The sequence below is a fragment of the Alosa sapidissima genome, chromosome 17 (assembly GCF_018492685.1).
Source record: "Alosa sapidissima isolate fAloSap1 chromosome 17, fAloSap1.pri, whole genome shotgun sequence".
In the NCBI taxonomy this organism is placed as follows: Eukaryota; Metazoa; Chordata; class Actinopteri; order Clupeiformes; family Clupeidae; genus Alosa; species Alosa sapidissima.
In genome coordinates this window covers 3,947,545-3,999,699 of record NC_055973.1, presented here as the reverse complement: position 1 = coordinate 3,999,699, position 52,155 = coordinate 3,947,545, and the positions used below count along the sequence as shown (strand labels likewise).

Below are 52,155 nucleotides of genomic sequence, written 5' to 3'. Positions count from 1 at the left end.
CGGGGTAACAATTGCCTACCATACCAACAATTGCCATCAGTCCACTAGAAGACATTGTTCGATTTAAGTCAATGAAATAACCTCTTCTTAATATTTTATTATATGTTGTATTGTATTGTATTATGTTGGTTGGATTAATAGCCTACGGTTGGCAAAGAAAAGTCGTTTTCCTACCATGGGTCTCCAACACACGTTCTCAAGCTCATTCTCTTGCCGCCCCTTTCGAGCTAATTGCCAGAGGCTGAAGCCTACTACATTTAAACACAATTGCTGCGACTCAAGGCATTCCAGCCTACGAATTTTATTTAAAAAAAAAAAATACTAAATCATGCATAATTAAACAATAACTCAATTTAGGCTACTTGGCTACGCAAAAAGGTTTCCATTACAGCACAACCCCTATTCAATGAAGGGCTGCCTTGTCTCGCAATAAACAGCAGTGGAAATCCCGACACTTTTTCAACTGCATGAAACAACTTAACAGTGAACCATCAAATATCTTCCAGATTTCAGTGCCCATCAGTCCCAACATTTAGCAATATAATCAAACAGTCCAAAAGTACATTAAATCCCAAACCAAACCGAAAATGCTTTTTGCCTACGGGTATGCATGCCGCTCCAAACAAAATGCATGTCTAAAGCCTGCCTCGAATACCAGCCTGCCTCAAATAAAGATGATGATAAATTATTTATGCTAAGCAAGTAGCCTGGATTATTTTATGATTGTTAGTAGACAAACTGGCTTCAGATATCCAACAGAGTGAATATGAGATTGTGCAGTCTTACAGTACTGTAGATGGCTGTGGTTAGTGATGTGATGCTGTTAATGGGGAGTTTTACAGTTAGCGCAAATCCTATATGTTATTATTTATTTAGCGTACATATAAGGCTTTTTTTCCTTATCAAAAGTGAGGGGGACGACGGCTGTCTCTTCAGCACTGCGTGGGACATATCCCCCACGTCCCCCGTGCCTCCTGCGCCCCTGAAGCTAGCTGGCATCCGTTACACACACACACACACACATCCACACAGACACGCACACACACGCACACATATACACACGCACACGCACATACTATCGGTATCGGCAATTAGAATGGCCGATACATAATTACAAATTCAGTAGGATTTTAAAAAGAAAACCAAAATAATATTCATCATCATTTGGCTGCATTTCCAGTATTGGCGTTACGTAGTAGTTTGTCCACCAGATGGCGCATCGTTGCAGTGAGATGTAATTTTGTTGGAAATTAATCTAAAGTGGGTTGGAAAGACAATAGACCTCTCTGGAATAAGTCCCGCCTCCGAATAAGTCCCGCTTCGCTGCGCGGCGGTCATAATAAGTTAATAAGTAAAACTGATACTGTACCTTCTGCCTTCCCCAAATACAATGTAGCCTACAGGTGTACATGACCTTTCACCAGTTCAGTTGCAATGGATGGACTGTGATGAACTGCCCTACTTGTGATTGTTTAGAGATTTTAAAGGTTTTATAATGCTACACATTTTTTGGCTAGTGCTACAAATTTATTTACCTTCGCAGCGCCAGTAGGCTACTTGCTGTGTGGCCCGCACACACACACACAGGCATGCCAAACAAGCATACACAAAAGTTTCAAGAGTGGGGGATGGAGTAGAAGATGGATACAAATTGATTAGTGTGATTTATGTTCGCGGAACGGATGTACAGGACTAAGCGCCGGTCATATTTTGTACCACTATGCGGTACATCTAGTTTACAATAACTTTACAATTTTTCACAACAACTCATATACTGTTTACCACATGCAGCAGTATCTTCATTTCAAAGCAGCTGCTTTATATGGTAATCAACTTTTTGCCGCATATACTAAACACACACACACTACACATACACACACACGACACGCACAAATACGCACACAAACACATAAACACACATACACACACACACCCTCACACACATGCACCCACACATACAAACACACCTACATACACAAACACGTACTGTACACACACACAAAACACATATACACAAAAACAACCACACACTCTGCACACACTCAATTACAAACACACAAAAAAGGAACAAAGTAGGAAATGAACACAATTTGACAAGCGTGACTTATTTTTGTGGAAAAAATGTCCTGGACTGGGCGGCACTCTGCGGTACATCTAGTTTACACAAGATTGATTCGTTTGGCAGGTGTGGTTCACATTTGGGGAGAAGTACATCAGTTCAAGAAAACACTGGGCTCCCATAATTTACTCTACACTCTCTTGTGGAAAGTGTAAAAGAGTGTAGAATGGGCACATACGCACAGGAAAGTTGTAGGATGTGTGTATGGACATGTCTTTCATCTCCTGGATGAAAATTATACTCCCTCCCATTCATTTCCCATGTGACCAAGTGTGACCAAGTTGAATAAATCACTCAAAACTCAAAGAAAGTAGTCACAATGAATTTCATGTGTTTAAATGCCTTTTGTGAAATATATTATAAGGTCTTGAGGCAATCTGATGAAAAATGCCATATTTATGGTACAGGGAATGTGTAAATCGGTCATTTTTGACCAGGACAGTGTTAGAAGGTTAAGCCAACCAAGAGAGAACCCCTAAGGGTGTCTTCTCTCACTGTTGGATTTCCTCAAAGGCAGCGGTGTATATTTACACACACACACCTTCCCTCTTATCCCCAGTTGCTCTCGAACACCTCGAATCCTTTCAGGTCTGTTGAGCGCACCACTGGCATGGCAGCAGGACTGTGTTCCAACTCGAATGATTAAACTGATGATGACCTGCAGTGGATGGGATTAGCAACTCTAGCAAGCTCTTTATCAGATGAGGTGACATATGACCGCTGTACACTAAAGCAAGAAGCCGTTTGGCCATGGAGAAAATATTTCCTAAAGGCTTGTCTATGTCTATCTTTCTTTATTTTGTTGTTTGTCTGCTGCCGGTGATTGAAAAACTATATATTTGTCCCACTGAGAGTAATGATAGGCCTATTCATGACATAAGTCATGTGTATGATATGTTTGAATACTGTTAGTCCTAAAGGTACACTATACAGGTTTAGGTATTTTTGGCAAGTGTAGAGCTCCCTCTAGAGTCGCGATGTATTTATATGTTACTCTGCTATTGTAAATAGCAAACGTCTCGCGACCTATCCTCCCTGTACACAAAGCAAATGCTTTTTTGTGGAGGTGAAGGATTAACAACAGGCAAAAACTATCTCTAAAGAGCGAGATCTACTGACTAGGTAATGTTTCACGATTCTCGCAAGATTTGTCGGGGCGCCGCTCTTGGAAGTTGCATGGCTGGTTTTCTCGATAGGGACTCGCTACAACGATTAACCTATTACAAGTTTGTTTACCATCAAATTGGTTTCGTAAAGGGGAAAATCTTACATAGTGTGCCTTTAATAGAATTTCCTCATGAAGTTCCCTCTGGGCTAATCATTGCCATTGATATTGGTAGGAATGTTAATCTCTAAACACTACAACCTGACAGAATCAGGAAGGCCTACACAAAGTATCCCGCACCTATACTCAATGTGAAGTTGAATTGAAAAGCAAAATTATGTTAAAAAAAAGTAAAAAAAAAAAAAACTGGCATCAGTTATCAGCCAAATTTATTTACTTTATGCATCAGTATCAGCCCAGCCTTTTGTAATCTACCTGCCATTCTCTCTGCAAGTGCATAGCTACTGAAGGCTACTCTGACTCTGACTAATGTAATGTAATGCAGTGATAGCTGACACTCAAGTAGATGACAATCTGCCCTGAAATGATCTATTAGGGCCATCAGTTGTTTTACATGTCGCCTGTAGTTATCGGTTAGCATATTAGCACATTTATTATTGGCCAGTGAGCCCACTTATGCACTAGACAGGTGTGCAGTAAATGAGGAAGGTTGTATAAAACCGTTTTGTTGACTACTGTGATAGATTATGCTGGGCCATATGCTATGCTAAGCTATAGGATGTGTGAATGAAAATGATAGAGATACATCAATCCTAGCATTCATTATTCAGTCTGACAGCTTCCAAACTTTAATTCCAAGGTGCTGCATATTCAGGTTTCACATAACATTCCTATCATTCAGAGGTCTTAAAAGTTTTTAGGCCCATAGCTCACTAAAACATGGGATCTCGACATCAGCAGTAAACGTAGAACTTTATAGTCCATCATATTCCACACTCCATCATTGAATAAACCTATTGAATACCTCATAAGGATCTCACCTGGATCTCACCGCTGCTTTTGATACCATTGATCATGCTATTTTAAAAAGACTAAGAGAATGGGTTGGCATAACGGGTCCTGCTTTGGACTGGTTCATATCCTATTTATCCAACAGGACATTTTTTGTTTCAATAGGTAATTTTACTTCCTCTATCTCAGCTATTACTTGCGGTGTTCCCCAAGGTTCAATTTTAGGATCAGTATTGTTTTCTCTGTATATGTTACCTCTAGGCCACATAATTCGTCGCCATAACATATCATTTCACTGCTATGCTGATGACACACAGCTGTACCTCTCAGTCAAACCAAACATGCTTAACAAGCTAACTGTACTGCAGGATTGCATAGCTGATGTGAAAGACTGGATGTCTCAGAATATCCTACAGCTTAACTCTGACAAAACAGAAGTCCTTTTCATTGGCCCTGACAAAGTCTATAATCAAGCTAAGACTTTTCTTGGAAATTTAGCCTCAAATAACAAGACTACTTCTACAAACTTAGGGGTTTTATTTGATACAGATGTATCAACATGTAAAACTCCTTGTGCAGTCCTGTTATTATCAACTAAGAAACATTTCCAAAATCAGATCAATGCTTTCTTTAAAGGACACAGAGAGAATTATACATGCATTTGTCTCATCTAGACTTGATTACTGCAACGCCTTATTCACCTGTTTAAATCATCATTCCATCTCTCGTTTACAAACTGTTCAGAATTCAGCAGCCAGACTTTTGACAAAGTCTAAATTTAGGGAACATCACCCCAGCTCTGGCCAATCTTCACTGGTTGCCAGTGAGTTTTAGGATTGATTTTAAAATCCTCCTTATTACCTATAAAGCATTACATGGTTTGGCACCTGACTATTTATCAGATTTATTAACCCCCTACTGTCCAGCTCGGCCCCTCAGATCCTCCAGCCTGGGACTTTTAGTTGTTCCAGAAAGTAAACTGTCAACTAGGGGTGACCGATCATTTGCAGTTAGAGCACCCAAGCTTTGGAACAGCCTCCCTTATAACATCAAATCTGCACCATCTGTGGCTGTTTTCAAATCTAGTCTAAAGATCCACTTATATAAAATTGCTTTCCTTAAATAGTGAATGATTCCACTCATGTGTCTGCTAATTTATTATCATTTCTGTTTGTTTATTTTGTCTTGGGTACTATACTGTATACCTTTTCTATTTTCTTTTTTATATATATTTAGTTAAGTTTGTGTTTGTAGTTTGGTAGTTTACTATTTTATCATTATTATTATTATTATTATTATTATTATTATTACTATTATTATTATTATTATTATTATTGTTGTTATCATTACTATTGTTTTGTTTTTTGTCTGTAGAGCACTTTGTGCTTGAAAAGTGCTATATAAATAAATGTTATTATTATTATTATTATTATTATTATTATTATAAGAAGTGCCAGTCAAAGATAGGGAAATAAACGACTCTAAATACCTTTAAAGTGATACACCCTCTCTCAGTAAATACTACTTGCATGAGTATCACTTTCACATGTCTTCTAAAGATAAATCAAGTCTACGGTGCCAGAATGGATACCCTGGGATACCAACAGTGAAGAACCACGGTGTACAGTACCCACGTCTCTCAGTGGCTTGGATTGTTTATAAGGCCCTAATCTATTACCCCTCATTGCTTTTTTTTAAACTCAAGCTACTGGATAATCTATCTACAATGGATATTAGGGTTTCTCCTCCTCATTTTCACAAAATATTTTCATATGACTTGAGATATTGTCATAAGATAAGAGGTATACGGTGCATGCAGATAATATCAGTTTGTGGTTTTGGTTACATTAGTGTTTTTTTTTTCTTTCCACATTTTCTATGCTCAAAGTGATGAATTACTACTGTATGTTTGTTTGTTACAAAGCTTGTTCTAAGTTTGTTGACCTGAACATACATTATTCATGGTATTCATATTGTCTCAACAGCTTTTTTGTTGCGTGTTGTTCTGAGGTATGAAGTGAACCAGTGAAAGTTGGTATTTGATGACTTTCGCTATTGGCTGAGTATCGACGTGGAGTTTCGTGCGCCGGTTTGTTTGTTCAGCAGGCCTCTGCTTGTTGCCTTGCATTCAGTGTTGGCATGTGGATACAGGTCCCTGCCCCCCCCCCCCCCCCCAACAACCCATAACATGCTCTTGGCCACAAGCGGCAGTCTGGAGCAGCAGGAGAGAGAAAATTCAACTCACTGCAGCCTCATTGCCAGGAGTGCTGAGGTGCGCCTTGAGCTTGGGCTTGACTGATCACGGGAATTGATTTAAGAATGTTGAGTAACCATGTTCTGAAGACAAGCTGGAGATGGCTACCGGCTACAAACTCTGAACTTCCACCTCTCCTCTTGTCAAGTCAGAGGCAGTTAATTGACAGCTGAGTTTCAGGAAATGAGAAAGAAATGTATGCTTAAGCCTAATCGATTCATGGAAGCACAGGAAAGAAGACAGCCGGCAGGTTATGGTGTCTGTGGCAAAGTTTTGACAACCTGTTTATAGTGCTGTCAAGGTTTCCTTCAGAAGTACTAATGCTTTTGGAGCATATAGGGAGTGGCAGGCCCAGCTATGACTAGTGATTGCGTAACATTACTATAACAATACTGCTCAGCAGACATGGAAAATTACTGACTCATGAAGCCCAAAGTCTTTTTTGCCTTGACAAGACCTGTTTAATTTATTTAATAAATAACCCAACGCATATAGTGCTGTTAAATAATTGAAAACAATTCTAAGCAGAGTTCCGCCACCCCAAGGGCTCTCCCTGTATCCGTGTTGGTACATATCTGAGTTGTTGCACAGCTCTTGATGTTTCTTGTCTCTGGAGGGGAGAGGGGAAGTGCTGCAGGTGCTGATTCTACTGATCCATCTCTCGCTGCACTCCGTTTGACCCCTCCCTCCGTCTCCTCACTTCGCGCGGCCCTCTGCACCCTCTCAGCTTGTCACGTGTACGTGGATACGACGAGGCTCCCCAGTCTGATAGGGAGAAAAATAGGCTACAACGTTAAAGTTACGTTTTAAAAAATGTACAGATGTACATTTAATGTATACAATCTAGAATACTGGTAATATAAAAGTCTTTCTCTATGATCAGCATTTCTCCTGAAAGACATGTGCTAAACACAGCCTTTGCTTGACATCTCCCGGTAGAGGAAAAGGCTTCTGGAACCTTTCCTAGCTTAAAGGAGAATTCCAGCGATTTTTTTCAGATCTCAGTTTGTCGAGGTCACCGAGTACTGTCGGTAGGCCTACAAAATAATAATAATAAAAAAAAAAAACTAGCTCAAGTTGCTGCAGCCAACAGCTAGAGTAGCAAGACAGCTACAGAGCTACACTTTGGGGGCATCTGTAACATTATGCCCCCAGAATGTATGTGAATAATGTGAAAAATCACTGGAATAAGTTGAATGGTGCTGGCTCTTAAATATGCCACACCGTCCAGGATAGAGATGCATGAGTTCAGTAGGCATGCCTTTGGCTAATTTTTGATACTTTTCCCTCCACATAGTTTGGCTGTCAAGTGAAATATATCCACCAAGGTGCTGGCAGACAAGAGCACACTGGTTAGAGCACAGCATGTATCATTCTACGTAATCTGTTGTTTGTTTTTTCCAAAACACCAAGCTGTTGTCTTTGCCTGTAGGAGCTCTGCTCTCTTTGGCCTATCCTGTACTAGCACGTCTAGGTTCATCAACACAGCCCCAGCAAAAGTCTTCCCCTTTTCCACGACAGAAAACTGGTTGTTGAACCGGTTCTGTTCAGAATTCTTTTAACCTTGGAGCCATCTATTTAATCAGCCTGCACTACCCTCAGTTTTAGTTGGAACCAAGGATGCATCATCAACCGAGAGTGTTGAGTGTATAACTGAACTGTACAATGACAAGCCCTCTCCAGTTCACAGGAAAACCAACAATTTTGTGGTTCCTGCTCAGAACAACCTTTTGAGGTTCCGAACTGATTTATTTTTGGTGGAAATGCACCAAACAGTCCAACATCTGGGGTGCGAGTTTGACAGCGTATTTTGCCGAGAGTCAGACGCACAAAGTGGGCAGAATCAGGCTGAAGTTCATTAATAAAAGAAAGATACAGATAAATAGATAGAGATAGATAGATAGGTAGATCAGAACTTAACACTGGCTGCATGTGATTGGTTTATTCAATTTCCCTCGCCTAGACGTAGCTTCCCGCTACCTATATTGCCACCGAACTCGGGCCCCCTGAGCGTGAACCCAAATGACCTATCTGTTAAACCACACTGCCAGTCACCTGAAATGTCCCATTGTATTTTGCTGATCATACAGTCCTGCTCTGTGACCTCCGTCCTCCACTTGTTGGGGCTAGAGTGCAAGTGCTTTTCCTTATCAGTGGCCCATTATGTGTCTGTCTGTCATCTACTCGCTCTCCTGCTGCAGTTCTGGAGGCAACAGGTCAGAAATAATCCTCTCAAGTCCACGCTGTGATGGCCGTGAACCTTCAGCTCAGCTTTGCCTAAGCAGCCCAAGTGTGTGTGTGTGTTTGTGTGTGTGTGTCTTTTTCTTCCCTCCAGCCCAAGCATGTTTGTGTGTGTGTCTGTGTCTTTTCCCTCCCTCCAGCCCAAGTGTGTGTGTTTGTTTGTGTGTGTGTGTGTGTGTGTGTGTCTTTTTCTTCCCTCCAGCCTAAGCATGTTTGTGTGTGTGTCTGTGTCTTTTCCCTCCCTCCAGCCCAAGTGTGTTTGTTTGTGTGTGTGTGTGTGTGTATCTTTCCCCTCCCTCCAGCTAAGGGTGTGTGTGTGTGTGTGTGTGTGTGTGTGTGTGTGTGTGTGTCTTTTCCCTTTCTCCAGCCCAAGCTCTCACATAGCATGGCCAGTGTTGTGCTATGCCTGATTTAGCCAGGAAGCAGGTGTGTGAGAGAGATTTTAAGTTAATCACACGGTAATGTTTTGCCAGTTGGCCTTTAATCATGATGATTATTATTTAACTGTAAACCAGTAACATAGCTTCAAGTTATTTATTTTCCTGTAGGCCTACAGTACATACTTAAAAGAACGCTGTTAGCCTTTATTCTGTGCAGTTGTTTTTGCCAGGCGTGATGGAACAGCGATAATGTCACCAACTAACAACTGGTCGATTAAGTTTGATTCCCAAACCCGCTGTTGGGAGTCTCTGAATGTTTGGATAGATGGCACTGCTAGCACAGTAACACACACACACACAAACACACACACACACACACACACACACACACACACACACACACACACACACACACACAGAGTGATCTTTAACTTTGAGGTGGCAGGAGAAGCTACACTAGATGAGTGTTTCCATGCCAACAATATATACAATCGATTAAAAAATAATCGAATTAATTACACACTCTGTGATTAATTAATCTTAATTAATCGCATATATAATTTTTCCTGTGACAGTATTTGAAATATTTAAATTCAAATCGAATCATTGAATAATCAGCATTAGTTACATTAAAGTTCAAAAACTCTTTTATTATTATTTTCACTGTTGGCCATAATAATCTGTGACATGACCTAATATGCTGAGAATAAATTCAAAAGTGCTTCAGGAAGAAGTTTTTTTTTCACTACAAGGCATTTCAGGCCACAGATATAACCTAGGGGACACAATGAAAATAAATGAACACTCCCCTCAATGTCAACACTATTTCTTTGCATTGAACTCCAGTGATATGCAAATTCCTTGCTGCAGACATTGCAGAGTTTTAATCAACACTTTATATTTTTAACACCATCAGGCCATTTTTTAAAAGTAAATGTTCCAATCAATGATCTAGGCAGCACATTTTCTTCTCTCTCCTTCTTTTTACAGTCTAATGGTTACTGACTAGAACGGCTCGGGGTCAAAGGTCATACGGAATCAATTAATCTGCACTATTTTTTTTAATCAGTTATTTTTTCTCAAATTAATGAATCAAAATTAATCAGTTATTTTGACAGCCCTAATAAAAACAGAATGTGATAATCTGCAAATCTCTTAAACTCATATTCAGTTGCAAAAAGGACACAGACAACATATCAAATGTTAAAAATGACAAATTTCACTATTTCATGGAAAATATATGCTAATTTTGAATTTGATACCAGCAACATGTTTAAAAAAAAGCTGGGACTGGGGTAACAAAATGATGGAACATTTATATATAAAGAAAACAAAAGGAAGTAATTAGGGTAACTAGCAACACGATTGGGTATGAAAAAAAGCATCCCAGAGAGGCAGGGTCTCTTAGAAGTAAAGATATAGGGGTATTCATCAGTCTGTGTAAACCTGTGTGCACAAATGATGAAACAATGTCATTTTAATGCTTCTTAAGATGAAATTGCTAAGTATTTGAGGGAGTCATCATCTACAGGACATAATATTATTAAAACATCCAGAGTAATCTTTGCAAACAAGAGAAAGAGCTTAAAAACAAATTGGATGGCCGTGGTCTTTTGGACCTCAGATGGCACTGCATCAACACCAGAACTGTTTCCAGACCTGTCATTGTATGGGCTCAGGAAAACCTCTGATAACCATTGTCTATGTGCACAGTTACTCAATTCAGACAAAATTGTATTGAGACATGATACAGAAAATACCACCGTCTTATCTGGGCCTAAAATCGACTAAAATCGAGGTAACATGGAAAAAGGTCCTGTGATTAGACCAATCAAAATTTGCCATTTCTTTTGGAAATCATGGACTCATCTGGGCTGAAGAGGAGAGGGCCTATCCAAGTTTCCAACCTATCCAACTTGTTTTAGTGCTCAGTTCGAAACCCAACATCTATGAGTGTGGAGCATTAACATCTATGAGCATTAGTGGCTACAGCATGGGCATCTTGCACATTTGGCAAAGCACAATCATTCATTCATTCATTCATTCAACCTTTATTTATTCTCGGAGGGTCATTGAGGGAAGCCCTCATTTTCAATAAAGCCGAGATTACAGAAACAATGAAGTAACAAGATGTAAAAAGAGAGAGAAAAAAAGTATAGGTATAGGCCTAGGCCTATAAAAACATACAAGACATTGACAAAAAACAAAAGACAATAAGACAAAAAATGCCAGACGGAGCGGCGTAGTCGCCAGAGTTGACACCACATGACAAAAACATTTAAAAAATAACAAACACAAAAGATGGCGGACGGAGCGACGTAGTCGCCAGCGTTCCTGTGACACTATCAATTCTGAATGATGTATACAGGTTTTGAGCAACATAGACTGCCATCAATTGCAATGTCTTTTCCAGGGAAGACCTTGAATATTTCAGGAAAACAAGGAAAAAATTAATTCTGCACATATTTAAACATTATATTCAAAATGAACATTTTGAATGAATATTTTCCATGAAATAGTACAAATTTTCATTTTCATTGTCTATGTCCTTTCATTTGTATATTATCATATTCTGTTTTTATTTGCATTTTACACAACGTCCCAACTTTTTCTGATTTCTTGATTTGGGGTTGAACGGTTGCATGGACGGTTACGCACCCTATTCCCGTAAGCACCGTTGCACATGACAATTAGTGAGCCTGGGTTGGATCTCTGTACCCACCATTGCGAGCACATGTCACTTCGGATTAAAGGGCCTGCTAAATACCAGTCATTTAACTCTTTTTAACTTTAATACTGGGTGAGATTGTCACATTCTGGGAGTGGCAGATTTTCTATTGTTTGCTGTGGTTCAGCAACAGAGGCAACAAACCAGCTGAGTGTTGAATTTTGACCAATCGGATTCGTGTATTGGTTTTGTCAGTTTAGGCAACAGGACGTAGACCATTTGTTTAGGAACGAGATTGAACCTCTTTTGAATGATCACGGCCTGAGCGTTGCATTATGCCCTACCGCTGCCACTTTAGTATTTCCAGTGTGCTCCTTGCCTAGCTCTCTTCTCTGTTTAGCTAAGGAGAGAGACCGCAGATAACAAAGGATGTGGTCAGTGAGCATACAGCCAGTCAGGACAAAGGTGACCAGTCACTCTGATTATGGATCTGCCTGTAAGTCATGCTAAGAAAGGTTACATGCAGACGGTTGGTAAGAGAGGCACTGAAAGGATGTTTGAAAACAGTGTTTGATTGTTGAATGTCAAAACAGCAAATTTTCTGCCATAAAGCCTATAATTATATCTTCACAGCATCTCTACATTACCACTAATGCAATACATACTTCGACTTCATCAGTGACATGTATACTCACACACACACACACACCATGTACTGGGGGTAACTCACCACAATGTCCTCAAATTACAGATCCATTTTCCCAGCAGTTCCAGTCTTGTCACGTGCCGAGCCAGCGACCAGTTGCTACATGCAGCTCCCATCTCCAGTGTGAGAACATCTTTTCCTGTACAGTCATAACAAATAGGAGTCGAATGTAGGCTTGCTGGACATAGTGTGCTATTCTTTCCTTCCTTAAATGTGTACAGGTGCAATATTACTTTATGTTTATTTAGAGTCATGTCTGACAACTGATAACGGTAATAGTGTTACTCTTAATTGCCTTCTGTGTAAGTCAGTTGTCAGATCAGGTTTTTAATCCCATCAATATGTGTCATTAAGATGCATTTTCCGCTGACAAGACAGACACCAGGAACAGCAGGGTTTTTCCAAACTTCTTGTGACACAGACATCACCTTGGGCAAGATGCATAGACAATGCAGCCAATTGGGCTTAAAAGACTATCCAATCTGCAAGTGATTACAACATTTCCATAGCATGTCATTAACTAGATGGGCCATTGCATGCTTCCTTTATTCTCTGAACAGCACTGTAAAGTGCAGAAGTTTATGTCACTACATGTTGTTGTTTAGACAAGGCAAGGTGCTAAGCATCAGCTGGATAATCAAGGGCTCACCTGCTAGTTTTGGATCTTTAGGGCTTTTGCAGTTATCCTCACTTGCCATTTCTAATCGCTAAACACAAATCGGCATGTTGGTGTGACTGAAAGACAACTGCTGGGATGCCTGGAAAGTCAACAATTCCCCTAAATTAACAATGTGCAAGTCAAAAGATATTTGTTGTTTAACTAATCCATACCAATTCCTACTATTTATATGTCGGCGCTGATGAAACTGTGAAAAACAATTAGTCAGAAAAGGAACAAGTGGTAGTGGGAGGGCTGTGGTAGCCAGTGGACCTCACAGCATCTGCAGGTGTTTCCTTTCGGAAACTAAAACTAATAATGCTAGACTTGCAGTACAGTTATAGCAGAGGTTTGAACCAGTGTTTCAGACAAACCTATTTCAGGGAGTTGCTTTATTCTGCTGATGTTGGATTCAAACCATTAAATAAATTATACATTATTCAGATGATGTCATTGGATATTTGTTTTTATTTCTTGTTTATTATTAGCAGTGCAACAACATTATCTATTGTGAAACAACAATATGTCCGAGAGAGTGGTGGGAAGGCCACAATAGAATGTAGAGGATTGTGCTGTCATGTTAAACAGGACTAGAACTGCATGAGAGTATCTTGAGCCACCTTTGGACAGGCTTTGCTATAACTGACTTTAAACTGTTGTTGTTAATGACTTAGCCCTACATAATTGCACCCTGTTTGCACCTGACGTGGTAACAGAAGGTTAGGCTGCATTGGTGCATGGGGGAGTCTGAGATTTCCTTTTTTGTCCTCTACTTCCTTGACAGGCCAAAGGAGAGCACTCTGCATATGTGCTAACTTACCCGACTGAAGATTTTGATAAAGGCATCAGCTCGGTCGGTCGGACTTGAACCTGTGCCTCTCCTCCATCTCAGTGAAAACCTTACGACACTTCTGTTCCCCACACAGAGAGGGAGACTATCCGTAAGCTATCTTTAGTGTCACAGAATAAAAGATTTGTATTGGAAATACAAATTCTATTATCTGCTTTAGAAAACAAGACAGTAAAGAACAGATATAGAAAAACACAGAAGAAGAAATGAATGCATCCTATTTCAAAAAAAGTAAAGTAAAATTGAATGATATCAGTGGTAAGGTGGCCAGGTAGACAGATTAGCAATTACCTTGGGATATTTTGGTATGCTAGTACATGTCACTCATTTCATTTACATGTCAATCATTGTGTTAGAAGGTCCAATAATTTTAGAATAATTCAATCCTGACTAATTCTAATGAAAGTCTCTTAATCCGTCATAAAGCCCTTCAAAACTTCTCATCCACTTTCTTTCCTGTTGTTTGTTTGGTGTAACTAATAATAATAATAGCTTTATTGTCCACAAGAGTGGAAATTTGTCTTTGACTCCACAGGTGGGTTTCTAAAATACAGACACAATAAATAGACAATACATACATACAAATAGACAATACATACAACAAACAAATAACAGTCACCCTTAAAAACAACAATAAATAACACTTTCACAACAGACCGGTATCAAGAAGATGAATATGGATATCTTGCATGGACTATTGTGAATTAAGTAGTGATATTGCACTTGGTATGAATGACTTTTTGTAAATGTTTTTGGTTGCTATTGCAGCTGTGTACCTCCTTCACGATGGCAATTTCCTGAATTCTGTAAACAGAGGATGCACTGGGTCAGACACAATGTGCTGGACCTTACGTCTCATGTGTGTAGTATATATTTCTGCCAATTGTCTCTGGCCTTTACCCACTATTTTACTGCCCAGCTTAACAATTCTGGATAGCTTGTTTCTGTTCTTAACCCCCAGGTTTTAAAAACCAGGTATACATATCAAATGTCAGCACACTCTCAATCAGACTCCTATACACAGTCTCTAAAATTTCCTTGCTGACCCCATATGAGTTCAACTTCCTAAGTAGATATAAATGCTGCATTGCCTTTTTAAAAATGTACTCAGTGTTTTTAGTAAAGCTTAGAGTGGAGTCAAAGAATGTTCCTAAATATTTGAACTCCTCTACCTCCTCTACATGTTGGTCATTGATTACAACAGGTACAAGGTCATGGCAGGATTTTTTTCTGTTTCATTATCATCATCTCTTTAGTCTTCCCCTCATTAATAAAAAGAGCACTGTCATGGCACCAGTTAATAAGCTCTTCAATACAGTTAAAATATGCTGATTAGTTGACTGTATTCCCTGCCTGCATTAAACCAACCACAACCATATCATCAGCATACTTATACAAGTGACACGTAGAGTTCATAATATGCATTTCATTGGTGTACAAGGAAAACAAGAACGCAGCCTTGAGGCGCCCCAGTATTTAGGATCACTGTCTCAGAGGTAATGCCACTGAACACTACTCTTTGTGGTCGGTCTGTAAGGAATTCTTTTATCCACTGCACAAGAAAACTATTTGTGTTAATATCACATAGTCTTTTAACTAATATATGTTTCTGCTATGTTTCTGTTAACTAAAGACATTAATCATATACCCGAACAATTAACACAGGATTCACAATTGCAACCCATCACTGAAGAGCAATCAAGGGAAATCCCCTGGCGGTCTTAGATGGCCTATAGAGATTTGTTACAGTTGGACTAAAAAAACCCAGACAAGACATAGATTTAAACCAGTGACAAAACCCAACTGTAAGTATGTCTGCATACACTTCCCTTTCATGTATTGGGAATTGATAGTAATTGTTTTTCTTTTGCAGATTGGTGTGCACTATATGTGTTTTCATTGTTCTCATCCACTCGAAGTGCTTCACTCCTGATGCAGTGTGAAGTTAACAGGCCACAATGTTTTCCCACAATCTGGCAGAGCCACAGAGCAGAGAGGGCTGTGAGGTGTGACGGCCGTGCAGCTGGACGTGAAATGATTCTAACAGTCGTCGAGAGCACAGAGGATTCTCAGTTCCATAAACAACTCACGTTGTACCCCTAACATACCTGCTGTGCCTACTCTACCCATAAACTAACAATAGAGATTGTGGCATAAGTTAGTCTGAATGTCTTTGCATTACATACCATGATTCAGATCAGCCAGGCATTCAAGAAGCAATAAACCAACATTTGTAATTTCTGCTTTAATGGCCAGTATCCATTTGAAGATTTTATGAGAATCTATTTACTGACTGATGGAGATGTACTTATGCCTGTAGAACATACGTTATGTATGTATGAATGCATGTATGTTGATGTATGTATGTATGTATGTGTGTATGTTGATGTATAGATGTATGTTTTTATGTTGATGTATGTAAACATACGTTGATTTACTGACAGATAGGGAGTCATTACTTGAGATTCAGAGGAACTTGTGGTTTGAAGTGTGGTGACATCACTGACGTTTTGAGCAGGCTGAGTGGTACAGCCCACATGGGTATTCATTATAACCTTTACTAATCTCCATTATTCTGTCCGTTCCGGCCATTTGAAAGAGACACATCATATTTGTAAACACAAACAAATTAAGGGTGCAAGAAATTTTATAGCATAACCATGCTCCTCAGAAACTGTGAGTACATTGGAATATATGTATACATGTATAAATATATTATGTATGTATCAGTCAGGCTATTTATTTTTCTGGACTTTTATAGTGGGTTGCACATGAAGAGTTTGGTTCCAAAACGCTATATCCACCATTTTAATGAATTTTCATAAATCATCTTTTTTTACATTTTGTTTTCCAAGTAATTTCAGTAGAACTGTTGTTATTTGATTTATCTATACTCAATTAAAACAACAGAACTGCAAATTTATTGATATTACCTGAAATACACAATTATATAACATGACTTATTAATGTTTTCAAAAAAGAAGATATAGCGTTTTGGAACCAAACTCTTCACATGCTTTAGGAAGTCAACGTTTTAAAGAAGATTTGAATACATCATAATAGTCAGTATAATCAAATATGTGCATTTCCAGACTATTGAATCTACAGTGTTTTCTAAAATATAAATAATGTACAGTATGAGACGAGAGTGAGCTTGATGTCATTGACTTTGAAGGAAGCAATGCAAGATGTGCGATTTGTTTCTGCGTTGAACCTAGGCTGTATTGTAGGCCATGCTCTACACCATTGTGTGTGTATACTAGTGCAGTGGTGCTGTATGTTTACGAAGCTCTGCCTAAAGCAGTTGTAGATGGTTGTGTTTGTACAAAAATTTCCTCTGCCTTTTTTCTGCTTAAATGTTATAAAAGTTAACAAGAAATACACACTGTATTATCTGATTAACCCAGTTATTGCAACCAAAAAATACATCTTAGGTGATTTCTGAGGCCTCTGCCAGCATTGAACTTTCGTATGGGGCAGCCTTGGACTATGGTTAGCACTTTGGAATTGTAACTGGAGGGTTGCTGGTTCGAACCCCGACCAGTAGGAACGGCTGAAGTGCCCTTGAGCAAGGCACCTAACCCCTCACTGCTCCCCGAGGCAGCTCACTGCGCCGGGATTAGTGTGCGCTTCACCTCACTGTGTGTTCACTGTGTGCTGAGTGTGTTTCACTAATTCACGGATTGGGATAAATGCAGAGACCAAATTTCACTCACGGGATCAAAAGAGTATATATACTTATACATTCCAACACAGAGCTGTTTGAATATTGTCCAACAATGGCCAATTGCATTTTTTTTTTTAGGAATATATAGCCAAGTTGGGTACAGACCCCAAAAGGCAAAATGTGGGCAGTTCTAGATCTTACAGCTACAATCTGCTGCACCATAACATATATAACCATATAAAACCATAATAACGAAGATCCTGAATTTCCCCTTGGGGATTAATAAAAATCAATAAAGTATCTATCTCATCTGTCTATCTAACATACCGTATATAACCATATAAAACCATATTAACATATATAACCTTATAAAACCATAATAACATATATAACCATATAAAACCATAATAACATATATAACCTTATAAAACCATAATAACATATATAGCCATATAAAACAATATTAACATATATAAACCATAATTACATATATAGCAGGATTATTTACTTCAGACTTTGCACTTTGCCCAAAATCAAAATTAATCGAATACATTTTGAAATGGAAAATGTGTAGGAACCCTGTAACTTAAGCCCCACCATTAGACATGGACCAATGGACATGGGGCGCTCCCACTGGGCCCTGACAGCCGTTTAGATGGCTTATCACAGGAGAAAACCCCTGTGTGTGCGGGAAAGAAGCCCCAGAGTTCCTGTCAGCAGCTCGTCTGTATCCATCACTCAGCATATTGCTTTGGACTAGTCTGAGATGTTCCAGAACACACAGAACACAAGCTAATTGCTCTGGACTGGTCAGAGATGTCACAGAAACGCACAGAACACAAGCTAATTGCTCTGGACTGGTCAGAGATGTCCCAGAAACACACAGAACACAAGCTAATTGCTCTGGACTAGTCTGAGATGTCCCAGAAACACAGAACACAGGCTGAAAAGAAGATAGATAGATAGATACTTTATTGATCCCCAAGGGGGAATTCAAGGTCTCAGTAGCATACAGACATCACACACAACATGCACTTACAGCAGAAAAAGTAATATACAAATAAAAAACTCCACTGTACAATAGAGACAGTAGAAGATAAACATGATACTGAAAACTAAATACTCAATATTCTATATAAACTAAATCAAATATCAACATAGTGTGCTTAAGGATGATCAAGCATGACAGGACAGGGACTGAGTCATTAATTCAGTGTGTATTGTAAGGTGCTCTATGAGAGTGAGTATCACGGTAAAGGAGTAGGTTTCATACAGGAGACATGCGTACTGTAGATCATGGGCATATTGCATTTACTGTTGGAACTCCTAGTTTTTACATGGTCACGTGTAATCACAAAAATGGACCCTAATTTAAAAATGGAAGACAAAGTGCTCAGTCAATCAACAAGGAAAGTTGTTATGCACGAGCTAATCGGGTGGCATTAGGCAGCATTGAGCTGGATCATCAATGTTTGTGCCTATAGATTTTGCCTATGGTGTTAATTAGCAAATTGATTCAGTCTAGTTATCAAACTAGTTTTGGCTAGATTTAGGACTTTGCACTTGGCCCTTAATTCAAATCAGGGTCTATTATCTTGAGTGCTATATTGGAAGCATTGAAAGTGTATACTTTTTCTCTTATCTTCAAATGTATACATTCTTTAATGAATTGTATTTGAATATATACAGCATGTTTTGATATTATATTGAATATGAAATTTAATTTAATTCATTACATTCATTAATTGAGTCATAAATGTGGTGGTTTATCCTTCAGGAAATCAGAGGGTGTCAAAAAGAATGGAAAAGAATGTGTTGGTGCACTGCTGTGGTTTAGGATTTCTTGCTTGCTTGAGCATGCTTTGCAAATGCATGCAGGTTAATGTCACCCACTTGGTATACACAATGAACACTTGTCTATCCAAAAGTTTTTTTTTTAATGGCAGAATTTGAACTGACAAGAATGAACATGAAACAATATGTTGATCTGCAGCAATTGGAAGATGGACATACACTCTGATTTAAAGGAGTAGGATGTAATATGTAAACTCTTAATGAAATATAGCTGCAAGCAGCAATGAGGGGGCCAAGCAGTATAGGCCGGAGTAGCCACGGCGACAAGATAGAACTCAGCAGACAGTCGCGATCAACACTTTCAACAAGTGTCACATCAAACATAACTGATTTTGTAGGGCTGAAACAGGGCTGAGTATTGCCACCGCCTCCGCCAGCCAGCCCCCCCACCTAATCACCCCTGCCCGTCCCACCCCGTCCCGTCCCGCCCCGCCCTACCACACCACGCACGCATTAGAATGAACTGGATGGAATATGTTGTCATCTGTATCACATCCAAAAATAAATGATCGATAAAACACATCGCAACTACAGATCAAAATGCAATATTGCTAATTGCAGCACCCCCTACAGGTCAAAGGTCAACACATTTTTTGAGCGTCCTCCTAATGGGGTCCTGAACCTTTGTAGTAAGTTTGGTTATGATACATGGCAGGGTTGCTGAGATATGAGCTCACTTCCTGTTTGGCGGCTTCGCCGCAAATTTCGATTAGCTGTTACAGCCGAATGCTTCGGTCAATTGTTCCAGAAAGCAATGCACTGATAAGGCATGGGCTGAAGATGGTCTCTGTCAATTTTGGTGAGGATCCGCTAAAATTTGTGACTTGCAAAAACTTGTACGTGTTTTTGATTAAATCCAATATGGCGGCCGAATCAATTACGATGACATCACAAGTTGGCTTGGGTCGGCCTAAGGACCTCCAACAGTATTACCAGACACCACTAGTGTGTTTTAATTCTTAGCACAACAGCAGCTACAGGCCAAAAGGCATGTTTCTAAATTACAGCGCCCCCTAGAGGTCAAAGGTCACCAGATTTCTTGAGCGTCCCCCTGATTGGGTCCTGAGTCCATGGACTAAGTTTGGTTATGATAGATCAATGGGTTGCTGAGATATGAGCTCACTTCCTGTTTGGCGGCTTCGCTGCAAATTTCGATTGGCTGTTACGCGCGAACGGTTTTAGTTCCGAAGACAAAAAGCAATGCATTAATGAGGCATGGTCTGTAGATGATATCTGTCAAGTTTGGTGTCGATCGGACAAAATGTGTGACCTCTGATACGTTTTAAGTGATTTTGATGAAATCCAAAATGGCGGAAAATCCATCATGGCGGAAAATGACGTCATTGGGTGCGTTGAACTCGGCTTGGTCCAAGGATTCCAACGGTACCTCATTTTTCAAAATCGGATCAACAGGTCAAAAGTTACGTGCGTGAACGCACGTCCAACTTTGGCCTGTTGGTGGCGCTAGAGTGCTCTAGGTGCCATCATGAAACTTGGTGACATTAATCATGGGACTGTCCCTAATCAGTGTGCCAAACTTCACAACTTTTCACCAGACGGTTCTATGGGCTGCCATTGACTTCCATTGCAAAATAATGCGCAGCAGCAACTACTGGCCAAAATGCATTTTTGTCAATTACGGAGCCCCCTAGAGGTCAAATGTCACCAAATTTCTTGAGCGTCCTCCCGATGTGGTCTGAGGTACATGTACTAAGTTTGGTTTTGATACATGAAAGCGTTGCTGAGATATGAAATCACTTCCTGTTTGGCGGCTTCGCCGCAAATTTTGATTGGCTGGTACAGGCCAAAGCTTCTGTCAATTGTTCCAGAACGCAATGCACTCATCAGGCATGGTCTGAAGATGGTCTCTGCCAATTTTGGTGAGGAACAGATGAAATTTGTGACCTGCCAAAACTTTTATGTGTTTTTTATTTAATCCAATATGGCGGCCGAATCAATTATGATGACATCACAAGTTTGCTTGGGTCGGCCTAAGGACCTTCAACAGTAGTACCAGACACCACTAGTGGGTTTCAATTCTAAGCACAACTGCTGCTACAGGCCAAAAGGCATGTTTCTTAATTACAGCGCCCCCTAGAGGTCAAAGGTCACCAGATTTCTTGAGCGTCCCCCTGATTGGGTCCTGAGTCCATGGACTAAGTTTGGTTATGATAGATGAATGGGTTGCTGAGATATGAGCTCACTTCCTGTTTGGCGGCTTCGCCGCAAATTTCGATTGGCTGTTACGCACGAACGGTTTTAGTTCCGAAGACAAAAAGCAATGCATTAATGAGGCATGGCCTGAAGATCATGTGTGTCAAGTTTGGTGACGATCGGACAAAATTTGTGACCTGTGAAAGATTAGTTTCACTTTCACTAAAATCCAATATGGCGGAAAATCCATCATGGCGGAAAATGACGTCATAGGGTGCGTTGAACTCAGCTTGGTCCAAGGATTCAAAGGATAGCTCATTTTTCAAAATCGAGCCAACGGGTCAGAAGTTACGTGCGTGAAAGTATGTCCAACTTTGGCCTATTGGTGGCGCTAGAGTGCTCGGGGTGCGGACTTAAAACTTGCTGAAATTAATCATGGTGTACTGCCTAATTAGTGTGCCAAATTTCACAACTTTTCACCAGACGGTTCTATGGGCTGCCATAGACTTCAATGGCAGAGGATTTATAATAATAAGAAAACTAAGAAACACAATGGGTGCCTTCGCAGCTTCGCTGCTTGGCCCCCAATTAAAGGAGTAGGGTGTAATATAAACTTAATGAATTAGTGATTGATAATTGAGTAGGGTGTAATACTGTATGTAAGCATGCTAAGTTTGCTTCTCTCTCTCTTTATTGAGATGTATATAATCATTAATTTGTTGACATTTCTAAATTGAGGTGCAATAAATGTCTTCCAAATAATAAAGGTCCACACATGTACTGTGCCACACAGGAAAGAGGAAGGTATTTTTGGAGGTTGGACTCCTGACTGCTTGCCATAATCTTTGTATGCAAATAGGTTTACCTCTAAATCTAACACAGCTGTTACACTTCCTCTTTTGTGTTGTAAAATTCAGTCTTGCTCACAATTACTTGTACTTGGTACCCAAGTATGTACATACACACACACACACACACACACACACTACCTGGGAATCCATAAATCCCTTATTGATTCTAAAGAATTCAAAGTTTGCAGTGCAGATTGAGACCTAGATAATGAAAGCTGTTTTTTTTTGTTTCTCAGCATAGCATGACTATGGAAGCATGTGCAACTGCACAGTGTAGTGGCACAGCAAGCTTACACACACTTATTCATGTGCCTGGCACTTTTATCCAAAACATTTTAGCGGTGTTATATTCATTATACCGGAAAAATTCAAATAATAGCCGAGTCCCAAATAGATGCCTGTCTCTTTCAAACACCTGGTGTGGCTACAGGTTTGGGCTAAAGGCCGGTCTCAAATAGAGGCCTGGTCTGTTTTTTTAGTTTCAGGTTGTATTTACAGTTTTTCTCGATTGCTTTTACCTGCTTAAGTAAACTAGAACCCACTTGGTCTTCATGACTACTTTCTTTGCACAGCAGAAGTCATCTCTTGCGAATGTGTTCACACATTTTCATTGGGTTCACACATTTCTCACACCCTTTTGCAAAACAGTTAACACAGGTGTCATTCAAAAGCCCCAAACTCTATTGGTTTTCCCATGCTAAACAAAAGGAAAACATCTTTTCACAGGTGGTATAGATTCCTTGCATAAGTCTGAATCTCTGATACACCTGCGTGAAACTCCTTTGCACAATTCTTCAATCAGCAATCATTCATTATACATAAGAGATGTCTGTTCTGTGTTGCTATTTGCAAGTATGGATCTAATGCACATTTAGACAAAGTATTGCCTATTTGGTGGAGAAAACAGTACAAAAGGTGTTTACTGTAGGTCTATTTCGATGAAAAATGACAAGTTGTAGTTCAATGAAATTTACTGTATCTTTCTAGGTATTTACTGTATGTCTTATATGACAATGGCAGTTACATCTTGGGAGGAATGAATAAATTATTTTTTTTATGTAGTACATTTTGTCTTTTCACAGTTTTTTTCTGATAGGCCTACCAGAAAAGTGAGAAAGTAATGGAACAGACATAGCAAAAATGCTCATTTTGAGAACTAGATTTTGCATTTTGTTGTCCAGTGTGTAATGATTGATTAAAGAGTGTTTTTTAATTGGCAACAAGTTGTAGTGTTTGAAGGCAAGATTAAGCCATATAAGCCTTATAAGCGGGATAATGGCCTTCGAGGTGTCCTGTTATACGGAATTAATGGACTTGGGCGGAGGCAACTCCCCGGTGTTGACAAGCACTTCAGAGGAGCATTGAAGTGTCTGGAGATGTTCCTGAGGTGAAAAAAGTGATGGGCAAAGTGAAAAGTGTTAAATCTAATAAAAGCTACAGTGCAAAAAGAGGCATCAGAGAAGAGGTGCATGCATTTAGCACACACCTCCATATTTTTCTCCTTCAACCTTCATCTCCCTCTCCCTCTGCCACTATCTTCTTCCAAACACTTTAGATTAGATTAGATTCAACTGTATTGTCATTGTACAGAGTACAAGTACAGAGACAACAAAATGCAGTTTGCGTCTATACAAAAGTGCAAAAAAGCAGAAAAGTGCAATGTGATATACACAGTACAGGTGGTGCAGTATAAACAGTATAAGATATATAGTGCAGTGTAGTATACAGTTAAGAAAGTGGTATGGTTTACAGTAATATAAATTAAATATAAATATGTGCAATGTATTAGCAGTAGCCGTATAACAGCACAATAGATATGGATAGGCAATAACAACAGTGTATGAGCAACATGTACAGATACAGTATGTGCAGTGTAATCAAAGAGTTACTTCTATACTCTTTGGTGTAATACCAGTAACATTATAAGAGCAGTAAAAATAATATAGATATGCAGTGTATTAACAGTAATAGCCTATTATAAAACAACAATAAATATGGATATTCAGTATGTACCGTATAGACAGATATGTATAGTAGGCCTATGTACAAATATGTGCAGTGTAGTAACAGTAACATAGGAGTAGTAAAAAAATAAGTGTACTGTATGTGCAGCAAGAACAGTATAAAGAGCAGTATTATATGGCTATGTATAAGTGTAATTACAGTATGCACATTTTATAAAATATAAATAGAATACTATGGATGGGATATACTGTAGTAGTACGATTGTCCGGGGGGGGAGGGGGCTGGTGAGGGGCAGAACGCCCCGCCTCCTTGTTGTCCCTGGTCATGAACACCACACAGGCAAGGAGGCGGGGCGGGTTGGGGGGTTAGTCAGTAGGGTGACAGCGGCAGGGAAGAAGCTTCCTCTGATCTCTTACCTAATCTTCTGCATTATACCGTATTTTCCGGACTATAAGTCTTATTTCCTCTTCATGAAACATTTTTTGACTGGTGCGACTTATAGTCTGGAAAATACGGTAGTTTGAATGTTATTCCTCATTCTGTAAGAGCTTTGGATAAAAGTGTCTGCTAACTTAATAAATGTGAATGTATGTGAGCTGCCTCTGTGTGGCACAGAGAGCAGCACCCTTTCCCTCCTCAGCTACTCCGTTAGCAAAACACCTGATCTGTTTACAGAGGACTGCGACTGCAGGGTGTGGCTCACAAAGCAGTCCATGTGAGCTAAAGGCGCACTAGTCGTCTTCACTGTGAGATGGAGGCTAAAGGTGCACTAGTCATCTTTACTGTGAGATGGAAGCTAAAGGCGCACTAGTAGGCTACTCTTCACTGTGGGCTATGTGGTGGATGTGCAACGTGTTGGGACTTGCAGAGCTGTAAAAGCTGTGTTGAAATGTTACATTTGGTGACAGGTTTAACACATAACACTGGCCTGAATGACTCCGAATTCGTAATCAAAGGGCTTTTCCTGTATCACTTTTAATGTTTTGATTTTTAGTTTTGATAATTTGTTATGGCAGATATAGATTATCAGTGAAGATTACATGTAGACTGTTTTTGCTCTAAAGCAAATAAATCAGTGTTTAATGGAAGTGTACATGCAGTGTGTGAGTTGGTAACCTAGTTTTAGCAATAAAAAATACTATACCATATCATGCCATACATCATATCATATCATATAATATCATAATCATATCATATCATATACTGTGTCATACCGTACCAATGACCTTTGGTGAAGCAGTGAAAATAACACTGTGGTGGAGCAAAATTGGGCGCCAATCATTCCAAATATTATGCTGCTGCTATTGTACAAAGAGGCATATCTAATGGGGCAGTCTTGATGAATAAATCCCTGTTCTCACCCTGAAGTCTGTTTAAGTGCAGCTGCCTCTGTTTATCACGAATCACTGAAGCACCACGCCCTTCCAGGTAAACAAAGGCTTTATTGAGGTTCTCTGGAAATCACTCGGTTTACAGGCAGTGCTGTTGAATCCATGGGGATTCAAGCTGGAATTCCCAAATCAAACAAATGTGCGGCGTTTACTCAGGCATGCGTGAGGTGCTTGACCCCATACTGCTGTTGAACTTTTGGGAGTGTACACCTTTGATAGCATTAGCTCAGATACAATTGACTGAGTGGATTAATACAACTGGGCTTTTGCCAAAAGCAGGGAGTGTACCTGCCCTGTATAGTTCCAGTTCAACACTACTGAAGTGTTTCCCCCTTTCAAATTAGGAAGCAGATAGTGGAACAAGAATTGGCTGAAGGGGACCAGATTCTTCAGCAGGTGCTTTTGGACAGCGGGAGACATGTCTTTGACCCCCCAAGGTTAACTTCCTACAAACATATCCATCTTCACCAAGGGCGTAGGTTTGGTCTCAGCTTTGGTGGGGACACATCCACAACTCCTGTTGTCACGATACCAACATTATTGTTTCAATACCAATAGCAAGTGAAGAATCTCGATTTCGATACTATTGCGATTTTTTAAAATTTGATTTGGTTTGTGTGATTTGTGAGATCATTGAAAAATAAAAAGATACCCGCACACTGTTTCTATAAGCTCCCAGAGTGGTTTATTAGTACAACGTTTCGACCAGAGGTCTTCGTCAGGTATCCCTGTCAGATATCCCTGTCGGCTAAGCCTTATACCCAGCACCTGTTTAAATTTGGAGATGTGCGTGCACTCCACTCTGATTTGTGAGATCATTCACATCAGTGGCAATCATAGAATTTGATTGACCCTCCACACACACACACACACACACACACATAGAAAGTGATGGTTGTCATAGGTTTCTTTTTCATATTTTGCAATTCATATAAACTATAAATGTATATTGAGAATTATTTATAGTATTTTATGATCTGCATGATTACTAATAGCTAAACATATTTAGTAATTTGATTACATCATATTGATATTTAAATTATTAGGCTACACTTGTCTATATCATCACATTTGGTGTGTAAATCTAATTGAGTGCCTGTCACTTTAAGAGGAACGTGAATGCTGAAAAATAGTTTCGCAAGTGCAAGGATATGTGGATTCAATTAATCATGTTTGCTATATCATTAGATAAAATAAATGTTAAAAAAAAAACTAACAAGTCAAAGAAAATCTTTATGGGATGAGATCATAGAAGAGATAAGTGTCTCGCAATGTTCATTTCTATGAGTAGGCCTATGGAAATGCACCAGTTTATCTTTTATTTCTTTGCATTGTGCAGGCTACATTCACAAATACATTAGCCTACATAAACAGAATATAGGAACAGGAAAATATCTCGAATCCATTGTTTATTGCGACTGCAAGATTGGTAGCCCAATTAGCCTAACAGTCAGTGATAATGACTATAGCCTATGTGACTGCCCGTGCGGCACACCCTTATTCAACATGACTCCTAACTTTGGTTGAAAGATTACAGAAGCTAGGTTAGCTGTGACAATATCCTGGGTAATATGCTATTTTAAACAGTAAAATCCGCATTTGAAAGCCTGGTCACCAGTTGCCAGTTTGTATGGCTAATTATTTTGCCTAGACTCAATGAAAAAGCTTAGTATTTTTGGGTGGCAAAGCTGATCTACAAACCACAAAAAGGGGCAAACATGTACATGCTGAAGGACAAAGGGAATATCACAATGTTTTACTCTGGCCTTTTTTGGGATAGGCTTGGCAGACAGCCCTAACTTACCGTTGTCGTTGACACACCCGCTCGCTTGACTGCCGGTGCAAACAAGTACAGTAGCCTGTGCTTTGACACTCTCCGTGCGTGTAGGCATACTGTAGCGTGCATGCAGATAACCCTTCCCCCTCCCCCTCTGTTTTTCAGCAAATCATATGACGACGTTTCTTTTACTGTTGTGCTGGCTGTCGGAATGATCAGCAGCACAAATAAGTTCGCTAAAATATTGGTGGGGACAATTTTGTCATCTTAAAATATTGATTAGGACTAGTCCTTAGCGTCCCACCCTAAATCTACGCCCATGATCTTCACACATGCCACTACAGGGCCACAGAATCTGGTATTAGACACACACCACGCTGCTGCCCCATGCGTGTGTGTTGCGCAACAGCCCGTGTTGTGTCCCATGGTGCAAGGGTACCGCCAAGTTATTCATGAAAGAGCTTGAGGGGAGCTGGAAATGGTTTTCGGAAGGCTTGTTCCCTGCGGTTGTCGATGAAATGACATGTATACCATAAATCAGTCAGGAGCCAGACATTCAGAACACACAGGGCCTAGAGAATCGACATTTTTAAAGTTTTCATGATCAGATCCTTGCATTAGATTACCAGCAAGGTCCAACCATCAAGCCCTCGGTGACATCAGTATGCACATTGCATCATTGCAAAGGATATTTGCAACCTAAATACTTAAACTTCAATTTACAATTTTGTGGAAGTTATGCACATGTGAATGTTGTGACATGTTATGTAACTAGATGATGGGTATGACTTTTTCTTGGCCCATTTTATGCCCACACAGTAGCAACTGAGCCACCGAACTCCAAGCCATACCAGGGAGTACGAGTCAAAGATCCTGTGAAGGAACTGCTGAGGAGAAAAAGAGGAAGCCACAACCCTAACAGCATCAAAACATCCCCCCCTACCGCTGTGAGTGCCCACGAGACTCTCCTCCCTCCAGCGCACGCCCTGGCGGCTACACAGGCATCGCTATTCTCCAGAAATATCTGTGGACATAGACATAGATAGAGAGAAAGTGTAACGTTCTTTCTTTACACTAGGAGGTCAGCTAAAATTGTCCAATGGACACATGCATGATATGTGAACAAATGTGTATTTGTGTTTTGTGTCTTTACATGTAAAATATATATTAAATATATGTCTTCCTGTAGTGGGCAGTGGGAGTTATCTGGTGTAGCAGGAAGCCGTAGACCTCCTCACAATGTCTTGTCCTGCAAGGGGATTTTGGTTTTTATATAATCCAGGTGTTTTTGAACGACAGTTAATCCATTACGCCTGCACTGCCAGAGGGCAGGAGGCCTATGCAAATGAACAGAGCAATGCCAGAAAAGCCTCCCCCCCCCACACACACAAACATCCTCTCTCTCTCTCTCCTCACCCCCCCTCACACACACAAACTCTCTCTCTCTCTCTCTCTATCTCTCTCTCACACACGCACACATACCATCTCTCTCTCTCTCTCTCCCACTCACACACACACACACACACACACACACACACTCCTCACTCCCACATGTGTGCCCCCCCCCCCCCCCCATTCTTTACTAAATTTACTAAATTATCATCACATAGATAAAGGCATATTCCGCTTTCAGCAGAAACCCCAACACAACTTTGGTATTACCTGTGGGGAATGCTGTGGGTGACTATGTAGACTAGAGCCCCTTTAACATCTGTGTGATGAGGAGAATAGTGGGTCAGCAAGCTAACCTGAAAATACTCAATCACTGGCAGTAAATACATCTCTGGTCATCTGCCTGAGGACTTTACCTCTCTCAGGCCCCACAGATAAGCATCTGTTACTGTCATTTGTTGCCCATAAATTTCTTAGTCCCAAATCCCTGCATTCAACCCACACTCTGGGAGTGACCCTTTTAACCTGCAGGCCAGATCCACGGTAACCAAACATGGGAGTCATGGGAGTTCCGAGGAACTCATTCATTATATCAGGGGATGGGCAACTGTCATGGGCTGATTCATTATATCAGTTTATGGGCAGCTGTCATGGGCTGATTCAAGGGTTTTAATCCGTGAGATCTGTGAGATTCCTCTATGGGGAGTAGTCTTGAACATGCAATTTGTATTAAAGACTAACGGGATGTGCAAACAGTAACTCAAAAGCCTAGTTTTCCATATGGTCATATGTTTATGACAGGAGTCGTGACAACTCAGGCTCAGGTAGTTCTCCTTGAGAATTATGCTCAGGAGACTGGTGAGACTTGCACAATCTCTAATGTGAAGTGGAATTAAGTTCCACTTTTTTACTGCACTCTACTGTAAATGAGAAAGCTGATTGACCAAATGTAGACTTCTTAAATTGAGTGTAACAGTCACCTCTCGGCCCCAGCTGTGGCGCATTTGGCTGGGGCACCTGCACCGTATGCCGGCGACCCGGGTTCGATTCCCGCCCCGTGGTCCTTTCTGGATCCCACCCCTGCTCTCTCTCCCATTCGCTTCCTGTCACTCTCCACTGTCCTATCATTAAAGGCATAAAGCCCAAAAATATATACTTTAAAAAAAAAAAAACAGTCACCTCTTACAGAAGCCCTGGAGGCCCTTACATTATCTCTGCAAAATGACACATTGCTTGAGTGGTGGTGGTGCAAGATCATGGGTCAATTTATACATCAGTCACATGTCTGCAAAACAGAGAAAACTGACAAAGGTTAATAGGTTATGTTTTTTTATGACGGTGCAGTGATGAAAAGTTCTTGTTTTTTTTGTCAATAACTTTCACAGCTTGTTTGTAGAGGGCACATAAGGGGTTAGGCGTAGCCACACCTGTCTGGGACCAGCTTGTAGAACAGTAGCATAGTCACACCTGCCTGGGACCAGCTTGTAGAACAGTAGCATAGTCACACCTGCCTGGGACCAGCTTATAGAACAGTAGCGTAGCCACACCTGCTAGAAGAGTAGCGTAGCCACACCTGCCTGGGACCAGCTCGTAGAACAGTAGAGTAGTCACACCTGCCTGGGACCAGCTCGAAGAACAGTAGAGTAGTCACACCTGCCTGGGACCAGCTTGTAGAACAGTAGCGTAGTCACACCTGCCTGGGACCAGCTCGTAGAACAGTAGCGTAGTCACACCTGCCTGGGACCAGCTTGTAGAACAGTAGCGTAGTCACACCTGCCTGGGACCAGCTCGTAGAACAGTAGAGTAGTCACACCTGCCTGGGACCAGCTTGTAGAACAGTAGCGTAGTCACACCTGCCTGGGACCAGCTCGTAGAACAGTAGAGTAGTCACACCTGCCTGGGACCAGCTTGTAGAACAGTAGCGTAGTCACACCTGCCTGGGACCAGCTTGTAGAACAGTAAGATAAATGTGAGAAGATCGTTGAATGCAAAAACAGTTTAGCAGCGGCTATTGGTAACTGATGTCTTATGTGTCTAAAATTTACTAAACGTTGGAGTTATGTGTTTTTTTAAAACTTAAGTTAGAATCAATAATTATGCCCAGATACTTCAAATGTTCAACAATATGTATTGCCTCTCCTATAGTACAAATATCAGGCTGATGTTGCGTGACATTCCTCTTGATAGAGAAATACATGTCCACTGTTTTGCTTACATTAAGAGTAAGGCAACTGAGATTTAACCAGCCTGATACTTTTTCTAGTACTGCCGTGAGTTTTGCTGCAGCTTGTTCTCTAGTTGTTGCATGGGTATACATAACTGTATCGTCTGCATACATTTGGATCTGGACTTCAAGGCAATCAAAGGCAGGTCATTAATAGCTGAAAGCATGTTGTATTTCCCCGATCCAGTGACTTAATCCCAGAGTCCTGCTCACTTGTAGCATTCTCGTTGTTAAGGTCTAAAGAAGGGTGTCATTTGAAACAGAGGTCTTGAGCTGTGGATATGTTGGTACTGGTACTTTTTGTTTCTGCCATGCTCTGCATTCTGAAGCATAAGGTAGGAGGCACCTGCCCCCCCCCCCCTTCACCTCATAACTTACAAAACACTTTCACTTTGTGCCCTGTTGGTTAATCATTAGGCTGCCTCCTCTGAGAGCAAGGAGAGCAATTATACCCACAAAACTGCCAATTTAACATTTCATCAGCGGCGGTTCTAGCTTTTATGACATCTTGGGAGAACCTCCTCCTAAGCACCCCACATCTACCCCACCCCACACCTACCCCCCCACACCTACCCCACACCACACCCACCCCACACCTACCCCCCCACTTACCCCACACCACACCCAGCCCACACCTACCCCACCCCCCACAAACCTACCCCACACCTACACCCCCCCACACCACACCTACCCCACACCACAGTCCACACTGATCAACTGTACTCAACTCAAATATCTTAAAGGCTTCCCTTCTTAAGTACCCTCTCAAATCTAATAATCTTCCACTTGAAGGCCATGCTCTCTGTACTAAAAAAGTCTGTTTTTGTCATTTAGACATGTACTGCTACCAACCACAATTACTATATTGGCTGTGGAAAGGGATTTTAATTTATTAATGTGAGTTTGAGTTGCACTGTTGTTGGTGAGTGATGACCAAGTTAGGTCCTGGTAATCTGATGCTGATATTGAGAAAGATCCTCCTCACACAGCACATGAAAAGGGAGGGTGAGGGTATTTGCACCCATTTGCCTTTGCAGTGAGCACCAAGTCTCTTAAGCACACTCTTAATCTCTTTGCAGTGAGCACCACATCTCTTTAGCACACTCCGGTTGCTGGTACTGTTTTAGTTGTAGGTGTAAGAACTGTGTCCACGGCAGGCCGCAAACAAGTGTATCTCTCTCTCTCAGCGCCACTCCCTCTCTCAAGGTGTGTGCTCCCGATGCTCTTTGTTCCAACACGCTCTGTCTCTGCATGCCCCGTCGCCATTTATGCAGAACACTGTATCGTGTAATGATTGCGAAATTCATTAATCATTGCACCTACATTCACTAATGGAGAAATCTTGCACTTTCAGTCTGGGGAGACTTTAAATTGATGCATGTCTACTTTTGATGTCTTGCCGGTGTTATTTTCTCAGTTAAACTAAATCCATGTTTGAGTGTTTGCATGTGATTTTGTTGCTGTTGCATGTGCACCTTTACTGGTGCTGTGAGTGTTGTTTGGCCTCAGTGAAAAATACCTAAGGGGAGAATTAGCAGAATCAATCATTAGCCCTCATATACTGGTCAACAAAAGCTTTTGTTCAAATAAGAAGTCAGGGTTAATTCATTCATCTTCATCTTTTTTTTAACCATTTTGTTTTTGAAATGCAATCACTGATATTGAAATTAGTAAGCTAACTTCCTAAAAGGCATGTAGGAAACACCAATATCAATATAGGTAGCATGTGTAAAAGCTTGTTAGTTGCTGTCGATTGGCAATATCGGAGGCAATGCTATACAAGCTGTTCAAAAAAATACCGGAGCACTCTGTCTTGGGCCACAAAACTAAATATTGCAACACCTGGGCAGCTAGTGAGAACGACAGGTGTGTTTACCTTATCTGTGGTGAAGTGGTAAAATGCTGCATAGCATTGCTGTAAGGTGAAACAGGTAAAACCTCTGTTCTTGCCAACAGGTGGTGATTCCAAACAGCATTTTGCCATCATATACTCATGTTGGTGAGTTTAGTCCTCAATAATTTCTAACTCTGACATTTGCTGATATTCTTATGTATTATCAATTCTATATATTTTTTATTTTTATATACTTTTATACATTGATTTTGCAAAATGTATTCAGCTATGAGGTTAATACACTGGGGCAGTTAATATGGTATTAATATGATTTTGTTTTTTTTGTTTTTTTTACCTGCATAAAACACTGTCCTGCCGTTTATACACGCCGTCCTGCCGTTTATAATGCGGCTAATACTGTAATTACTGGGTAACACTTTACAATAATGTTACACTATTTAGCATTAGGTAAGTATTAGTTAAACATTAACAAACATGTAATTCATCATTATTAAGTATGTTTTCAACATTACTTAAGGATTAACAAATGTGTTTCTCCTCATTAATAGAGTCTTATTTAGTATTTTAGGTGTTATCAGTGTGTTTTTCTATTAATGAGGAAAAATTACATTTGTTAATCCTTAAGTAATGTTGAAAACATACTTAATAATTATGAATTAAGTGTTTGTTAATGCTTAACTAATACTTACCTAACGCTAAATAGTATACCATTATTGTAAGTGTTACCAATTACTGTATATACTTATACTGTATACACTTATACATATTGTTATTGATTTTGTTGTTATTACTATGCTAAATGTAGGCTTTTTGAACTTATTATTTGAAACTATTATTTTTAACTAATGTAGTATTTTTTATAGTGTAAGTCACTTTGTACAAAAGCATCTGTCAAATACCTTAACCATAACTATAATCATTTATTGACAGGGCCTTCAGGTGTTGTGGAGGGTAGGCCCAGTGGTGTTGGTGGTGATGTGGTGACGGATGCTGGTGCTCTGTACCCTGGATGGCTGGCCCAGCCTGCACCTCCCACCCTGCAACAGGTGAGCCACTGGGCGCCCTCGGACTACCTCCAGTCCGACACCGTCCCCATCCCCGTCTCCTCCTCCGTCTTCTCCTCGGACATGTACGTCCAGCAGGTCTGTCCGAGCTACACCATGGTGGCACCGTCGTCCCTGCTGACCCTGACACACACGCCGCTCTTCACCAACATGGTGAGATGGAGAGATTCTCTTTTTCTTTTTTCTTGTTTGTTTTTTTTCCTCCCTCTCTCCACCTACCACACTTTCTCCTCGTCTCAGCTCTCGTCAGAGTCCGTGTCCGTGTCACCATCTCTATCTCTCTTCTTTTCACATTCTGCTCTCCCCCTCTGGGCTTCTGCTCTACGCCTCTGGGCTTCTGCTCTCCCCCTCTGGGCTTCTGCTCTCCGCCTCTGGGCTTGTCAGTGGCAATGTTTTTGCCTTGTGTTGGGAGAGGCAGAGAGAGATTGGGGTTTTCCCTCTTGACAGATGTCAGTGTCCAGTGTCAGTGTCAAAGTCTAGCTGTTGAGCAACACTTTCGCGGCCCATTTTGTGAGAATTGAATGTACTTAACTTTCACAGAGATATGAGAGCAATCTACTCAAACTACTCTACTGACAAACATGTTTTATGTACTCTTTAAACATATAGCTTACAAAAATGGATAGGGTACATTAAATTGCCCACATATTCATTTCTTTGTTTTTACCTTTTATTCCACATAAAGGCCATAACTCCAACCTCAGCAGCATTGCCGACGGTGGATTTCCACGACGCGTCCCTGACTTACATCCCCTGGCCACAACCCCTGGCCACTCTCCCCAGCCCTGTCATTCAGTACCCGTCCTGCTCCGCCAGCGCCGTGCCCCACATGGTGACCTCTGTGACCCCCGTGGCCCCCGTGCCCACGGAACACCTCGTGGTGCCCGAGCTGCCTGAGTCTGACCCTCAGGAGATGGAGGAGCCTAACCCGCTGGAGAAGCTTCTGGAAGATAACCCCAAAGACTCCTACGTCTGCAGCCCCTCCCTCTTCACCCAAGAGGTGTAAAAGCCTGCCAGAGCCCAACATCTGGGGGTTGCCTTTTTCTCCTCCTCTCTCCTCATGTTATGCTGTATTTTTCAAATGGCGCCGCAGATGGCTGCCTCAGTACTCTAACCGGAGTCAAATTCCTTATTTGTTTACGCAAACCTGGTCAATAAAGCTGATTCTGATTCTGATTCTGAACATGTGCCCCAACAGAAATAGTGTTCAGACAAGTTTGTACTAGGAAATTGGTTGTGTTTTAGGACTATCTGTTACAGTAGCTTTGTGCACAGGTAAGGAGTGCCTGCTCGTGTTCTTGCTTTTACTGTGATCAATGATGTGTGTCATCCTCTTATGTATGGGGCTCTATGTTTGTCCAAGAACATCTGATAAGAGATGTTTGTCTACAAATCTGCTATTGATACATTGATTATCTTGTTGTGATTGATTAGGATACATTTTTTTTTTCAATACTTTTTTAGGATAAATTTATTTTGTTCACAAATATAGTGCAGAGTCTACTTTGTTGAAGTTATTTCCAAGATATGCTTTTTTATGCCATGCCTTCTCATATTTCTATTTATGAAAGGATGATGTTTGCATTATGGATATAATGTATATAATGTTTCTTACATCCCTGCTTCCTCTTGCATGTATTCATCTTAGGAAATATGTCACTGTGTAACCATTAGTGCTTATTTCATCAATGAAGTATCCACCCAACTTCATTATCATCAGTTGGTGACGTCTTTGAATTAACTTAAAATTGCCTGGATGTTTGACAAAATAAAATGATTTTTTTTCATTTCTGCAAATCAATGTCTGATATTTTTGTCATTGTCCTCATGATGCTCAAATGGCATGTGATAGATACTGAGCAGTAGCCACTTAACTTGAAATAAATGCTTACTTCATTGTAGTGAAGTGAAGTCATTTTCTCCACCACTGAAATCCTAAGATTGACACCTCACAAAGAGCTTTCACCTAAGAGACAGACAGCCTGTAATATCAACAAAAAGCTTCTCACTTCCACACAAAAGAACCACCGGGGGGCCCCATTTAAATGCCAGGCAGAGTGCGAAGACCTGAACTCTGAACTCCCCAAATTGTAACCATGTTTTTAACAGTTGCATCTGACACCTCAGTGCTCCCAATACAATCATCCTGCCCCATTTTGGATGTCTATGGAAATTACCAAATATAGTGTTTTTCCCCTTAAAGGACAAGGAGAAAGAAAAATAATTGTGTGTGAATCACTTTCACAGCTATAAATGCCCAGTTTTAGGGTCTGGGCTGCTTGCTTTTGATGCTTGCTGTACATATCCCATTACAAAAAATTCAGTTCAGTTATACTACAGTAGGCTATAGTGCAGTAGCCTAGTATTTTCATGCCCAAAGTACAGTATGCAGTACAATGCCGTTTTGTTGTTTCCAAAATACTGCATTTCCTGCATAAGAACTACAATATTTCCTCCAAAACTGCGGTTTTGATACAGACAGGTACTGTCTGTATAAATCGTCTTGTAAGTAAACTACCAGTGCTTTTTCAAAGTTCTCAATGTCTCGTTTTAAATGTCAGGGCCCTCGGAAGTCTACCAATGAAGAGTGGAGATACATTGAGCCTCGTAAATGGTGTAAAACAATGATTTATTTGCATGGCTAGCCCGATGCCGAAGCACCACCATTGAAAAAGCTGTTGGTAGCATCGGCTAACTAGCGCCAGATTTGGGCTATGAGACATACGTTCACACTCGGTATCATGTTTCAACACACTTTAGGTCAATATCACACCGGAATTCTCCTTTAAACTGCATGCTATGTTTAAACTGTATTTCGAGTTTAATGTCGGCATGTCGACTTTAAAGTCGACACGTCGAGATTAAAGTAGATATAATATTTCAACTTTATTCTCGAAATGTCGAGTTTAATGTCGACATGGCGACTTTAAAGTCGACACGTCGAGATTAAAGCCGACATGACATTTCAACTTTATTCTCGAAATGTTGAGTTTAATGTCGACATATTTTTTTTCTTCATGTGTGGCCCTAATACTCTGTCGTAGTTCTTCACCTGTCATATATCCTACAATTTTCTCAATTCTGACATGAACACAAATATCTGAGGGTATCTACTTAACTTTATAATCTTCACTGCAGGTGCAAAGATTGTTCACCACTAGCAGAGACAAAAAGCTCTATACTTAGACTAGCCGGCAGGCAACATTAAAATATGTCTGCGTGTTGCCACCGTGACAGAAAGCAAACAATAAAACATTACAAAGCATTCTTTGTCTGATGTATTTGCCCTAACATGCATGAACGCGGCGGCGCGCCTGGTCTACAACCAACCCAAAAGGGCACATGTTACCCCGCTGCTCATCCAGCTACACTGGCTACCTATGGCGGCCCGCATCAAATTCAAGTCTCTAACGCTTGCCTACAAAGTAGTCTCCGGTTCTGCTCCCACCTACTTGAATGCCCTCATACAGACTTACACTACCTCCAGACCGCTGCGCTCCTCTGACGAACGACGTCTAGCTCTACCACCGGTACGCTCAAGCCAATCCAAACTTTTCTCATCTGTTGTTCCTCGTTGGTGGAACACACTGCCAGTTCCTACAAGGGCAGGGACATCCTTTTCCACTTTCAAAAAACTCCTGAAGACCCAGCTCTTTAGAGAACATCTACTCTCATAGCAACACTTACAACAAGTCTTACTGATCCTAGCACTCACCAGCCGTTAAACTGACAAGTAACTGTTAAAATACAGCACTCACCGACGCACTTATTCTTACTGTACTCTAATGTGTTTTTTTTTAAACTGTCCTAAAATGTAATGTAATGTAATGTAATGTAATGAACACACAAAGCACTTTACACTTTTTGATATGATGTTTATATTTGAGTTTGGTTCCAAAACACTGTGTCTCCATTTTTAAAAGCATTAATTGTTTAGATAACTTTGTAACAAGTAATGTTATCTAATTGTGTATTTCAGACAATATCAATACAATGACAGTTATGGTGTTTCGATTGAGTAAATATAACCAATACAGTTCTACTGACATTACCTGCAAAAAATGTGTTTTATGAAAATTCATTGAAATTGAGGATATAGCGTTTTGGAACCATTTATTCAACACCACACAACACTTTTATGTTTTTTATTTACTGTACTTGTTATCCTGGTTATAAACGGTCATTCCGATCATATTTGATCTCCATGTTCTCTGTTTGTGTACCGTAGCTCTTTGGAATAAGCCATGTGAAAATGCAAGCCCATCGACTGCTTATCTGAGTGGGAATGATTCAGGAATGTTTTTGCAGAAGGCTGTAAAATATAAACATAATTTCTCTTTTAGCAGTTGGGAAGCATCTGGGGTGTTTCATTTCTGGGTGTGTAACTGTCCCTAGACTAGACCATTTCTGTGATTAATGGTTATTTCATCATCCCAGCAGGTCTCACAGTATCCCTGCAGGGCTGTTTAGCCAGGCCTAATGCCTATGATTTTACAAAACTGGCCGTTGCGTTTAAAAATGGCTAATTATGCTGAACACAATTGGCCTAAATTATCAGTGGGACAGTGGAGGGGAGTGAAGAGTGACAAATAAACTGACCAGGTTACTGATTAGAATGACCTTCACATGATGGCGTAAAAACCTCATGAAATATGGATCCTTCATTACAATCTAGCTACGTAAAAAATAATTTAGACATCCGCATGAGATCTTTGATTGATGTAATCATGCTTGAAAATCGCTCTGGACTGGATGTTACAGCAGAGATGAGATGTGCGCTCTCACAACATTTTTCGCCAACGTTTTTGTCAGACACCAAACAGGACGAGGACCACAAAAGCGTCACGTTCAAAAGTTTATTTAAGGGTTGGGGGTTAAGGGGGTTCCGGGGGGGGTACAGGAGTTCCAAGAGTCTGCGTGTGTGTGTTCCCCCAGTAGCCGAACAGCGATGGCAGGAGCTGGATGATCCGGGAAGTCCTGGGGGAAGCACACACACAACAGCAATTGAAACGAAGCAGCAGTACAGTCAAGGACTAGGCGGTATTCGTAGAAGAGGGACGGAAGGCAGGTCAAGATTACCGGGGCTGGAGAACACAGAAGTAGTCGAGCGGGTCTGGGATCACAGGCAAAGAGTCAGAGGCGTTTTCCAAAACAGGCAGGTAACTGGTGCTGGTTGCAGACGATCTGACAAGTGTGGACTGAAAAGCAAGGCTTTATATACAGGACATGATGAGTGGTGAATGCAGTGCAGCTGGTAGGTTAACGAGGGTGAGGCAGAGCAGAGCAGGAACAGGTGGAGGTCATCAGACTTCAATCAGCACGTGTTACCAGGCAGAGAGAGCGCTCATGACAGTTTTGTGACATCAAAATAGGGTCACCTGCCAAAAAGGTTAGGAACCTCCCTGGCTTACAGGCTTTGATAGGCCTACATGGGCACAAAATAAAGACTCATTAACAGGGAAATCACACAAACACCAATTAATCATTACAGTATCACAAATGTACATGTGCATGCCACATAAATAGCCCCCACCAAGAACACCCCCCCCCCCCCACACCAAGTGCATCCTCCACCAAGTGGACACCCCCACCCCCCCACCAAGTGCAGCCCCCCCCCCCCCAGCCCCACACCAAGTGCACCCCCCACCCCCACCTCACTAAAGCAAGTGGTATGCTCCATGCACATTTACCGCACATCGAAGACGTGCGTCATTCACGTGCTGTCCCATATGTTGGGAGCCACATGACACCACTGCATGCCGCGTTGATGGCGGAATTCTCGTGCACAGGACACAGACGCAGGACTATATTCTATGTATAGGACTATGTGTCCCAATCAAAGCAAGCATGAAGGACAATGTTTGACTCCCTGATCAAATCTTGATGCTGAAACGCGTCAGAATGTTTCAAAGGTTTAAAATGGATCAAACCACAAAAATAAAGGCTTTTCACAGGTTGAAAATTACAAATTTGACTATTTCATGGGAAAATATATTATGTTCATCAAAAATTTGGAACGGAGATAACAAAATGCTGGAAAAGTTGTGTAATGATAAAGGAAACAAAAGGAGGAATGTTTCACAACTAATTAGGGTAACAGGCAACATGATTGGGTATGAAAAAGAGCATTCCAGAGAGGCAGGGTCTCTTAGAAGTAAAGATGTAGGGGTATTCATCTTGGATAGCCATGGTGTTTTGGACCTCAGATGGCACTGCATCAAAACTAGTCTTTCTGTAAAGAAAATCATTGTATGGGCTCAGGAAAACCTCTGATAACCATTGATTATGTGCACTGTTTGATACTCAATTCAAAAACCATTCACCATTAATTAGCTGTTTAGTAACATGTATATTAGTAGCAAACTAACTATTTATTACTCATTATACAAGGATACAAGGAAGTTTATTGTTATTGTCACATGCATATAGTTACTGGAAGTAAGAAATGCAGTGAAATTATGTCTGGTGTCAGCCTATTTGTGCAAAGTGGGGGGGGTAAAAAGTGCAGTAGAAGAGGGGTTTAGTAGATTAAGTGGCAAGGGCTGCATAAAAAAGGTGGGGGAGGATTGGGATTGGGTGGGGGGCACCAACAAGGAGCACCCAAGAGCAACAGGGGCAAGGAAAAACTCCCTTACCAAGGAAGAAACCTTGGGCAGATCCACGGCTCAAGGGGCTAACCCAACTGCCAGGGGTCTTGGTGTGTGTGTTGGGGGGATGTCAGGGGAGATGGGATAATGTGCTGTGTATGTAGGGGGGGGGGGCAGGGACTTACTATTGCAAGCAGAGTACTGTATGTAATGTATGTGAGTGATGACAGTGAAGATGTGTGTGTGGGCGGGAGGGGAGTGGAGCAGTGACTGTGTGTGTGTGTGTGTGTAGTGTGTGTGTGGGTAGGTGGGGGCAGTGTGCTGTAAGTATGTAGAGGATGTGTGTTGGAGAAGATCCTGAAGACAATGTGCTGTGTATGTGGGGTGGGGGGGGCAGTGTGCAGCAAGTATGTAGAGGAGGCTTACTGTAGCAAGCAGTGTGCTGTATGTATGTGAAGTGATGACAGTGATGATGTAAGTGTGTGTGTTGGGGATGGGGGTGGGGGGGGGGGGGCAGAAAGGCTAGGCAATCAAGGACATGGGTAGATGGAGGAGAAATCAAAAATAATAAATAAAAAGTGTGCAAAAGTTGGAGAAAGTCAGATGTGTGTGTGTGTGTGTGTGTGTGTGTGTGTGTGTTTTGACGTGTGATGAAATAAGAAAATAAATAAAAGGTCTGTAGCATAGGGAGAGGGATGTAAAAGTGCTAAAAGTCTTGTAGGTGTGTGTGGGTGTGTGTGTGTGTGTGTGTGTGGGGGGGGGGGGGGGGGGGGGGGGGGGTCATGAGTGCTGAGGAGTGAATGAGTGCAAAGTCAGTATAGTGTGAGTTCAGAGTTGGGAAATGTTTGAGAGTGCTGAGGATTGAATGTGTGCAAAGTCAGTATAGTGTGAGTTCAGAGTTCGGATGGCCTGGGGATAAAAACTTCTCCTGAGTCTCTCAGTTCTGGCTTTGTGACTACATAGGCGTCTTCTTGATTTCAGCGGTAGGAATAATCCATTGTTAGGATGAGAAGAGTCCTTCAGAATCTTTTGGGCTCTTAGGAGTACTCTTCTGGAATAGATATCTTGTAGAGCAGGGAGTTGAGTTCTTATAGTACGTTCAGCTGAGCGCACTACTCTCTGCAGAGTACTACAATCTCTAACTGTGGAGTTCCCATACCAGGTGATGATGCTACCAGTTAGAACACTCTCAACCGCTGAAGTGTAGAAGGCCTTCATGATGGATGTAGAAACTTTGTATGAATCACTAATTAATACTTTATTCTGCAAGACCTTATTCTACCCATAATAGACCGTTAACTAAGAATTTCCCCTATATAAGCTTCTAATTACCCCTTATTAATAGCTATTAAGTAAGTTGTTGCATATGAATTGATCTAAATACTCATGGGTGAGTATGGGGCTTGTAAGGGGGTAGTAACACAAGAGCAGTTATTCACCCCTAATAATACTGGCCTACTCATATGGAATTAGATACAAAACCACAAGGGATAATAGTGTACAAATTACTCATAATTAAGTCTTTGTAATGCAGAATATGTTCCCTATACTAAAATTGTCTGTTCACATTTAATTCACAATTAATTTGGCACTTATTAAGCCTCATGTGTTCCCTAATCTAAAGTTACCTCCTATTCACACTTAATAAGTGCATTACAGCACACAGTACACAGCAAACACACAGCCAATTTAATTTAGTACAAATAGGCTACAAATATCACTTTTATTGATGATTATGACATAGCAAATCTTTCTTGGCTCCTGGAAAAATAAAATCTCAAACTCAAAATAATTTAAAGAAGATATCCAGAGTAAATCAATTCATAGCCCTGTTGTTTGAAGTCAAAGTGCTGTCTGTAGGAAAAATGACGAAAAAATTGATTCAATATAGATAGTTAACCAGCAGCTAAGACTACAGTAACTAAATGGGGCATAGAGACTCACTAATTTAGCTATAATTAATTTAGATATTCCCCATTTATTTAATGGCGGTTGTCGGTTTATCTCTATTGAGTCAGATTTTCTCATTCTTTTCCCTACAGACAATACTTTGTAATATCAAACAGCAGAGCTATGGATTGAATCACAACAGATTTCTCCTTTAATGGTTCTTGCTATGACAATACTAATCCCGTACAAATATGCATCACTCTAATAAAGAAACAAATGTGCAAAAATCAACTTTCACAGACAGGTTGCCTTAAAATTAAAAGCAGTTTGTAAAACAGTAAAGATAAAATTGAACATTACATACTGTATGCAAATATGAACGCAAAACAACAGTCACCTACTGTGCCAGAGTCCTAAACTACCAAGCTTACCATTACTGTACTTCATTAGCAAAGGCAGCAGTTTACCTTTGGATTTCATATCCTATTATGATGCGCTTTTCTCGCATAATGTGAGAAGCACATTTTTTTTTGGAAAAGGCTACAAATATCTCTTTTACTCGCATTATGAACAGTATACATTAGTACAGCTCTCATACATTTCTCACAGGATATTTTTTCTTAATGTCATGTAACAGCATTCCTAGTGGTCCATCTTTGTGATTGTTTCCACGCCAGTAGGTCCACTCAATTACATCTAAGTGATCTTTCAACATATTTTCTGTTCGGTTCCCTCTTAGTCTCCATATAGTCGACTTGCAAACACTCCAAAGACGTTCCAAGTTCTGTCTGGGCATGAAATAGCCTGCTGAACGGTGGCGCACAATCTTAAGAATTGGTCTCCTTCTGTCATCCTTGGCCTAGCATTCCGAACACCCATGAACTTCGGTTACAGGCCCGTTCTCTGTTATACTGAAATTCAGATATTCAAAGTAAAGACAATCCATAAACCAACAAAACGGCTCTGGAGTCATATAGATTTATAGACAATAAAGTATTAATCAAACTTATCAGTGAATCAAACTCATCAGTGGGGAGAGCCATGCAAGATTATTGTGATGTTCTCAAAGGCACACCAGACAACACTATGCTGTTATCAGCTTTATAGGGCTTTGATGGTGAAATGGCTTATTGGGTGAATGAAAGCTCTCTCACCCTTGTTGTTAGTAAAAGAAACGTGACTGCAGGGGTAGCTCCATAGAAAAAAGAAAATCTCAGGTATGTGTAAGACCTATGTAGTATTCAGTATTTCAATCTGTTACAGCTATAATGTTTGTCCAGGGGGTGGCAGTAGAGCGTTTATATCAGTATCCAAAATGCTATGGCTAGTAGAAAAGAAGAAGAATGTGTTCAGTTTTAACGTGGTTTCAGAAGTGTGCTGAATAGCAGAATAAACGACGAACTTTTCTAACACCGGTGTCCTTATTTCAAGTCGATGCCAGCGGTGTAATAATTTGGTGGCCTGTACGGGGATGTTTATTCTGCAGTGAGAGACATTGGAGACGGATACTAAAAAGGTACTCTTGTTGAGGGAAGTGGAAGAGATATAACTGTGAGCTGAGTTAGCAAAAGTTTGGAGCTAGCTTACGTCAGGATAACGTTGATATCTAGCTGAAGCCCAAGACACCATTCTACTTTTTAGTGTCAGTCATTCAAGAAAATGTCTGAAACACGCGAAGAATTATTAAATGACATTGAAAAAACACTGCTCGGATTATCAGTGGAACAATTGCAACGTGTGTGTATACACGTGTGTCTACATTGTCAGACAAAGAACAGTGAAGATGCAGACATTAACCGGAAAAGCCGACGTGCATTGATTAAACATGTGATGGAGTTCTGTGATCATGATGATTTATTGGAGTCAGAGAATACAGGCATGTCAGTGCTTTTGGAATTGATGGACTTTGTGAGCAACATACAGCAGGAAGGTGCACCGAAGCCTGCTACTGAGCCTGAGGGTCACACAGATCCCACCGCAGAATCCAAGACAGAGGCTATGCAGTCACCGCAAGCGCGGGAGTCGGAGACCATGCCAAGAGGGAGGAGCAATGCACCTCATAGGGGCAGAGAGTCGATCGGGAGCCAGAATTACAGTGTGGCATGGAATGGCTACAGAAAGGACTTCAAAATCAGCGGACAAATTGGTGAGGCAAACCAAAAAGATAAATTGACTTTTACCAGCCTTGAACATCAAATTTAAAATGGTTTAAGAAAAGGCTATCCTGATTTGGAAATAGTGGAGGCGGTAATCCGTGCAGTGAGTCCTGGAGTGAAACTGAGGAGTTATTTAGAGGGCAAAACAGACTTAACTCTACAGACTCTCAGACACATATTACGTGCTCACTATGCTGAAAAAGATGCCACTGATTTGTTCGAGTGCTGGACCTGCGGCAGAGAGTATTGAATGCATCAGAGCGAGCTCCATCAGGCCTGAAATACAACTGTGAGTTAGTGCAACGCCAGTGTTTTCAATCCATTGTGACAGGCTTGTCAAATGATAACATACGAGCAGAAATGAGAAGTTATCTGCAAAATGTAGACATCAGTGATGAACTGCTACTAGAGAAAATGCAGATTGCACAGTACAATGAAAATAAGCGGGCTCAGAAAACAAAAACAGTTGGCAGAACATCTCTCAAGGTTAGTGTGAATTCAGTGGAATTGACTGACAATGCGGATGTGCCTAATGTGGCCCCAGTCCGAGCTACTAAACAGGCCAGAGAGAACCCCTTGTTTTCTAAATTGGAGGAGAGCAATTCTGTTATCAGGGAGCTTACCTGTCAAGTAGCTTCATTAGTCCAGACTGTCCAACGTGAGAGAGGAACTGGTGATAGGCCTTCTACCAGACCTGCTACATCAGTGAGTTGAAGACCCAAAAGACAGTGCAACAAGTGTCAGCAGGAGGAAGCACCCGACTGTAACCATTGTTTCAAGTGTGGCAGTGACTCTCACTGGTCTAGGGGATGCAGACTGGAAAACAGCCGTAGGTGGTCGGAAAACAGCCGGAGGTTGTGACTGAGGGACGAGTCATGGCCTCTTCTGCAGAGAAGTCCCACAACCACGCTGGTCAACAAAGCTTGCCATCGGACCCACGTGCACTGGGTGAGTTGAAAATGTGTGGGGACAATCCACACATTGGCACAGTAGGACATGGAAAGCAAATTGTAAGCCACACTGCAAACCATCAGACTGTACCCCAACAGCAAGCTATGAAAATGATCATTGGCCTACCAGGCGCAAAAACATTGCACAATTAATTGGCAAAAAGTGTTTAGTGTGGTGTACAATGAACAACGTTAAAACTCAAGCGCTGTGGGATACAGGAGCGCAAGTCTCAATTATGAGTGAAGAATGGAAGTCTAAGCATTTGCCGAACACCCCAATTCAGCCCATCAGTGACCTGCTAGAAAATGAAGAACTGTTGAATCAGAAAGCTGCAAAAGTACACAGGCATGACAAATTCAAAGACGACACCTTACCATCCTCAGGGGAACCCAGTCGAGAGATTTAATCGAACACTGTTGGCTATGTTAAGAACCCTGGATGAGGAAAAGAAAGCACATTGGAGTGCATACTTGAATAAAGTAATTCATGCTTACAATTGCACGACTAGTAAAGCTACTGGTTACTCACCCTTTTATTTGCTGTTTGGAAGAAAACCCCGTCTGCCAATTGACCTCATCTTTGGACTTCAAATAGAGGGAGAAAGCAAGTCTTATCAAGACTATGCCCTCAACTGGCAGAAACAGATGAAGGAGGCATATGACATTGCATCAAGGACAATCGTGAAAACTACTGGAAGAGGTAAAGCCTACTATGACCGGAAAAGACAAAGTGCTGTACTTGTGCCAGGAGACAGGGTCCTTGTTAGAAATATGTCAGAACGGGGAGGGCCTGGGAAACTAAGAGCTTATTGGGAAGACCAGATACACATTGTTGTTGCCCAAAAGGGAAAAGATAGTCCAGTGTATGAAGTAAAGCCAGAACGTGGGTCAGGCAGAAGCAGAATACTCCACCGCAATATGTTAATGCCCTGTAATGCGTTACCACTGGAAGAACCGATCCCAGATGTAACCCAGAAACAGAGACAGAAACGAGGTGGCCTGAGAAAATGCCTCAGACAAACTGAAGCAGTACAGCCGTATGAGGATTCTGAGAGTTTTGCTGAGGAGGACTACTATTGGGCCCACAGTTACAGGCATCAGCAGCCAGAAGAAACAGAGCAAGCACCTGAACCAGTTTTCCATCCTGAAAATGTGAGACAGCCTGATGAAGTGGAATTCAGCTGTGTGGGTCCTGAGCAGGAGCTTGCTGTTGAGGAGAGTGCTGATCCAGAAACAGTGTAGCCAACAGAGGGATCGGACTCTGGTGAACAGTCCGACAGCCCGGAGTTATCACAGCCTGATACTCCGGTCCGAAGGTCGCAAAGAGTGAGGCGACCCAGAGAGACTCTGACGTATGAGAGCCTGGGTCAACCCAGCAGTCGTGTCGTTCAACTGCACAATAACCCAGTGTATGTAAACACACTGAGTCCATGGAACGAACATTACAGTGGACCTTGGCTGACCCCGTACTGGTGGGGACCACCTGTGATGTACCCCACTCCTGTCTCAGTTGGATATTATTAATGGACGGTGATGACACTATGGACTGTTTGACCTGTTTGACTATACATGGACTGATTGAAAACCATGGACTGTGACTGAGAACTATAGACTGTGACTTGTGACGATATGGACTGTAACAGTTTGAACTATGATTCCTGAACTACTTCATACTTGAGCACTTGGGATCTGGAACTTTGAACTTGTTGACTTTCGGGATTGGAAAAAAAAAAAAAAAAAAAGAAATAAAAAAAAAAAATCAGTTTAATGTGAAAAAAAAAACAAAAACAAAATCAACATTTCTGTATGTTAAAAAGGATACTTATTGTGAATGCTCTGGAGTGTAAAGAAAGAACAGTTTCACTGGTAAAGTTTAATGTGAGCAGTAAGAGCAGCAGAAGAACAGTTACTCAAGGAAATGTGCCTTGGAGATGTCCTGTGGCAGGATGGTAAAGTGCACGCACTAATAAGATACATGGTCTATGTTATGCAGTAGTTCAAGACTGATAAATTGGGATGATGATTATAGAGTAATGATTAATCTGGTTGTACAGCCAATGTTCAATCAGTTTTCTGTGTAAAATGTATGTTTTCATCTGGAAGAAAATGGTTAACCACCATAGGTAGATGTTGTTCTAGTGAAGCGGAAAAAAACCTTTGTTATTGTTACATGTTGAAATGTTAGCTTTGCTGTGTACTGCCTAAATATCCATATGTTGGGGACAACATTAATTTTGTGGGGGAGAAATGTAAGACCTATGTAGTATTCAGTATTTCAATCTGTTACAGCTATAATGTTTGTCCAGGGGGTGTCAGTAGAGCGTTTATATCAGTATCCAAAATGCTATGGCTAGTAGAAAAGAAGAAGAGTGTGTTCAGGTTTAACGTGGGTTCGGAAGTGTGCTGAATAGCAGAATAAACGACTAACTTTTCTAACACCGGTGTCCTTATTTCAAGTCGATGCCAGCGGTGTAATACTGTATATGCCTTTAAAACCTATATTCTTTGTCACATAAATGGAGTACCTACTTTAAAAATATGAACCAACTTAAAAAACAACAACTTTTAAATCATCATTTTGTGCCCGTATACAATGTAAATAACTAGATGTACCGCAGAGCGGTAAAAAATATGACCGCCGCCCAGTCCAGCACATTTTTTCCACAAAAATAAATCACGCTGAAAGGCCTATATGATTCTAACTGTCTCACTGAATTGCATTATCCACACTCAATTCTCACTGGTATCTGCTAGACAACAAGTACCAAAACATGATTAGTTCATAGATTTCACATGTAAAATTCATTTTATACAACCCCACCCCCATCTTGCCTGTTCATAATTCTGAGAAATTCTTGAATTGTGTGCATGTGTGCGTGTACACGTTTATGTTTATGTGTGTGGGTGTGTGTGCGTGCTTGTGTGTTTGCCTGCGTATGTGTGTTTGTGCATGTGCATGCATGTGTACATATGTCTACTGTGTGAGCATGTGTCATACGTATGATTACTGTGAATGTATGTGTGTGCGTGTGTTTATGCACATGTGTGCACATGGAATGGGTTAACATGACCCCTGGAGGCAAACATACGGAAAAAATTGGTCATCCTAGGCCCTACGGTTCTCAAGATATTCACAGAAAACTGTGTCTGCCCTACCCTCCTTTCAGGGGGTCCAGTACAGCGGGGGGGCTACAGATCAAAACGAAAAACGATGGTTCCATGCTATCAATGTGGAGTTACATGCCCACCAAGTTTCGTGTACCCCGGTCTTTCAGTGTCCCAGGAATTCTTGTTGGTGTACGGTCACTAAATGTACAGATAAATTATTTTATTGTAAGGCCCCCCATGAACGAAAGTTCACAAAACTTGGCATGCATTCGGAGGGTGTCATAATGATCCTACACTTTCAATTTCGTGCAGTTTTGACCATGTCAGCCAGAGATATTGTGATGAAAACACCTAATTTTTTGCTTTTTAATTTTTAACTAGGTGGCGCTATACATGAAATAAGTGGTAATGGGATGGGTTGACATGCCCCCTTAAGACCAACATACAAAAAAAAGGTGGACCTCCTAGGCCCTACGGTTTTCGAGATATTCACAGAAAACTGTCTCCGGCCACCTACAGGCCAGTTGGTGTATAGTAACATAAATAAATGTATTGTGTGGCCCCCCATGAACGGAATTCCACGAAGCTTGGCATGCATTCAGAGGGTGTCATAATGATCCTACACTTCCAATTTCGTGCAGTTTTGACTATGTTAGGTCACAGATACCTGCGATTACAACACCTCATTTTTACTTTTTTGTGTTTAACTAGGTGGGTGGTTATGGAATGGGTTGACATGGCCCCTTGAGATCAACATACAAAAAAATGGTCCTCCTAAACCTTACAGTTATCGAGATATTCACAGAAAACTGTGTCTGCCCTACCCTCCTTTCGGGGGGTGCAGTCCAGCGGGGGGGGGCTACAGATCAAAACGAAAAACAATGGTTCCATGCTATCCATATGGGGTTACATGCCCACCAAGTTTCGTCTACCCCGGTCTTTCAGTGTCCCGGGAATCCTTGACGGAAATTTGGACATGCGAAAAATAAAAAAAATAAAAATCTGACTAAACCTATATGACTAGTAGTCAATGAATATAGTAATTGTTCTTCCATCATGTCCTTCATTTCATATGACCTGCAGTCTGTCTCATATGTAAATTGTAAATTGCCCAAAATGCTCTGCAATATGGAGTATCAATTAGCTTGACAGTAAAATCACTATATTTGAGAAATTGTATCACTGAATTAAAATGTTTTGTGTATGAAATGTATTGTCTCACACCCTAGCTGTGGTTACCATCAATGTATCTTAACATGAACATTTTAAACAGACTGGCATACCTTTCTTTTATGGCTAAATTTGCTTTCATCGATCAAAACGAGTTCTCCTCTTCCAATAGCCTGTTTGCAGAATTTCCCAGGAGCCACTTAAAGGAGAATTCCGGTGTGATATTGACCTAAAGTGTATTGAAACATGATACCGAGTGTGAACGTATGTCTCATAGCCCATCTCGGCTTGTCCCCTGCACTCCAAAATCTGGCGCTAGTTAGCCGATGCTACCAACAGCTTTTTCAATAGTGGTGCTTCGGCATCGGGCTAGCCATGCAAATAAATCACTGTTTTACACCCATTTACGAGGCTCAATGTATCTCCACACTTCATTGGTAGACTTCCGAGGGCCCTGACATTTAAAGCGAGACATTGAGAACTTTGAAAAAGCACTGGTAGTTTACTTACAAGACGATTTATACAGACAGTATCTTCACGTAGTTTAGCGTTTGCAGCCATCTTGAATTTAGTCACGATAATTCGAGCAACGAGTAAGAATGAACAGGTATGATAAGGGATCAGATTCCAAAAATAATTCAGTGGAAATGCATGGATTCCAGTTTCTTCCAGTAGCAGCAAGTGGAATCCATGCATTTCCACTGAATTATTTTCGGAATCTGATCCCTTATCAAGGATACAAGGATACAAGGAAGTTTATTGTCACATGCATATAGTTACTGGAAGTAAGAAATGCAGTGAAATTATGTCTGGTGTCAGCCTATTTGTGCAAAGTGGGGGGGGGGTAAAAAGTGCAGTAGAAGAGGGGTTTAGTAGATTAAGTGGCAAGGGCTGCATAAGAAAGGTGAGGGAGGATTGGAATTGGGGGGGGGGGGGCACCAACAAGGAGCACCCAAGAGCAACAGGGGCAAGGAAAAACTCCCTTACCAAGGAAGAAACCTTGGGCAGATCCACGGCTCAAGGGGCTAACCCAACTGCCAGGGGTCTTGGTGTGTGTGTTGGGGGGGATGACAGGGGAGATGTGATAGTGTGCTGTGTATGTGAGGAGAGGGCAGTGTGCAATATGTGTGTTGGAGAAGCTTCCTCATGAGACAATGTGCTGTGTATTGGGGGGGGGGGGGGGGGGGACGACAGTGTGCTGTAAGTATGTTGGAGAAGCTTCCTGATGAAATAATGTGCTGTGTATGTAGGGGAGAGGGGGGGGGGGCAGTGTACTGCAAGTATGGTGAAGGGACTTACTATTGCAAGCAGAGTACTGTATGTATGATGTATGTGAGTGATGAAGATGTGTGTGTGGGCGGGAGGGGAGTGTAGCAGTGACTGTGTGTGTGTGTGTGTAGTGTGCGTGTGGGTAGGTGGGGGCAGTGTGCTGTAAGTATGTAGAGGATGTGTGTTGGAGAAGATCCTGAAGACAATGTGCTGTGTATGTAGGGAGGGGGGGGGGCAGTGTGCAGCAAGTAGAGGAGGCTTACTGTAGCAAGCAGTGTGCTGTATGTATGTGAGGTGATGACAGTGATGATGTTAATGTGTGTGTTTTTTGTGTGTGTGTTGGGGATGGTGGTGGGGTGGGGGTGGGGGGGGGCAGAAAGGCTAGGCAATCAAGGACATGGGTAGATGGAGGAGAAATCAAAAATAATAATTAAAAACTTCTATGGAGATGTGCAAAAGTTGGAGAAAGTCAGATATGTGTGTGTGTGTGTGTGTGTGTGTGTGTTTTGACGTGTGATGAAATAAGAAAATAATAAAAGGTCCATAGCATAGGGTGAGGGATGTAAAAGTGCTAAAAGTCTTGTAGGTGTGTGTGTGTGTGTGGGGGGGGGGGGGGGTCATGAGTGCTGAGGAGTGAATGAGTGCAAAGTCAGTATAGTGTGAGTTCAGAGTTGGGAAATGTTTGAGAGTGCTGAAGAGTGAATGTGTGCAAAGTCAGTATAGTGTGAGTTCAGAGTTCGGATGGCCTGGGGATAAAAACTTCTCCTGAGTCTCTCAGTTCTGGCTTTGTGACTACATAGGCGTCTTCTTGATTTCAGCGGTAGGAATAATCCATTGTTAGGATGAGAAGAGTCTTTCAGAATCTTTTGGGCTCTTAG

General features: G+C 41.1%; 1 protein-coding gene across 1 annotated transcript; it reads left to right on the top strand.

Annotated features, from left to right (window-relative positions):
- The first annotated feature begins 12,415 nt into the window (after nt 1-12,415).
- LOC121688064 (POU domain class 2-associating factor 1) lies at nt 12,416-36,048 on the top strand. Its single transcript, XM_042067388.1, has 7 exons — nt 12,416-12,568; nt 13,888-14,044; nt 15,827-16,629; nt 28,432-28,559; nt 33,185-33,227; nt 34,014-34,300; nt 34,833-36,048. Exons 3-7 carry the CDS (start codon nt 16,614-16,616, stop codon nt 35,151-35,153), a joined length of 795 nt encoding a protein of 264 aa, XP_041923322.1. The 5' UTR covers nt 12,416-12,568; nt 13,888-14,044; nt 15,827-16,613; the 3' UTR covers nt 35,154-36,048.
- The last annotated feature ends 16,107 nt before the right edge of the window (nt 36,049-52,155 follow it).

What these genes read in the sequence shown, in the direction of transcription:
- LOC121688064 (XM_042067388.1), top strand. An exon ending in AAACATCCCCCCCTACCGCT is followed by an intron (nt 28,560 to 33,184) that starts GTGAGTGCCCAC and finishes TCTTGCCAACAG; the next exon opens with GTGGTGATTCCAAACAGCAT. An exon ending in GCCATCATATACTCATGTTG is followed by an intron (nt 33,228 to 34,013) that starts GTGAGTTTAGTC and finishes ATTTATTGACAG; the next exon opens with GGCCTTCAGGTGTTGTGGAG.